Source organism: Nematolebias whitei, chromosome 15 (assembly GCF_014905685.2).
Source record: "Nematolebias whitei isolate Nwh7 chromosome 15, NemWhi1, whole genome shotgun sequence".
NCBI lineage: Eukaryota > Metazoa > Chordata > Actinopteri > Cyprinodontiformes > Rivulidae > Nematolebias > Nematolebias whitei.
The window spans coordinates 28848706-28920794 of record NC_056512.1 but is presented as its reverse complement, the minus strand read 5'-3'; the positions used below and the strand labels follow the sequence as shown (position 1 = coordinate 28920794).

The 72089-nt window shown below is 40.0% G+C and overlaps 1 protein-coding gene across 1 annotated transcript; it reads left to right on the top strand.

Moving 5' to 3' along the window:
• Positions 1 to 31493: 31493 nt before the first annotated feature.
• Positions 31494 to 70921, top strand: tnrc6c1 (trinucleotide repeat containing adaptor 6C1). Its single transcript, XM_037688527.1, has 20 exons — positions 31494 to 31556; positions 33356 to 33377; positions 46677 to 47015; positions 56664 to 59141; positions 60670 to 60864; positions 61448 to 61626; positions 62543 to 62620; positions 62915 to 63133; positions 63222 to 63365; positions 63557 to 63676; positions 65219 to 65302; positions 65483 to 65723; positions 65810 to 65974; positions 66870 to 67046; positions 67262 to 67411; positions 67843 to 67953; positions 68922 to 69140; positions 69867 to 69940; positions 70033 to 70172; positions 70256 to 70921. The coding sequence occupies exons 1-20, from the start codon at positions 31494 to 31496 to the stop codon at positions 70650 to 70652; spliced, it is 5595 nt and encodes a 1864-aa protein (XP_037544455.1). The 3' UTR covers positions 70653 to 70921.
• The last annotated feature ends 1168 nt before the right edge of the window (positions 70922 to 72089 follow it).

The window sequence follows — 72089 nt, the reverse complement described above, 5'->3', positions numbered from 1 at the left end:
ACACCATTGTTGACTGTTAAATAACTGGAAGAACTGTCATTATGTTAAACGTATTGCCTCCAATCTGTGACTTAAAGCTTTACTTCTGAAAAACAGCATCTCATCTTTAGCCCACTCATAACTGTGCCCCTCTTGCAATCTTCAACTTCTCATTTTATAATCTGAGATCTTGTTCCACTATTACATTTCAGGGACGAATGGCAGAGAAGCAGCTGCTCAACGTCAGCCATGACTCGACGCCACTAAGCAGACTTCTCGATGGCACCCACCCAGCACTCACCACCTGTTTCAATGACTTTCATTAACGAGCTGCGTGCTGCATGGATACTAATGAAGTTGGCATTTCCAAGAGACAGACGGTTTCTTTTAAAGGCCTTGCTCATGCGGAATTGGATTTTAGTCATAGAACGCACGTGGAGTTAAACTCGAGCTTGTCAGCTGGTGTATGTTTCACTTGTGAACACCCCCTCGCCAGGCATTGTGGGGGGATTCCTGATGCCAGCATGCTGATGGATGTGATGGAGGACACCTATCAGATCAGAATAAGTCCTCTGAATTTTTTTTTTAACAAATTTTCATTTTTTGGGTAGTAAATTGAGATTTATTAATTTTTTTAAACAAATGGCACTAGTTTTGCGTGCATCACTAGTTAGTTTTTTTTTTTTCTTCTGCCACATCTAGTAACCAATCTGCCCAGTTCATCTGCATGCCGCTGCCAATTTGCTACCAATTAACACCTGTTTGTACGAGGAGCGTAACGATACGGCATCACTTCATGTTTCCCCCGTTGATTCATTAATTAGTCGACTTGATTGCAAAATCTGTGGAGTTATCCGTCTGAGCATGCATATATTAGGGGTTTTTTTTGCATTCATTTACATATGTATTTGAAATAGTCTCCTCTTTGTTGGCAGCCGCCTCACCACCTCCTGCTCTGCCTGACCCCCCTCCTCCCTCCAAAGTCAGTTTCCACTCTGGCTTTTGGCTCTGTGCCAGGCTCTCAGACATGCAGATGGGGAGGTGAGCAAGTCTCTGTATGCAAATGATCTGACGATATGCCAATCAGCTCTGCTGTTAATTAACAGTCGGCTGAAAATTCAATTAGCCCTCTGCAAAGAAAGGGTGGAAATGGGTTTTATGCGGATAGATGTGGCACGGATATAAAGGAAATATTCCACAAGGAGAGAATGGATTAATGTTGGGTTAGATAACTGGCTCAAAAGCACATGTAGTTGTGGAATAAAGTCCTGAATCTGTGCACGTGATCAGTTTCTGGCCAATAGAAGCATGAGGTGTGCTGTTTTTGGATAATGTGACACTGGTTTGCATTCAAAGTGCAGGGAAGCACTTGAGACAAAAAGAAAAGATCTCTGGGAATCTTCAAACCTCTAAAGATGTCCACGCTTAGGCAGCGATTGATTTCTCAACCAGCACGGTAAATACAAAATAATTATCTTCCCTTTAAATTCGTAAATACAGTGTTGTGTTAATAAAAGATGTTATAAATGTGCAGATATTAAACCATCATATAGAACCAAATTTCCATTTGGCGTAAAGAGCTGCAACATACTTCAGTGTTTAAAAATAAATAAATAAATAAAACATTTCTAAGAAACACATTTATCCAGAAACGTGTCTGTAGAACAAGATTGGTGGAGTATAATGTGACCCTGCCAAGTTGTATGGAGGGTGGAATGTGACAAAATTAAATCAGTACTTAATAAAATGTATCATTTAATTATTAAATACATCATAAAATCATTAAATATACAGTTAAATTATTAAATACACCATTAATTAAATGTCCCATGAAATAAATAAATATTTTTAAATTCTTTATTTCATGATTTATTTAATTTTGTCACATTCCAGACTCCACAGTGTCACCATGAAATTATGTTAACTGTCAGTCTCACTCATCAAACTCAGTGGGCGGGACTAGGGTGGATCGTGAACAGATCCTGACGCCTGATTGGCTGCTCCACACAGCAAATGAAAACAAATCGACCACAGATAATGGGTCAATCCACAGGCCAGAAAATATATTCCGAAACTTTAGGAAGCGGTAATTGTGTTTATAAATCATGAAATAAAGAATTTAAAAGGTACACTTATTTATTTCATGGGACATTAAATTACTTAAATGTGTATTTAATAATTTAATTGTATATGTGTGTTTTTATTGATTTAATTTTGTCACATTCCACATAGCTAAGAGCCAGGGAGCAGAGGTGATGAATGGAAGTGAGTTTGGGATGGACAGAGCAGGAGGAAAATATGTACATGTGTTGGGGGTGTAGTAAAGTAAAGTAAAGTACAGATACGTGGATAAAACTGGAGACCTACAGTGAAGCAAGAAAACGGCTATTTTCAGTTATGAAATGAAGTTACCCAAAGCCCTGTAGGGTTTTTTTTTTCTTTCCATTTAAACATTTCTTGCTCTCAGCTGTTCTGCCATAAGTTTTATTATTATTATCACCAATTTCACAAAAGCTTTAGTCTTCAGAGTTCAGTGATGGAGGTCAAAGATGACGATATTGAAAAACAAAACAAAGGTGTTCAGGATGCCAAGAGGAGACGAGATCACTTATTTACCTTGGAACTACCCCTCATAAAAGTAAAAATCCAAGTCAACCGTGTTTAGAAGAAATAACTTTTTTTGGCTCTGCAGGAGTCGCCTCAACGACTAAAAGATTTGGCAATTGTCTTCTGCCTTTCTTGATGCAACCTGTGCTCAAACCTGCAGCCTCAGGGTCATCAGACCACACCATTGACCACTGATTATAATAAATTTCCAAACAGCAGGAAAAAGGAGCAAGGCCCCTTCCCCCAGAAGTTGTTAACAAAAGTCAAGTTGGTACAGGCATCATTAATCCCCTGCAGATGTGGATGTATCTGCCCATCACACACCCAAAGGTGCTTTGAGAGATGAAGCTGACGTTTGTTCAGGACAAACCATAACGTGATCCACTTTCACCATTTGGACCTCCATCGTGTCAAAGATGATGGAAAAATAAATAAATAAATAAAATCTGCTGTCAAGAGCATGTCTGACCTCTGGGGCTGTTCCCTCTTTATTAAGTCGCCTTTCCCTTAAAGGTTTGATATTCTGAGGGTTTAATATTGTGTGAAGACTGACCGCTGACCTAACACACACCCACAACTTTGATATCAGCCGCCATTCAGATCTTATTGTTTTAGGTGAAAAAAAAAAATAGATAATTTACTTGAAAGAAGAAATGTTGGTACAAATGTGTGTAAATTCTCTCCCAAGTTTTTTAGCTGAATTTATTCTTCATTTATTCTTGATGCTTTATGGAGAAGTGAGAGCTTGCCTTTCACCAACAACTCGTTCATCAGGAGTTGCATCACTATTTCTAAAACAGTTGGGATGGCGTGTCAAATGTAAATGCAAACAAAATGCCATGATTTGCAAATATCATTCCTCACTATCTTATTTACACTTGAACAAAGTAAAAATATAAAAAGTTTAAACTAAGAATTGTATGATTTTTTTTTTTCCCTAAAGGTAAATTTCATGTTACTGACAGAATCAAGTTGTAGATGGATGAAGAAGGCCGTGTTTACCTCTGCACAGCATCCTATCTTTGAAACAACAGTTTGTAAACATGTCAGAAACAAGAAGAGCGGCTGCTGGAGTTTCTGGAGGAGGATGTTCTGTTCATGTCTGTAGTTCAGTCCAGAGAAGACTGCTGAGTTTCTGGATGGCCTCTTCTTTGCATGATGGCGCTTTAACCAGCATTTACCAGCACAGCAAACTGTTTACAGACAGTGATTTGTGGAAGCGTTCCTGAGTTCATGCAGTGATGTCCAGGACATAATTAGAAGTTTTTTTTTAATGTTGTGGCCCCTGAGAGCCCAAAGACAACAGGCCTCTAATTAAACTAACTTTGTATAAAAGCCAATTAGTATCGTTGAATCTTCACTTTGTCGCAGTCTCCCATCCTGAGCAAGCACAGTGGCAACAGTGGAAAGAAAAAACTCCCTTTTAAAAGGAAGAAACCTCCAGTAGAACCAGGCTCAGGACAAGCGGCCATCTGCTTTGACCGGCTGGATTTGAGAGGACAGGAAGGAGAGACAAACAAATACAGAATGGCAGGTGTACTCTTATTGGAAGAAAGACAAAAAACACGTCAAGGATAGAAAAAATTACAAATATAAAACAGGTGAGTAAGTAAAGACAGCAGCAGAGTGAATAAATGTGGTCAGTTTGTCCTCCAGCTGTCAAAGTCTATAGCAGCATAACTAAAGGATAGCTCAAGAAACTCAAGAACCCTAACTATAGGATTTATCAAAAAGGAAAGACTTAAGCCCAGACTTAAAACTGGTCAATGTGTCAGCCCCACATACAGACACTGGAAGTTGGTTCCACAAGAGAGGAGCCTGATAACTAAAAGATCTTCCTCCCATTTTGCTATTGGAAACTCTAGGAACCACAAGTAAACTTGCAGTCTGAGAACGAAGTGACTGAAGAGATTTGTTTTCTGCTTTGGACCCATCACATGTGAGATACGCCCAAGTGGAGCAGCAACAGTTGCCAGTTATTTAAGCACCCCGGGAACAGTTAGGGTGGGGCTATTCAACTGGCGGCCCATGGGTGACTTCAGTCGGGCGCAGCATTGAGTTCATAATTTGTATTTTATTTTAATTTTTGTTTGGGTTCTGTTTATTACATTTATGATTCAATGCAACAAAATAAATTAATTTAAAATGTAACAGATCATTGTAATACTTGATTTATTTACATAATGACTTTAATTGCTAGATGTCCGGCCCCTGAGCTGCTGGCTTTCAGAAACTGTGGCCCCCGAGCAGTTTAGTTGAATAATCCTGAGTTGGGGTGTCTTGCTGAAGGACGCCATGACATGTGGACATGGCAGGGAAACAAACCTGTAACTTCCTGGTCCCAAGTCAACTGCCACTACCACTGCACCACAGCCACCACCGTCCTTTGAGCTCAGATCCACCATCCTTTCTCCAGATTCTTGAACATAATATGAGCTGTAGATGATGGGATCGTCAAAGTCTTCCCAATTTTCCGTTGTGGAACATTATTCCAACATGCATTGAGCATGCATCAGGATATTATTCCAACAGTTTTCATCTCGACCGTGACATCTACTTGAAAAAACATAAGCCTCCACCTCGTTTCATTTTGCTGCTAAAACATACAGTAGCCTTGTGATTGCTTGTGTTTTACAGAAAAGCTCTTCCGCATACACAAGAAGCTCCAGTGTCCTTGTGGTCCTGGTAAACATTCTGGAAGCCTGCTTCATTAGGAAAGTATGTCTTTAAAATATTTTATTATATTCAGCTCTGTTGCATGTTCTAGTCATTAAAGAGGACCACCTGAAGGTTTTATTTAGGGGTTTCAAAGGACTAAAGGTGAAGCTGCTTCATGTTTTCAAGACTATTTAGAACATGCAGAGACGCAATGAACCACAGAGGTTTGAGCATCTCTTTATTCCCCATTTATTGTAAACCAGCATCCTGTTCTAACAGCTGAAAGCCTGCTGCCTGGTCAGGCTTTGTTTACCCAACGCCCACACAGAATTCCTTCTGCTTTTAGTTCCTGGGTCAGAGAGATGTGCGCTCAAAGAGCATTAAAGTGTGGCAAAAAATATATTCAGGTAGTTGTCCTTTTTGCCTTCAGCGCATCAACTTTGAGGAACAAACTCTGACCTGCTGGCTAATACTAAAACCACACAACAATCTGGCGTTTAGAACAAATAATGAATAAATACCGGTAAGAATGAACGTCTAGCTTCATCTGCAGTGGTCATAATGTTTTGGTTGAGTGGAATTTTGTCTTAATTTCAGTGACAAAACGTCACAAGGCCACAATTTTATTCTATTACATAATTCTATGTTTTACTGGAGTAAATTATTATATTCGTATTGATTATCGCAGGGGTTACGTTCCTCACACCACCGTGGTAGGTGAAAAACCACGAAGTAGGAACGTTATATATAAATTATATATAATATATACATATAATATATAAAGGCTTTATAAACTCTTCCCACACTTGCAACGTTCTAAACTCTTAAACCTATAAATTTAACAACATACGTGTATGTATAGTACTGCAAAATTTTATTCACTAGCTCTGCAGACCAGCAGCTTCTGATTCGGCAGCCCTACCCTGCCGCGACGAAGCCCACCGTCCTGTCCAGGTTGATGTGCGCGTGCTGCCACTCCAGGAAGGACACTCAGTGCGCAAGGCTGCCCAGGATGTAGTCCACCACCTCGGCCCGGGTCCAGATCAGCACTGCGGTGACCAGAACCAGGTCAAACCCTGCCACCATCTGTTCCCTGCAGCCTCCAGGATTCGGGACACGCTGAGTGCGGATCAACTGCAGCCCAGCTACTCACCAGTGAAGATACAACTTGAAGGATGAGTTCAACTTTAGAGTTATTTGCGACTTTCCTGCCAGTTCTGTGAACTTAATAGATAGATCCTCCCTCCATTGCTGTGGCAGAAAGCAGCGTCCGGAAGCACTGTTGGCTTCTGGGTAGTGTAGTTCTTTTGATTGGCGTTGCAGTGTAGGCTTACTGAAAGAAAACTACAAAACGGCTGAGCCTGTCCAAAATTTTTAACTTTTTATCCCGCATGGTCCCAATCACGTGAGTTATATTAAAGTTGACAATCGTGTGTCGCGTACAAGCTTACTTTGAAAAACCACGAAAGAGCGAGTCTGCGAAAGTCGAACCGCAAAGTAGCGAGGGACAACTGTATTCATTTTTAAATGAGTCTTGTAATCCATGGCTACAAATGATGACCTGCCATCTGAGCAGATTGTATAATTATAATATTGCAAACTTTTAAAGCTACATACTCTAAATCATAACCTCTTAGGCAGCAAAGTAAAAAAGCTTAAGCCAAATGTCTTGAAAGGGGATCTTTATTTCTAGTTTTGTAGTAATTATTGGGAAAAAATAATTTAATGAATACCAGCAGCTTCATCTATCAACAGACTCCAGAACAATCTGATCAACTCTAAAACATCACAAACGGACCTGAGATATTCTTAAAGAAAACTCCAATTATGTTGTTTTGTTTGTTTATCTTAAAAAAAAATCCCCCCCCCCCCCCCTTTTTTTTTTTACTTCAAGAAATGTACCGGTAATTGTTGTTCAGAACCTTTTAGGATATATTTTAGGGCAACAGATTGCAAAAAGGTGTTCAACACTTTAGCACCGCAGCTGTCAGACAAACCAAGTTCTTCCATGAGAAGCAGTCGGGTGATAAATGAGACTGAAGACAACCCAGATGATGTTTACTACTTTTTAACCTCTGATGACCTCCACCTTCTGCGTCCTCTGAGACAGAACGTCAGAGTCAGAAGGACGAATATTACCCAGATGTTACAGCAAACACATTTCTAGATGCACAACTACAGCGAGCTAAAACTCCAAAACCTCCGACTTAATTAGGAGCGAGCCACTTTTGAGCTGCCATCTCATTTAGCTAATTAGTCATGAATATGAAATGCCAGATTTATAATTAGCTTGCCATTGTCAGCGAGGGAGAAACGCCAGACTAATTTTCTCACCTCGCTTGGCCACACTTCATATCATACACGGGTTTGATGAAACTTTGATTTTTTTTTCTGATCATCGATGGGTTGCAGGTGAGCGTACACGAGCTTTTCACTCCCTTGGTGTGTTTAACAAGAGGGATTTCATATTTTATTACACAAAATGATCATTCTTGTTTGAAAAATCACTTCATATTATAAATATATATATATAAATGCTTTCTAAATGTCTATAATAATGTCAAGCTGAGCTATAAAACTGATATAAACTCGGTAAAGTTTGATCAAGGAGAATTATGAATGAAATTTTGAGTCATTTGTCTCAAACAAACTGATCTCCAGCAACAATGACTTTTAAAGTGACCAAAATGTCATAAAATAATTACTTTTTTTTAAATCAATTGCAATAAATGTAACCCAAAGATATAAGGCAGGGCTATTCAACAAAATTGCTCGGGGTGGGGGTGGGGGGCACAGTTTCTGAAATCCAACCGCTCGCGGGACGGACATCCAGAGATTAAAATCATTTTGTAAATAAACCAAAGTTTACAATTATCTAGTATCTTTTAAATTTGTTTATTTGATTGCATTGAACCATAAATGCAATAAACAGAATCCAAAACCCAGAACTTAAAAAGAAAACTCTTTTGTTTGTTTGCTTTTTAATAAAATGGGCCGGATTGAAGTCACCTGCGGGCCATTTGAGGCCCGCGGGCCACCAGTTGAATAGCCCAGATATAAGGTCTTCACATTCTGTCATTTGAAGAAAAATAAAAATATTCAAAATTTCAGGAATAATCAGTTCAACACAGTGTAGTAAATGTTCTTGTGTCTGTTAGCAAAATATCTTGTGAAACACAGGACGGTAATCATTGACCTTTAAAACTGTTAAGTGATAACTTTTGGAATCAAATCAATTCAAGATGGCCACCGCAGCTAATCAACCTCAGCAATCACAGAAAGAGCTATAACTCAGTACATTTGACAGAGTTTGAGGTAGAATGTGTTGTGGTGGTAGCTGAGAGTCATCCACAAACTATAGTCTGAGGGCTAACTGACCACACAACATCTTTTGTTTAAAACTTTGTCATCAACTCTTTGAGTCGATCCCGTCTCAAAATATTTCATGAACTTGGATGGATTTCGATGAAACGCTCAGAAAGTAATCTTTGGATTTAAACTTGATCAACTTTATAACCACTCTAATGCAAGATGGCCGCCACAGTAATCAACTCTACCCGAAACAAAACTTTACCTCACACACTGCGACCCCACCTTTTGTTGTGGTTTTATCAAAAGAGCTGACGTTTCTCAGAAATAAGAGGATCATATTTTAGAGCTCTTGAATGGAGGTGACCTCTTTAACTGTCATAACACACCCTTATTTAAAAATAATAAAATAATTCCTGTCATAGGTGCTGTATATGCTGGAGTTTAATTAGTTTGCTGTTTAAAATTTAAAACCTTTTTTGTTGTTGTTTAAATTTGACCACCTTTTCACTGTTAGTTGTGGCACGCTCGGGTGTTATTTGCTCAGACTCGAACGGGATGCGGTGGCTGGATGTGGAAGGTTCGGCTGTGGACAGGTAGCTTGGCTCGAGGTTTTATTCTGCCGTTAATTAGATTGATTAAGGCTGAGCTGGTGCTGGAGACACAATGACAGGGCCGGGGGAAATGGAGATGGATGAGCCTGTGGGGCTGCAGCTACGAGATAGGAATGTGAACCGAGCTGATGGGAGGAGGTCTGAGCTGTGTGGAGAGAAGAAAAGGATGCTGGGCTATAATAATTCTCCTCTCCATCCACGGTTTGTGGCAGGATGCACAGATCCATTAGCTCCTGGTTACTGAACTGAGCACACGAGGGCTTATCCTATGACTGGAAGGAGGACTTGCATCGTTTCATTTGCTTGTAGGAACAAACTCGTGTTGAGAGCAGGTGCCTTAGTGTGACGTCTGTGATTTATTCCTTCACTTCAGCCAGTGTTTTCTTCACAGCTTTAGTGTGCTACAGTTTGGACATTTGGCTGCACTAGTTCAAGTTCTACTAACACTTTTTACCAACTAGTGGCTCCTTCGTCCAGCTAGCTGAAGCAAATACTCTTCGGCTGAGGTCCTGCACGATAAGCTGTAAGGTCCTAACTAGTTAACCATTGGACCAGTAAATGACTCCTTATTACTAGTTAATTACTGAGTAGTAACAAGTCCAAAAACGTATTCTGCCTACTCGTCCACTAGAGACTCAAATGTACACTAGTGTGACCAAAAATCACAACTTCTCAGCTAAATATTAAACAGATAAAAAAAACTGCTTTATCTGGTTTCAGACTTTACTAGTTCACGAGGATGAAATCAGTTGCACTAAGTGACAAGTGAATATTTTTTGCCTTAATAAGTACCCAGTAAACACTTCAGTAATGTTTGAGTGCTACCAGGTAACAAGTAGGGCCAAACAAACTTTAGCTGGTCAACTAACGGTGTGTTAGTTGCCTAAGGCAAAATGTGTTTTACCAGTAATCAATTGAATATTTTGATCTCCGCACTGGTTTCAAAGATGATATATTTGTTTTACTAAGGTTACAAAAAAGTTTCAAGTCACTTTAGATCTTAGTGGTTAACTTGTTGAGCCTTTCTCGTGCGCTCGGGAACTTTTAAGAGTTTTTGTCTCACTCGTTCACTTGTAAAGTCAAACACTTTGACTTGTCAGCATTTTAGACTTTACTGCTAGTAAGGCACGGTTGGTAACTCTATGTTACCAGGTACCTATTTGATATATCTATCTATGTGTCTATCTATACATACATACATACATATATACGTATATTTATATATATATATATATATATACGTATATATATATATATATATATTTAAAGGTGTTTCAAACACTTTCCACACTATTGCAATATTCTAAACAATGTTTCTAAATTCTAAACTCTCTAAAAGAGCACAGAATGTCATGATTTCAGTTCCCTGCCTCCTATGCTCTCAGCCACCTGCAAGCGCTCATGGCCACGCTCACTTCTCCGTTCTGCACGGTGAACAGCCGATCAGCTGCAGCAGGAAGCTTATCCTGCAGTATGGGCCGCACAATGGTGCAGGAGGAAGTTTCTCCTGCATCTTGTAGGCTGCACACAGGTGCAGCAGGTGCTAAATAATTTTAAATAGTTTCATTTAAATAAAAAGTCCATGCCGATCGTGCGGCTCATCCATCAATCAGCTAATTGTGTGTCATGTCCACTCTTATTTTGAAAAATTGCGATAGAGCGAGTGCGTGATAAACAATCTGTGAAATAGCGAGGGACTACAGTGTATATATATATATATATATATATATATATATTTATATATATATATATTTATATATTTATATATATATATATATATTTATTTATTTATTTATTTATTCTTAAAATTATTATTATTTGTTTTTTAATGAAGTCATTGGTGGGCCAGATTGAAGTCACACGCTGGCTGGAAATGGCCCACGTGTCACCAGTTTAATAGCTCTGTGCTAGTGTATCCGAATATCCTTCCATAGTTTGTTGGTTCTTCTGAGCTCTTAATGCTTGATCCGACACAAAATGAAACAAGGAAACGGAAAACGCCTCGTTGGACATCTATGCTCTCTCTCTACAGGCAGAGGTGGAACCAAAACCACAGCTCAGTCCATATCAGGTTTCATAGCTGCAAATTTTAGGTGTTTTCCAGGCATTTCCAAGCTCACCAGGGAAATTTACAGTCTACATGTGACATTTCATGCAGCTATCAAAATGAAAAAATGGCTGCCTGTCTGCTGCAGCCTTGGGCTAAACGATATAGAGTTTAATGTTGGTCACTGAGGAAAACAGCTCAGTTTTACATGCAGAATCCTTTGTGGTATAAAATAAAATGGCTTTCCGCTCACTGCTCACTCAGTCCTCGGTGTATTAGGGTTCCTAAGAGCAGAGACTATTGTGACAAAGCAGTGTACTCTCAGAAAATACCCAGACTCATTTGATTGGTGCAGGATTAAATGGGTTTATTAAGAAAAGGCTGCTGAGAATAAGAAATGTAAATAGAGAAATGACAGAGTGCTCTTTTCTTCAGGGAGGCACAAAATTAATTCCTAATCCTAAAGTTGACAGTCATGTCACTTTTAGCTTTCTCGTATCCTATTAGCATGGCTTTGACTTGAAATCAATATTATTTTATCATTGTAGTTTGCCTGCTAATTTTGTCATAAATATAGTAGTCCCTCGCTACTTCGCGATTCGTTTTTCACGGATTAGCTCTATCGTGGTTTTTCAAAATAAGAGTGGACATGACACACAATTGGCTGACTGATGGATGAGCCGCACAATCTGCATGTTTTTTTTTTAATTATTTAAAATTATTTAGCACCTGATGCACCTGTGTGCAGCCTACAAGCTGCAGGAGAAGGGGGCGTGGCCGAGAGCACTAGCAGGTGGCAGAGAGCAGCCTGAGGCAGGGAGATGAAATCATGACATTCTGTGCTCTTTTAGAGCGTTAATAGTTTAGAAACATTGTTTAGAATATTGCATGAGTATGGGAGGCGCTTAAAATGCCTTAAACTACTACTTACTACTTGCACTACTATTCCTATTTTGTGGTTTTTCACTTATCGTGGGGATAAAATTTTGGGGGATTTGTTGACGCCATGAAATTTGATTTGATTTGATCAACAGATTTTTCCCTTGAAATGATACATTCTCTCAGTTTAAACTTTTGATCTGTGATTTGTGTTCTATTCTGAATAAAATATTAGATGTTGGCACCTCCACATCATCGCATTCAGTTTTTATTCACAATTTGTTTAGTGTCCCAACTTTTTTGGAATCTGGTTTGTATGTTCAGTGCCCTGAGGTGAATTCTGTTGTGATTTGGTGATATATAAATAAACTGAATTGAAAATGGATTAAATGTGTGGATATGCTTTTATTTATATATATTATACGTTTGTCTTTTATTGATTGTATCATTTTTTTATTTGTGCATAACAGGTCTCTCTTGCAAATTAGACAGTTGTGTCTCAACAGAACTAGCCTTTATAAATACAGGAAGTGAATGAATCATTTCTGCACAAGTTGAAGGTTTTACGTAGGGATGGGGCCGATCCGATCCATTATCGTATCGGCCCTTCGATACCAGCATAATTTACGTATCGGATTTTCCGATCCACCTGCCGATATTTCCGATCCATGATGCATGTTGGCTTGGGATGGGATCAGGATAAGACGGATATAGAATTTTAAAATCAGCTTTTTTATTGGTGGTGTTTTCAGGCAACTGTATCGCTGTAGTTTGAGTCCACTCAAAGAAATTGTGAACAGAGTTTTAAATATCTCAATTTTTCTTATAATATAGTTTTTTTGGACTTTTCATTCATTCCATTCAGTCTTTGTACCTGACAAGGACAGTATGTTGTGCAGTTTGTGTTTAAAAAAATAAGATAAGTGGACAACTGAAAGTCTAAAGAAGAAGACATGTCAGGCTTACCTGAACTATCTACAGCAGGTTAACAGTATTAAAAACACAGTAAAGACTCGATACAGGACCTATGACATGCATTGTCTTTCAACTGATGATTTACTGAATACCAGGTTTTTCTGCTAATAGTTTTACGAGATGCTTTGATATTATTCAAACTCTGTTAGACGTCTTAAATTCAGCAATAAAAAAAAAAGAAATTGGAACAGGTGGTGTTTTTGTGAAAGGTTCCTGGTTTAAAAAAAAAAAAGAAGAAGAAAAAAAACACCTAAATGTCTAGTTTAAAATGGATTCTTTGCCAAGTTGTGTGTTATCTGGCAACACAACTCAGGTCCATCCCTTGAGTTTAGGAGCCTTTTTGTGCCTGAATTATTTATAGGTCACCTTCAGATAGCCCCAAAAATCTATTGCTCCAGTCCAGACTACTTTTAACGATTGTATGAAAGCCTATTTTAGTGGAAGCAAAATATAATGAAAACAGAGAAGAATGGAGACTTTTGCACAGCACCATAAACAAAAATAATCTTTGGATTCTGTGGGTGTTACTGCTCGTTGCTTTGCCTATCTGCAGGTGGCAGTGTATCTCTCTTCACGGTTTCACGTGTCTGTAGGTGACACTCCTGGAGTGAAAGTGCATTAGCACTTGGTGGATTCATGCACAGAGTGTGAACGTCTGAGTGGTGATGGTATAAATACTGTCCTACAACGACTCTCACCTCAGCAGCTGTCCGATCATTCATGCACCACTCTGATTGCTTTGTCATCTCGAATGCTCTGAGTGTCTCTTGAGGACAGCTTGTTTGACAACCACTGAGGGCTGTCCAGTCCACTGATTTATGATGGGACACACACACTATCATCCTGAACACGTCTCGCCTGAGGGTGTGTGTGTCACAGTCCCCCGGGGAGGCTGCAGGGTTGGGTTTTATTGCCTGGTATTGACCGTGGTTCGGGCCGTGTAAAGGGATCAATAAGTGGATTAACTGGGGGAGTTAACTCCTCAGTGCTGTCCCAGAAAACTCCCCAGTTCCCTGACACCTCGAAGACTTCACACCTAATCACCACTGTGTAGCAAGGATAAATGAAAGGGCCTGACACACACATGGTAATCCACTTCGGTGTGTTCCTACCCCCACCCCCTTACCCAGATAACCCTCTCTCCCTGCTCATATCTATATATCTACCATAAATGACATTTTCCATTTGGCAGTTTCAATTTTTTTCATTATAATTTCTGTTGCAACCAACAATGAGAGCCTTAATTTAGCTGCTCCCCTTGGGCCAAATTGTCGAACAAGCTGCCTGCAAAAAAAAAATGGTAAAAGATGACAAAGATTTTCTCACAGCTGATTCAGGAAATACACTTTAATAGTCCTAAACTTCATTTTTTTATTTGATTACAAGATAGGAAGCTGCTCAATGGGAACTATTATTTTAACATTAGATTTAACAACTTAATCTGCACATCTTTTTATAATATTCACTGAAAATGCCTTAAAGCAAGTGCTTTATAGATGAAGTCTTAACTCATTTTTCTGTATGTATTACATGCAAACAGTCCATGAATCAGGTTAAAACTCATTCAGTCTGATATAAAAGTTAGACCAACACTTAAAGGTGGAACTGACCTTAATCAGGACATAGCTATCATAATTTTTCATTTATTTATTTGTTAATTGTTAGGCTTCTTGATCTGGGACCTGAGTCTGAATTTCATACCATAAACATGCAAATATGAGCTGGTATGACAATAAAAAAATCTTTGAATCCTTGAATCAATCAACAGATAATCTCATCTCATGTCACTGAACATGATGTCATCGATTAATGTACATTTTCACTTAGAGATGCCATTGTTGGGATAATTTTAAATTAACCAGTGACACAGGTTTGCCGTAATATGCAGAAGGCCATTCATAGTCAAACAAATACACATTTTTTTGTGTTAATATTGTTGAACTCTGAGAACCAAAGCGACAGAAACAGAAAATTATAGTCAGACATTCAAAAAGGTTACATGCTCCCGTGGTAGCTGTCCCATTTTTTCCCAGTATACACTCATTGGTTGGTAGGTTGTTTCCCCAGTGGCCTGGGTTGCTGTTATAAGGGTCATCAGACTTGTCTCTCCTTACCTGCTCCTCTCCCTGCTCCATGTGCACCGCTCTTCTCCTCCACTCCTGTCTGCTCCTCTCCAGCATGCGCAGGCTGGTGGAGGAGTCAGTGAGCATCCTTCTGCAGGTTCATCTTCTCTGAGTACTGGTTTTAAAATTCTGCCAGCTTCACTTTGCTCTTTAGTAACTTTTTTTTTTCAAACTAGGCTGTAGGCTCCTGGGCTTCAGTCCAGGTAAGCTCATGCATTAAGTGTAGATGGACCAGTGAATTGAGAGCTTTGCTCAGTTCCTTCTTCACCATTTTAAGGCTCTGATCCATCATCCGGTCTCTTGCTTCCTCATCACCCATGGACTCTAGACTATTTGAACCCTTAGACTCACTCTCAAACCTGGAAGGAGCACTGCACCCTTTTCCACTGGAGAACCATACTGTCATCCCAGCCACTCCACACTCAGTTGTGAATCCGCCCCAGCACATCCTGAAGGTCATGACTTGAAGACACCAACAGAACCATCTAAAGCAGCAACAAGACCCTAAGGTTCTTAAACCTCTTCACGACTGCACCTTGAGAACCTGTCCATGAACACCATAAACGGGACTGGATAAAGAACCACCGTGGTGGAGTCCAACCAGCACCAGGAACAAGCTCATAATATACTCGACGTAATGTTCGACGCTTTAAGCTGGATGGCTTCTTTAACGTAATCGCCTCGTTTCTAATGTGAACAGATTACACTGTGTTGGATACGCTTCAGGTTGTCTTCGTGAAGATATTTAATACAGATTCAGGTTTGCGTACAAATGACACATGTATGTTTATAACATTTGTAATATTGTTTTATGTGATTTACAACTTTTTCATAGACGAGATTCTTTTTTTACTTTATCCTGATTTCTGTGTTTATTTTCCCACATACATGTTACGACCTCTTCTTTTATGCTCTTTTCATCCCTTTTCGTGTCCCCCCCCCCCCCCCCTGTCTCTAGGCTGTTCTTTCTCGTTCTGTCCCACCTTCAATAAAAAGAGTGAAGAGTTTCAAGGGGCTGTCCTCGCACCTCCACTTCCACAGCAGCAATTAAAAGAGCTGAAGTGCCACAACGGAGACAACAGCCGGCCTAAATACACACATGTGCAAAACACTTAAGCACCTCCTGACTCTCAAGACATCAAAGGTGTTTCATTTGTGAATGAGGGGAAGGCGGGAGAGGAGGGGGTTGAGGTCCTGGTGGGTTGAAACCTTGACAGGAAAACATTTTGGCTCCTTGAGATGGAAAAGTAGGCGGCAGAGAGCAGGGGATAATGGAATGGACTTAATAGCACTTGTTCCTTCTCTGATCTATGCAGAGGCTTGACATGTGCTGGCCTCTCCTGGTGTAACGGTTCAATTCATCAGTGCGGGTTTCACTTTTCTGTCACTCTCTGCAGGATGCAATAAAACAATGCAACGCCTACATATGTGTCTGCGTGCATGCAAGCGTGACGAAGAAATAAGCTGTTGTAAAACGTTACAGAATGCACTTAACACGTACGCATCCGTGACAGAAATGGTTGCTCATCTCTGCCTCAGACCGGCGATTAACTTGTCATCAACGCGGAAGATACTTTGATTTTCCCGTGTAATTCTCTGGTACTTTCCAACAGTCACTGACCCTGCCTGTCACACAAGTGGCCGGGGTTTCCTGCTGATTTAAAAGCTGATTTTATGCTTTTTTGCACAGATAAACAATTGCAGTGGCATGTGCTGGTGTGGGAAAATGCATGTATGCATTTGTCTAAAATAGCATAATTCAATTTAGTAAAGGATTTGGTCAGGGGGAAAAAAATGGAATTTTAAAGGATAATTTTTAAGTAATGTGTCTAATAGTTATTAATAATATCTTATTAGGCTGAATGACATCAAAAAGCAAAAAGTATGCTGAAAAGGTCATGTTACTAAAAAAATAAACAGCCTATTTCTTTAACACCTTTTATCCAGTCAGACTCATATTTCTAATCCAACTTTCCTGCTGTAGATAAACTTGTCGACACAAAGAAAAATCAGGCCCTATGCGTTTGCTCTGTGTGCTGTTGGCCTCCCAGAATCAGTGGACAAATCATAAACGTAATTATTTTTTTTGTTGTTTCCGTGTGGGTTCACATCCAATGTACCAGGACTTTTTGTTACTGAGAGACATGAATGCATTTATTTGAAAATTGTCTTAATTTCTTCTTTCATTAATATTTTTCAGCATAAAACTGCATTTAATAAACTACTCCAAATGTGTTTTTGATATGATTTCTTACCAAGTTTCCCTTCACAAAACACGAACACGGACAGGTTGGCTATAAAAGACGGGTTATTGTTTAATGTCAGGAGATGTGCAAGATGTCTGAACATCTGAATAATTTTATTAACACTTAAAATGTTTGGCTTTATTTCTGTCCTTGCATGTTGAGAGAATTACTGTAAGTGCTCTGTATAAAATATGTTTTGTGAATTTTGTGCTACTTTAGAGGACACCTGGGTTGATTTTATTTTAAATGATTAACAATTAACCATTAGATTGTGATCTTGCCAAATACAAAGCATAAAAAAAGCTGAAATTAGCCTTTTAAACCTCCCAAAACAATGTGTGTTCGTAAAACAACATTTTAAATAACACCTATTTTTGCCTGTCTTAATGTCTGTGTTCATTAGTAAGTCTGTTAGCAAAATATTCCATGTACCACAGGACAGACTTTAATGAAACTGTCAGAAAACGATCATTGGATGAGCACCTACAACGGATTAACTTTAGTAGTTAACTCAGTTCAAGATGGCTGCCACAGCTAATTAACCTTGGCCAGGACAGAAGTGGCTACAACTCAGTCAGTTTTACAGATAATGAGCTAAAGTTTGATGTGGTAGTAGTTGTGAGTGATTCACAAAACACTCTTCCAAAACTTAAAGCTCACACAAGATCTTGCTATTCAGTGTAGTTTCTAAACAAAGCAATTATAACTCTGTTCATTCTCAACAAAAGATGATTTTTGTTTAAAACTTTGACATGAAATATGCTGGGCAATATGCATTGGATCAAACAATACTAGGCCTTACTTATTTTTTCTTCAATATAGAGCATTTTTGATACAGCTTCATTAGAGCATGCAAGCAGAAAGACAATGCAATGACATCAAGTGTTATTAAAGACATAAAGTAAAAATCTATAATATTAAAATAGTCTATTAGCAGACCTATTAGCAAGTCAGACTTTATTAAATTGTGAAAAGTTCAAACCAGCCCCCTTATAAGATTCTTTTAATCTAATACACGTGTTAAATAATGCTTGTCTTGCATCTCTAATGCGGTAGCGCAGCCCTCTTCTTTCTCCGTCGGCTTTTGTTTCTGCTTGGTACAGTGTCTTTCTGTCTGCCTCGCTGTCTCTACTGAAAGGGCTGAGGGCATTATGTGCTGCTATGAATGATTCATCCCCCACTGTGGTGTATGTGCTCAGACTGAAAAACGGGGAGGGAAAGAGAGGGTGGCTGCAGAGAAGGTAAATGTGGTGGCAATGTAGAAAGCATAGATAGATGCGTTTAGAATAGTTTAAAAAATAACTATGATTTTTCTTGTTATTTCATACTTTGGCACACCGATTTTTCATTTAATGTGTCTTCAATTATTGAAAGTAGATTTTTTTTTAATGGATTCTTCCCTACTGATGAATAGTTGACAGTTCTTATGGTATTTGTTGTATTTGTCTTCATCTTCCATTTAAACTGCATCTGTCCAATGACTACATCTCAGGCCTAATGTGTTGTCTACACATAATTCTAGTGGTGGGCACAGCTAACCAAAAAGCTGGCCTCCCTAATGCTAAACTGCTAAACAGGAAAACAAATTAACAAAAACTAATGCTAAACTGCTAAAGAAATTAGCAGATGCTAATGCTAAACCGCAAAACAAATTAGCAGAAGCTAATGCTAAATCGCTAAACAGGCAAACAAATTAACCGACTACGTTGCAACATGGCAAGTCTTCAGAGGCGCGTGTTTTTAAAATGTGATTCCTAATCGAACCCGGGGCAATAGGGCTAGCGGGGCCCGAGCCTCTAGTTTGCGACGGCTGGGGTTCCGGGTGCACGGGGTGTCACTCTTTTGCGCAAGGCCCACGCCGTCAGGCCGCCACGCAGCGCACATGGCTTTAACAAAAACTATCGCTAAACCGCTAAACAAATTAGCAGAAGCTAATGCTAAACAGGTAAATGAATTAGCAGGTTAACTCTAAACCGTTAACCATTAAGACGACTGTCACTCAATCTGTGTCATATGTCTTAGTCTCCTTCCAGTTGAAGCTTCATCGACCAATCCCGTCTTGTCACGTGTGCACATAGTAAGACAATAGCGTGCCTAACAGTCTCTTCAAGACACAACAGACAGGAACAATCTTGTGAATTTTGTTAGCGGACTTCAAGTTGGTGAAACCTAATTTAGCGGAAGCTAATTCCGGTAAAGGTTTCCAAAGTTAGAGAAAATGCTAATCCGCTGAACAAAAAAATTGTTCTGCTATTAATTGTTAGTGGATTAGCGGAAATGTGCCCAACGCTGCATAATTCTTAACTCTTGCATTCATAGTTTGCAATGGTCATTACCACTAAAAGGGACCGTTCAGAACTTCGTAGGGGTTCAGCGTAAACGTTATGCACAATCAATATTTTGCTTGTAGAGTTTGGACTAATAATTAATGATTAGTTTTAAGGAAACTAGGGTAAATGCTATCTTAAAATTACTCCTATCTAAAAACGTCCAAACATCTAATAAAACACTATTTTATAAACCTTTAAGTTAGCATCACATTAGCATTTTGTGATTAATCAGGTAGAAATATTATGATATTTCTGCTGTTAGCTCAGAATCAAAACCCGGTTTTCCAACCTGAGTTCAAAGAGCTGTCTACAACAGGTAAGATACTAATTGTTCATAATCTCAATTCAGAACCCCACTTCATAACTTCTGAAATATCTCTTGAAGTGAGGAAAAACACTTCACAATCAGTCGACTATAGTAAGATTAAAAAAATAAAATCCTCTCTGTTTCTTTAATTTTCTTACACATATTATCTGATGAATAATTAAATGAACAATAATGCTAATTTATGAATAATATATCAGTTTATGAAGGCAAGGCATGAATAGTGACAGGAAGATTGATGCTGCGGTCAGATAGGAGCTCTTCATGATGAAGCTGCTGATTCCAAAGCTGCCCATTTTCATTAGGCCACCTTTCATGGGTTTCTGTGCTTAATGATATACTTATGTTTAATCTGCAGTCACGTCCCAAGACAGAGGTGGCATATATGTCAGATCGAGACATGTGGAGTTAAGCTTCGTTTTGCTGCTGTGTGCTCATTTTTGTTGTTTGTCACTCCCCACACGTTTTCTGCTGTTTTTATGTTAAATTTGTCTCGCTCTAACGAGTATCTGCTTCTGTGTATTCAAGCGTGGAGTATGTCCAGTATGGTTTTAAATGTAAATTTATGCTTGCAATCTGCTTCAGGTCTATGGCAGATGGTGGACTTGACAGAGCAGTATCTTGATGTTGCAATAAAAACAACGGACCTTGAGTGGAAATGATCCTTCTAAATGTGCAAATATGATGAACATGCAGACACTTCTGCTCACAGACTGTGTTCAAGCTTTTTACGCAACAAAAGCACGGTTTAAAGTTACACTAAGCAATGTTTTGCCATGTTCAGTGAACACATGAACATACTTTTTTGCCCAAAAAGGAACGTTGTTTCCCACACTGTCCAGTCGGCAGGGTCTCGGCGAGTTTGATCACGTTTGCCATTAGAGCTGAGGCAAATAAGTCATGCTGAATTATATCTGTGCTGTTACCTTTCTGTTACTGCTGGGTAAATGAGGCGGCCATAGGCTGCATTTTCCCGACTGCTTCTAACCTTAGAGGTCACTCCCAAGAAGGAGACATTCATCACTCTGACACGTGGATGCTGTGGGGAAAAGAGAGAGTGGTGTGTGTGTGTGATACAGTATTAATGTACCACACTTTCTCCCAGTAGTAGCAAATCCCAAGCTGTAGAGGTCTGCATTGCATTTGTGACTGTCTCACGTCAGCCTAGTTGTCACTGTAAAATGTTACAATGAGATATTTCTAGAAAAAAAAGCATTAACTCCATATTCTAACACATTTCAACCAAAGATGAATCAAACACGCTTTGAGGGAAATCATCAGCAGACTTTACTCCAGGAAACTCACGTTTCATGTTCTGTAGTTTAAACTCAAAAGGCAGAAATGCAGTATATTTAAAGTGGTGTTCTATAAAAGTGAACAATAAATATCTTACCTGTTGTAGATAGTAGGAGTCACACGACTTAATATTTTTAACAGTTGACTTCAACATGATAAAAGTCGAGTCGACGTCGACTAGTCGCTGTGACATCATAGGAACTCATATCATATTCACAAAAAACAAACAAACGTAATTTATTATTTACAATTTAAAAAAATTGGGAGCCTACATGCTCCTACCATTTATCATATTGCAAATAAGTCGCAAGAAAACCAAAACTATTATTAAGCTGCAAAAGTGAAAGAAACGTGCGGCACATTAAAAAAAACAACAACTAAAAACAGGAGGCGGACGGTAGTGGATTAAATAAAATAAAACTAAAACCAAGGGTACGAGTGGAATCCACGTGGCGGCTGGGTCCAGTCCAGTAAAGTTTCACGTGGGTCGCTGGCAGTGAGCCATCTGGACATAAAAAAAAAAAAAAAAAAACTTCTTTCAACCGGCAGGTCAGCACACGGTCAAATGTCCATGCGCGGCTGGTGATCCAAATTGGATTGTCAGACGCACATGTCCGCTGATGCAATCAAAAGCCTGACACTGACCCTGCCTGCCCATCCAGCACATTATTACTGGATTTCTAACTCGCAGCCCCCTGTTAGAAATGACATCTCTAGTCAGCGCCTAGCAACACAATCACGTGACTGCCACTAGTTGACATGAAATTAAAAAACTTGCAAGATTTCCCAGAAGTGACCAGTCGATTAGTCGACTTGTCAGTTCAACCCCTACATAGTTCTCTGAGCAACCTAAAAAAAATAGCAAAAGTTCAAGTTCAAGTCAATTTTCTTGTCATTTCCATGACATGTGGTACATGAAGTGGAACAACATTATGTACAAGGTCCCAGTTACACCCCAAAATAGCAAAATATAAAGTATTTAAAAAAAAAAACAATAAATGAGGATGTACACTAAAAGATCTAAGATATACACTAACCACTAAAAATGTAAAACAATATGGCGTAACAACAGCATCCCGTAAAGTGATGGTGATGTAAACATTTTGCTTATTAATATGGTCAAGACTAATTTTTTTTCTTCAAACTGAAATTGTTTACAAAGCCATTCATTACAGAACCTCACTTTAAAACTTCTGAACTATTCCTTTATGTTTTTAAGTCAGTATAGGATAAATTAATGCAATACTTCTTTGGCAAATGCTTCATTTGTGTGTATCTGTAATTTGTAGATTTATAACATGACTGCTTCACTTGCTTGTTCAGTCATGCGATAAGTTGCCCCTGTTTTGGCCTCTACACTTTGTGCCAGTTCTTTGCCCCTCTGCTCATATTCGCATGAGTAACTGAAACATATTGATCATCATCATTGTTTGCCAAGTGTGTTTGCTGTCTAAAAGAGATTCATTATATCCAAACAAATTGATATTTCTGCCCTGAGGACACAATCTCAGATGAAAACGGAAGCAATCATAGCTGTTAGTGGGGTGGCAGCTTTTTGCATTGTAGCTTGATAGCTTTCTATTCCAACACACGTCTCTCCTCCTTTAAAAACACACACATCAAACAGCTGAGCTGTGACCTTGGCGGGTGAAAGGGATGCGATGCTCTGACTTTGAACGACGTTGAACAGACAAGCCCTCCTAACACTCTCCTCTCCCTGGGAGGAAGAAAACATCCCTGAAGATTGGTGTGAACGTAACTCTTAATGTGTAAAACGCTGCCAAGATTACGACAATATCTGAAATATACAGAACAAGGAAGCAGAGGGGGGAAACAGAACACTGACAAGCTAAATTAGTGTTTTCATGACTTAATTGTTCACTTTAATAATCCAGATCAATAAAGAAACACAGTTTTGTTTATGCATGCAATAAATCTGATTAGTGCATGGTGACACCCTCAGTTCACTCTGTATGGGGGGGGGGGGGGGGGCGGCTGATGCCCACCCAAACAGCTTTTGTCTGATTAGCTGTAAAACACAATCACTTGCCCGTCTTATTAACAGTCCGTGAGGTGGATTATGACGTAAACCTTGAATTAATTTATTATGTAAAAGCTCAGTCAGTGTGTCTGTTTTTGTTGTCCGAGTCTAATAAAAGGAGTACTTCAAACATTAACCAGTGGGTGCTGATTAAATCATTTGCTCAGGATATTCTGATAGAAAGTTATAAAGTTAAGATTGGGTGAACCCATTCAAGATGGCCGCCATATTAAGCCAGCTTAGCAAACTTAAAATGAGCTTGAACGCAGTCAAATTTATGGGTACAATTTGGTGTTAGGAGCTGAAAGTCATCTCCAAAACATTCTGAACACTTACTGATCACATCTGCTTTAAAACTTTGCTATTACCGTATTTTTCAGCCTAAAAGGCACACTTAAAATCCTTTAATTTTCTCAAAAATTGACTGTGAGCCTTATAATCAGGTGCGCCTTATGTATTAACTCTGGTTATGTTTACTGATCTTGAACTGATTTTATGTGATTATTGTGAACAAGTTTAATAAAATTTGACTTATCTGATTGTTTTGTTTATCTTAATGCACCTCATAATCCGGTGCACCTTATAGTCCAAAAAATACGGTAACTTTCATCATCATCTCTGACTGTTTGTTATCCAAATATCTCATGAACCACTGATTGTTTTTAATGAAACTAAGAAAGTAATAAATGTGGCAAAAACAAAAATGTCAGCAGAACAGTGGAAACAGTGGCTCAATCCTCGGTTGGACCTGGGGTCTTTCTGTGTGGAGTTTCCATGTTCTTCTCGTGCTTGTGTGGGTTTTCTCCGGGTACTCTGGTTTCCTCCCACAGACTAAAAACTGTCTGCCTTCAGGCCCAGACCTCTCTTGCAAAAGAGATCTGTGATCTCAGTGGGATTTGCCTGGTTAAATAAAGGTTAATAAAATAAAATAATCCACACATGATCACAGAACATGAACTTTGTAACACCATTTATTAAAAGTCAAGCTAATCTGTTGTGATCTTTGTTGAAGGAAGTTACCCTGCAGCATAGTCAGAATATACTGAACATGCTTAGAGTCAAAGTTTGAGCAAAGTAAGGACATAAAATACACATTTATGTCCACCAACATGACACTCACTCATCACATTATGGGACTACCGCACCCCAATTTCCTCTCCAGATATTTCTGTCCATACGTCCATCATCCTGCAAACTAATTGTGTTTTGACACCATCACAGGGATGAATATTTTGTAGATCAACCAGATGTGGGTGACACTATAATATATGTCTGTGACAGCAGGTACAGATGGTTCAGTAATTGCAGACACATGGTGGTGAACACAACTCCATGTGATGTTCCAGGAGTCTTTTCAGAATCAAAGCGGACTAGTGCATAGGGCATAGAGAGGTGTGTTTGTTTAGCTCAGATCTGACTCTTTCAGCAAACTGTGTGTGTTTCTCCTCAGTCCAACTGAGGAAATTAGATTTCATGCACAGAAGAACAATTTCTGCCTGAAGTGATCAGAATATTGATTTTCTTTTCACCACCAGATAATTAAAAGCATGTCCAAACACTTGTCAATAAATGTATAAAAAATTTGAATTCAGGTGGATTCAATTATTTGTATTTACTTTACATCAGTATTGTTGAGTTAAAAATATAAACTGTGCAATAAAGTTGTTCTCAACCAGTGATACAAAGTTTTTTTAAATCCACCCACAAAAAAGAAAGAAAAAACAAACAAACAAAAAAAAATTTAACAAAATGTTCTAAAATAATTTCTTGCTACAATGGATTTCCAAGAGCTCCTGTCTTGTGTACATTCACATCATGTCTTATTTTTTCAAAATAATTTTTAAAGATAAAGTAAAATTTGCTTTCGTTTTATGTCTATCTTTTTAGCATGACCTATCTATTTAGTAACTCTAAAGAGATATACATGTCTATTATTAGTAATTTTTTAAAATACTTTTAAACTGTATTTCAGGATATTGATAAAATTATCAATGAGTAGCCTATACATACATGTGTGGAGGCAGAAAATATTATTTAAAAAATGTGCCTGTTTTAAATAAGTAAATTCTTGTTCTCTGTCACATCTCCTGTCACTTCATTGACTAAATATTAAACTTGTTGAAATCTTTCTTAGTATTTTAGTTATTTATAAAGGGTATTAAAGATGCTGATGCTGTGCCACGTGCAAAAACAACCGATTGGTGACAAGAGCTGTGTGCAACAAATATTTAATTGCACAGATGTTACTTTATATACAACAGTGTGTATATATATATATATATATATACAGTGGGAAGTCTGATGCATGCTCTGAGCATCTGCAGCAGAGTAGAGGCAAAAAGGCTCCAGTTGCCATGGAAACGCCGAAAGGCGGAGCTCAGGAGGGGAAGCGTGAGACCAGTTTGTAGTTATTAAAGGTCACGTGGTACGTAGAAGCCCCGCCCCCTTCCCCCCAGTTACCACGGATTCAACTGTCTCGAGCTCCAGCTCTCCTGCTCTGGTCAGTTACTACAAAATGGCTGCAGAGGCTTCGCCGCCCGTGAGAACCAATTGAACGCTTCATGGTAGGAGTTATTCATCACTTTTAGGCGCTAAAGCGAGACTAAAAATCGCACTCGCTGCCTTTCGTTTACGCAAATATGCAGATTTATGACGGTTAATAGGTCAACTAGACTGGGCGTAAAGCATATTTTCAGCGCAAGCCCCGTTTTAATGTTGTTGTTGTTTAGTTTTTTTTTCCCTTTGGTTGTTTTTGAACGAAGCTGTCCGTCTTGGTTCGCATACAGCCGCGGAGATGGTGCTCTTCGAGTCGACCGAGCAAGCGCCGCTGTTTGGACTCATTCAAGGGCGCCGTGTGTTGTTGCCAAGCCGCTGTAGTGTTTGTTTGAGCTCGGCAGACATTGGTGGGACGCCTCCCGCTGCTCTGCCGCGCAGGAGAGTTCATATTGATATTCCTGCCGCTCACTCTGCACAAATCATTCCACGAACAGCCCGTTCATGTGGCGCAGAGGAGTCTAAAACCTTCACAGTTTCATTCACCTAGAAGATTAGCCCGTGCAATCTTTATCTATTCCGCATTTAATTCACAACCATCACCCCTTATTAAAAGCAACTCGTGTAAAGTGCATGTTTCTCGTGCCTATTTTTTTTCTTAATTTCATATTCTCCTAAAGTGGACAGTCAAACTGCTTAGTGTTGCACCTGGTAAAAATCTGTCAGCTCTTTTGTTTGCAGAGCGTGAGCATTAAAGAGCTGTGTAATCCCTGAGATATGATGCCTCCATCCCCTTCATGTTCTGCTGCTTGGCATCATGCACAAACACACGCGCACACACGCACTCCTCCAGGGAGGGCTGTGTGTACAGACTGGGACTGCCAGCGTGCAGAAAGCAGACCGAGGTGGGCTTCCTGCTGCGTTTACTAATGTGTTTGGGATTCCTAATTTTGATCAGGAGATTGTGGCGGGTTAGGTTTGAGGTCTTTTCTGTCCATGCTGGGTTAGGGGGGGGCACCCCAGTCAGCACCCAAGGCTCTAAAAGAGGCCGTCTATTCATAGAGAGAGGCACCAGAGGGGGCTTGATAACAAAAACAGACCGCTAAAAGCTGTGATTATTATACCGCTTAGGTCATAGTTTAACTTTCAGCTCAGAGCCCTCAATGACCTTTTGCTTAGGAGTTGATCATGAGGGTTGAGAGGCGTTTTGCCAGATTGTCGTATCCACCAAAAGCTATTTCCCAATGTTAAATAATAATAAAAAAGGAGTTTACATACCTACAAATGTCTTAAAGGTAGTTGCTTTCATTCTGCTTTGATTTGATTGACAGTTATTAACCTTGCATCTATTATTATTAGTAGTAAACAAGCTTGAATTCTTTGTAACTGCTTGGCAGACTTCAGTGGTGTTTGCATTCTTCAAAAAATTTATTGCACACAGTGGTAACGTTTTTATAATTTCCAAAGGCAAATAAAAATCATTTGTTTTGGCTGCATTCTGTTATGTTGGAAGTTGTGTTCCCTTTACGTCTGCAGGTTCTCATTAAGTTCTTTCTGTCTTTTCTTCAGTAGTGAAGTTGTGTTTGTCTTCCTCACCTTTAGGTTGGGTCAGTAGGCATTATCATGGCCACACTGAGAATAGCTTCAAGTAGAGTGCAATCCTCTTTGCAGAGCACAAAGACTCTGTCAGTGCTGCTTACCCTGCAGTTTTTAAAGCTTTGTGCATACTAAAGCTATGAGTGCATTATGCTCTTTTATTTTCTGTGTTTTGAGGTTTGGCTTTTAAAAATCTTGCTGAACTCTGTGGGAAAGTTTAGTGTCGTTGCCCAAAAGTGCAGAATGTGTTGCACGTTCTGTCATACCTACTATGGTTGGTAGCGAGCCGTCTTGTCTTCTGACTGCTAGTTGTTCTCTCGTTTGGCTTACAGCGATGGCATTCCTGGCTCTATGCCCAGTGACTGTCGTCTACCACCCTCCCCCCCACATCTCTCTCACATCCACACACGCCAGCCTGATCATTTGTCGACCCCTCATCTTTTATTGCTCGAACGTGAAGCAGCATGTGTGTGGCTTCTACACATGTTTGCTGTCCTTCCTCTTCATCTCCACTTGATTTTTTTTTTGTCCCAACCAATTTTATGCCTGCCCATACCAGGCTCACCTTGATCTCTCCTTCATTGATAAAAAAAAAATTGCATTTCCTTTGTCAACACAGTGAGCATCGTGTTGAAACACCAAGCTGTAGTCCTGTTGTTCTGGCAGAAGAGAGTCATGCCATAGCAGAGATCAGTTCATGGCCTCTTTGACCTTTATATTCACATGAGATATGCTTCAGTAACAACTCTTCAGTGGTAGCACTGCAAGTGTTCAAAGCTGTAATACATATTTCCCTTGAGTTGAGAGTGATCTGCAAAATAGTTTGTGATACATTTTAACGTCAGAAACTGCTCTGTTTTCAGAAACAAAGGTTTATTTCCTAAAATGGTTATTGTGCGATAGGTGAAAAACCGTGAAGTAGGAACGCTATATTTATTTGAGTATAATTTAAGATTTTATAAACCCTTCCCACACTCTTGCAATGTTCTAAACGTAAATTTAACAACACGTTAATGTACTGTACAGTACTGCAAAATTTTATATGGGTACTCAAAAGCCTTGATCCGGTTCTGATAGGCTCTCTGCAGCTGTTCAAGAGGCTTCCTGGGCCTGCAAGCAGCACTCAGATTGACCAGTGAGGCTCTGGAAGTAGTCCTGGTCCAATTCCCGGTTGGTTCCGTACGGCTGTCTGTATCCACTGAGCGCTGAAGTCATTATGAATAAAGAACGAACGTTTTAGCCAGGTTCGGATCAGATCAAAACTATCCCTCCATTTTGGCAGAAAGCAGCGGCCAGAAGCACTGTTGACTTCTGGGTAGTGTAGTTCTTTGACTGGTGTTACAGTTAGGGATGCACAATATTGGATTTTTGGCCAATATCCAATATGCCGATATGTTAAAACTTATTTGGCCGAAATCGATATTTTATATACGTTCCTTTGTCAGAACATATCCCTCTTATTTAATTTGCTACAAAAATTGTGCAACAGCTGTAAGAGCTGGTGACATATATTCAGTAACAGCCATATGATATGCATATCACTTTAACTTATATTAAATGAAAAGTGTTAAATATTATTTATTAGCATTAGTCACCTGTGATGCTGTCTCACTTGTGGAGGCTTGTTCCAGGTTCCTAGCTACAGTGTGGGATCCTCTGCACTCCTGTGCATGAAGGACAGACTTTTTAAGTTCAAAGTTTTTGTCTATCCGTTGTGCCATAAGATGAATCATGCTCACGGGGCTAACACGACGTCCAAATGTCTGTGATAAAACTCACCCAAGTCGTGCTATCGGCTAGTAGCTTCTCAATGACGTCGGAAATGACGGCAAACAAGCTCTAAATCTGTCTTGTGAGGTAAAAAATAAAATAAAATTTAGTGTACTTGGTTTTGTATAGTATCTCTTTCCTTGAGTTAGAGGCAAAGGGTTTGCTGCATCTTTCTTTGTTGCTCATAGTATTAGATATTATTAGCTCATTGTGCTCATAACCAATATTTTCTAGGTTTCTCTTTTATTTACCACATGTACTCTGTTGACCATTAACATGTTAAAGTCTTCAGTTCAATAAAACAAGTTGAACTAAAGTAACTATGGTAGTCACAAGTTTTTGTTGTTGTTTAGTTATTGTTGTTGTTTTCTGTTTTTAGTGGTGGTATTGTTTAAATGTGCCATAAGTGGCACATGAGATAAATTTTTTTTGCTGTTTAGTCTGCAAGAATGCATTAAATTTGTTAGTTATGTTTATCCATTTTAAACATAAAAGCACATTAAAAGATTGCACACTACAATAATTGAAATGGTAGATAGCAAAGTAAAAATGATCTTTTTTTTAATGGTTTTCTGTGATGCACCTGTTAGATTCCTTAGTTATTTTTTATTTGCCCATCTAATTGATTCATTGCAGATTTTAAAAACTTGTTAGGAGCAAGAAATACATTTAATTTTTAAAATGTCAAACGTATTTGACGGCGTTTCTTCTTTTTACAGTTCATTTTCAAATAGTTCAGAAATACCTATTTTATCAACCTGTTCCAATTTGGGTGACATTATAACGCACTTTAATTATACAAGCTTGTTGAAAACCAACATTAAATCAAATTGTTTCCGTGGCTCGTTGTCGACTTGTCCTCACGCTGTCTATAAGTAACGCTTCACTTGTTTCTGTTCACACTGTGTTAAAGATCTACAGGGCGACTTTTTGAGATTAACAGATACGAAAATAAAGTATTCATTTGATCAAAGACTTTATTTTTCTTGCCCGTTATTTAGGAAGTGGATTTCTATTTACTTCAGTAATCGTGTATGATATGACATTGATATGTAGTACGACATCCCCTCTGACTGTTGAAATGCATCTGACATAGTTGGATAGATATTTGTCTCTAAGATACAGTGTAGTGACTGTTTCAATGTCTGCATACAAACATAAATTTGAGTGACACATTCAGAGTCGGCACACACTTGCCACAGAATACAACAAACGTAGTCAAGAAACGGTAAAGACACATGTCTTGTAAACAATCCTGAGCCCAGACTTTCACGACGTCACTCGTGTCCTTAACTGCAGGATCAGATTTGAGCTTCAACATGAAGTACTTTCCCAAGTACTTTCCCAGTTTCGGCTTTCCATGTTCTAAGATTGGACAAAACTGATTTCAGCGCTGCACTGAAGGGCGCTGTCTACCTCCAGCTCACTGGGACCTCTGGGAGCGCTTGTTGCCAGGCAGTGGCGCACGTCGCTGTCGCCTGCAGCAGCATAGTTTTGGCATGAGAATAGACCAGTGGTTTCATGAACAATATAACAATTTTAGACTCTAAAAGTCAAATAAGCACAACTATCTCTTGATGCTTTAATTTTTAAAATGTATATTAAATATGTATGTGTATAGAAAAGTATTTAGTATTTTTCAGAATAGGTTTGTGGCTTCGTCGAGAGTAGCTCCCATTGGATGCCTTCCCATATGAAACAATGGCACATTGTGAGATGGTGTTTGGCAGAAGCGTGACACTTTTTTCAGCACTTTCGTTCTCAAGATTGTTTTCTAAAGATGCATTGTACAGCCAGTAATATTTAGAAACGTTGACAACAAATGAGAGTTAGATAATAAATTATCTGTTTTTGGTTTACCCACACTTGTTTATGTTGGGATCCGTTTTTCTGGATGGGTGTGTGGCATCGCCATCAGGGGCGCTCACTGTGAGACATCATTCCCAAAACCAACCCTGAAGACTGAAATCAAATGCACAATTTGAACACTTCAAAAATGTGTTTCTTACTACATAAAAATACATTTCTGTATTCTAAGATTCTTAGATTTTTCTACCTGGATTATTGAGCATGCATCAGGACATTTCTGTATTGTTCAGTATTCATCAACTCAGGAGTTACTAAAGCTCTCTCCTTGTCCTTTGCTTTTATATGTATGCATTTCAGCTGTGAAAAGAAGCAACAACACAAAGTGAAAACCATTTGATGGAAGATAAGAAAAAGAAAAAACAAGAAGAGAAGAAAAAGAAAGAAGCTGCACAGATAAAGGTAAACTTGCAGTGGGCGATTTATTTTAAAACCAACCTTTTCCCATTATTTGTTCATTTGTTAATTTCCCATACCTGCTTTGGGGGACGCTGTAGTCCTTCAGTGGGCAAGAGGCTGGGTCATCATTTATAAAGCCATATAAGATAAGATACTACTGGCTGGACCCCCATTCAATCAAGGGTCATAGCATTTTACCTCCATTTCTTTTCCTGCACAAATTCCCAGGCAAAGCAGTCCTCACTTGTTTAGATATTTATTCTGACAATGGATATATGGTTGTTTTAATGTGTTAAAATTAATTTTACATTATGTTTTAGGGAAAATAAAGTTAAATTCAAGTCTAGAACTTGATACTTTTCTTTAGAATAAACGTGTATTTAGGTTTTAACTTTCGTGTGTGTGGGGGGGGGATGACAATTCTACAATGACAGTTTATTCATTTTGTTTCTTTAAAATTTTCAGCTGCACAGTGTGCACAAGTGCCATTTCTGCTTCTGCTTATGATTTAATGCAGGTATATAAGGCATATTATACTTTATGAAGATTGTTTCTTGATCTTTATTTTACCCCTCACAGCTGTAGTCTTTATCCTTCAGTGAGATTTCTATAACTTTTAAGTGTTGTGCAGCATCCTTGACCTTTTGACTCTGCTAGTCAAAGTATGTATGCCTGTCTTAATGTGAGGGAGAAGCATTTGTAAAATATGTTTTACTCCCTCTTAAGGTGAAGGCTCAGTAAACCTTTAAACCCCATTTAGCAATAAGAAATGAACACAAACCTTTGACAACCCCAGTTCTGAAAAGGTTGTATAAAATGTAAATAAAAACAGAACTCAATGATTTGCAAATCTCATAAATTCACATTATATTCACAATTGAACATAACCATATCAGATGTTTAATATAAGAAATTATAACTTTGTTTATATTTATTTATTTTTAAATATTGTCATTTTGAATTTGATGGCAGCAATACCTCTCAAATGCTGTAAAGGTGAAATAAATGAGAAACAGCTGGGGGAACTTTTTGCTAAGAATAAGGTCAGTTGGCAACAGGTCAGCAAGAGGACTGCGTCTAAAAAGAGCATATTAGAGGCTGAATTTCTCAGAAGTAAAGATGGGCAGAGGTTCACCAGTTTGTGGAGGAACTGTCTAAAATTGCAGAACAATTTCAGAATAATGCTCCTCAGTGGAAAATTGGTAAGACATTAAATTTCATAACATCTGCAAAATAAAATCATTTTAAGATTTCAAGATTCTGAAGAAATTTCTAAGCTCAAAGGACACGGCTGAGTCATCATGAGAGGACTGTGATCATTGGGCTCACATGTTCATTGCTGCAAATATCTGCATGGACACACGGACACCTGTTTTCTATGCCCTTCATAAATGCTTGTTAAAGCTCTATCATGCAAAGAAGCCATATGCCAACCATTCAGGAACTCATCCGTCTTCTCTGGGACAAAGCCCATTTAAAGTGAGGCAGTTTAAACATTTGATATGTTTATTATGTCCCTTTGCAAATAAAATATGGGTTAGTGAGATTTGCAAAATATTGTATTCTGCATTTATTTAAATTTTATACAATGTCTCATCATTTTTTTAAAATTGGGATTATAGATATTTTAAAACAAGCAAAACTTTGTTTCTTAACATTTTGCTCTGTTTGCTCTATCTAGTTGCTGCTGTGCAGTTTCACACCCAAGAGAACTAGCAAATAAAGTTATTAAAAAATATTCATTGTAAAACATTGAATTGTAAAAATTCCTGATATTAGTTTGTGTTTCTCTTTTTTTACAGGTCACAGAACAGACAACCAAAGGTGAGTTGTATTTCATTTTAGCTATTGCATGTTATGCACTTTTTTTTTTTGTATATTCCCCTTTTAGTATTGATGGATCTCCTGCTGGGTTTGCAGTATCAAAGTAGTACTTTTATCCAAACGAAATTATGCTCAGACAGGCGATGAAGCAGTTGTATATTTTCCGACAGTAAGGAGAATGACTGTATTGATTAGAAATTGTGTGTTTCTTTTTTTATTTCTATTACTTTTTAAGCTTTAGGAGCCTCGGCTTGATCTCAGCTTACTGCTGTGTGAATATAATACATTAGCTTTTGTTAAAGTAAAACACTTTAGTGGAATAATTAGTGGCATCCAGGTGGTCTGATCTATCTGAGCTGAACACGAAAGCCAGGTGCCCATACAAGACTAATAGGGAGCACAGGGATGATGCAGCTGCTCCTCAAGCCTCCCTAAAGGCTCTTCATGCATACCTAGGAGGGCAGAAGAAGGGAGGACTCTCAGATAAAAGAAAGAGACAAAAAGCCAACATACAAACCAAGACAAATTTGTGGAGGTGACTGAAAGATGGCTTATCTTGTGCAGAGGTTTTATTTATCTTGCAGGTTTTTCTCACAGTTTGGTCTCACAAGCCCAGAGGCTGGAATGGTCAGTCAGTTAGTCTGGGAACAGATTTCTTTATTGGAATGAGAAATCTCATTCAAGCAGGAAAACTTTTGCTCTGTATAAACCAGGTGAAAGCTGAGTGGAATTATTCAGCAGATATAAACAGTAAAGTGCAGATATAACCGATGCACGGGTACACGTTCATGTGTTTTTGTGCTCGAAAATTGTTTACTGGTTTTATTTATTTATTTAACTTTTGGTGGCATATCTGTTGTTTATTAAAAATAAGTACTCTGAGCATCTTGATGTTTTGCACTCTCAGTTAAGTAGGTATAACTAGGACTAACATACTTCTATTAACTCTTTATGCCCAGCTCTGTTTTGAGTGCACAATTACTTGTTTAATGTTGTTCAAAACCATATTTTAGAAGTCGATCGATTAGGGTTTTTGTTGGTGTGCCAGTCTCTAGAAATAAAAGCACCTAATGGCTGACATGAAACTGATTTGTATGTTTTTAGCTTATAAATACAAAAATTTAATATTATTCATACACATTATAATCTAAGATATTTTGTTAAAGAATAAAGGAAAAAGAATGATTAACTGTGATTTAGTAGATTTATACACATTCCTATGGAAAATGTTGCATATTTTTTCCTCAAAAGTATCATTTTCTAACCAAATAAATATTTAGAGCTCTGAAAAATAAGAATTATGATTTTGCTCATTTTTCTCCAAAATATCACCGTGTTCTTTTAAACTTCTGGTCAACTTTCTTTGGGGTCTGCTGGTGTGGTTCTGGGGAAAAAGCACCCTTCTTTGAAAAGGCAACAAAAAGCATGTTAATAAAAGAGCGTAGTGTCAATAAGCCTGTCGCAATAAACTGTAAATCAATTAATCACATGATAAATTAAAATTATTGACCTCATTTTCTTTTTTTGGCTTTATCGTTTCTTTGTGTGTCTCTCTTTCTACTGAAGACACTGGATGACAAAAGACAACTCAGGTGCTCTTCACTGACTCCTCCCTTTCTCTTTTCTCTTTAAAATCCGTTTTAATAATCAAAAATCGCGTTTTTGGATCGTTAAATGCAGCTAAGCTGAGAAGCTAAGCTAACAGGCCGACCTCGGGGTAAAAACCTCTGTCTTGTCGAAGCTCCAAAATTCACGGTTGAAACCCGTGCCTTTGTGTAAAAAGTTGTCTTTCTCTACAAAACAAAGCTGAGAACTTGTTTACTGATTTTTTATTTAAAGCTTTTTGTGGAAAAATGCTATGCTAAAGAGCTCAAACCACACTGAGAACCGGAAGAAGAAAAAAGAAGCAGACACAGCCCATGTCATGTCAAGGGGCCTCCCTCCCATTTTTCTGCTCGCTCCCTCACTATTCATCCTTCGGTTCAAAATGTTTTATACTGCCATCCGGTGGTCAGTAAAGGTACTACACTCAAAACAAATTAACCATTTCTTCTTAAATTTGACAATAATTACTAATTATTGTAAAATTTCAAACAGTATTATAGTTTATCGCAATCATTTCTGAGACAATTAATCGCCCAGCAAAATTTGTTATTGTGACAGGCTTAAATTTCAAGTGTAGCTGCATCGTGCTGAACTGTCTCATAAATATTTGCATAAGAATTTATTAACAAATTTCTTTCACCTATTGGAAAATTCTCAAAAAAATATTGACTTTCAGTCTGTGATGAAAACATTTTTTTTTTTATTCTTGAGCATTTTTTTTAACATTTGTTACAGTTACTATTAAAGCTGTAATAACAACTGAGAAAACCATAAATCCAAAGAAAAATCCCATTTTTTATGCAATGATTTATTTATTCAACAATCATCTAAAAAAAATGCAGCTTGTTTATGCTACTAATGTGAGGTACGCTGGGACCTAATTAGAAGAACAGGGCAAGTGTGGGGGACGAATAAACACGCATTCATGCACAAGAGATTTACAGGAACACCGTAAGCATCAACACTACACCAGCTCCTGTCTGCTCTAACCAATATGATTTTCCTTGGATGAGAGGAGGATGGTCTGCTGTAAGAAAAAATGATTAAATGAATTTTCGTGGGTACTTCTGTGTGAAAGGAGGCGGCTGCCGAAAGGCAGGGCCTCAGGTTGATTTTAGGTTGCGGGAAAACTGCGTGCAAGAGCAAAAGAAACAGATGGAGCCACGTGAAACTGTGAGGCTGAACTTCAGTTTCCTGTTTGCCGACACAGCTGAGGGGGCCCTTGGTGGGTTATTTCTACTGGCCCATTTCTGTGACACACGTGCACACATTCTCACTCTCCCAGTCTCCTAATGTAACCGTCGAATGCCAGCGTTAGTTTGTTTTTGCCGTCTCTGCACAAACACACAAACGCAGCTGTACTTGTGTAGTTTTACTCAGTTACTCACTGTTACCAACACACACACACCTATGACTCACAGTCCTGCTCTGAAAGATTTATGAATTTTATAAGAAAACTCCTTTAATTCTTACCAAAAAGTGCTGGGTGCAGTTAGTAAATTATCTGGTGTGTTTCTGACCCTCACTGCAGTCTAAACAACTGGACTCAGGCAGCCTGAATACGAGGGACACTTTCTGTTCTGACGCGATGGTCGTTGTGATTTGAACAAATCCAACCAAAGTATTTACAGTTAGTGATGTGTAATTTTTGCACGATAAAATTTTAAAAGCCCAGCAACTAATAAATCCATCTCCTGGTTCTGAACTGCTAAGAAAGGTCATTTATGAGAAAGTCATGTACAAGTACTTAGGGTTTAGTATTATTAGCTAGAGTGAAAACAGGCATGTTGGCAGCTCATTTAAAGTTAATGAAATACAGAACGCTCAGCATCCTTCCACGTTAAAGTATCTGTTCATAAAATGAGGCACAGTCCAGTTCTGCTTGACTTACCATCAAACACATTTTATTTTGTAGGCTCATATTGAACTGATGATGGTGGGTGCCCTTCACTAAAAATATCAGTTTTGAATCTTTTTTCTTAGTCAGGACCAGATGAACTGAACTCAGATTTTCTGCACATCTTTGGTCTTCATTGTGTACTTCGCTGCAATTAATTAAGTTCCTAAAACTTGTATGTGAACTGGTGATTGTTGCTCCTTATTGCTGAAATATTTACTAAGAAACACAAAGGAATTTGTTGATCTTTTTGTTTATCGTCTTGATTAAATTGACTTCATAATAACGTATGGAGCTGTTCCCTCTCAGTGAGAAGGTTGCCAGATTGAATCCCGGCCTGGCACCTTTCTGTGTGGAGTGTGCATGTTCTGTCTGCATTTGTGGATTTTCTCCAGTTACTCTGGTTTCCTCCCACAGACAAAAAGCATGCACATTAGGCTAATTGGAAACTCTAAATTGTTTCTAGGTGTGAGTGAGATGGTGTGCGTTTGTCTCTATAGTCCCTTCTTCATGGGCGTTGCTTTTCGCAGCTCACATTGACTCAGCCTCTGCCAAATGTGTCTCCATCACCTGTTCCTGCTTGGTTTTTGGAACCACCTCACCTGTGGTTCCAAGCAAGTTGAGCCTTACAAACTTACAGTGTTGTAACATTTTTTTTTTTTTTAAATGAAGTCCGACTACTAGACAAAGTGGCCATATTATTAGTGTGTTTGCTAAATGGCTACATACACTACCCGGTAGCTCCGCCCACTGACTATCCCGCCCAATGAGTGAGGGACGCACTCAATGGAGACACACCTACACTTGAGTAGAACCAAATAGAAACGAAGAGATTAGACTGGTACTGAACAGTGGAGAAGTGGCTGTGATGGACTTGCGACCTGTCCAGGGTGTACCTCGCCTCTTGAACAGTGACCACTGGACCCCCGTGACCTAAAAAAAGAAGCCGGTAGAAATAATGGATGAATGGGTTTTATTATTATTTTTTGGCTTGGGTATGATATGAAACAGTCATTTGATATGTTATCTCTAGTCCTCAAATTTCATTGCTGTAGTTTTACCACATGCATTTTGTAGATGGTCCGTTAAAATATTCACTTTACAGGTCACCACTAGAGTAGAGCCAGACCTGCATGCTAGACAAGTTGTAGCTTCATATGAGTAGTTGCTCTCTGGACTACGACTGTCAAAGACTATTTTTTGATTTACAATTGCAAGAAAACATTCAATTTTTTTTAATGTTGTAGTCTCACTGAATTGAGTTTTTCCAGCCATAAAACTGTGGGGTTTCATTTTGAGCAACCACTTTTTGAAAATCATCGCCTATTTTTAGATGTTCAGCTTGCAAAACTTCTAAATCATGAACATTATTTCCCTAACCTTAGCAGCCACTTCTACATTTATGATTAAATCTAATGGCGTACACATGTAATAAAGATAGGCAGATATTAACCTTTTTTTTTTTTTTTTTTAAGGAGTTATTTATGTTTAGCGTGTTTTTTAGACCTGGACATTCAGAGCTGTGGCCTCAAATGACTTCTGGTGTCAAAATACAACTCTAGCACGCTGGAGAATAGTAGGAGATGCCTGCAGTAAAATTGAGATGAAGTTTGAGATGCCCAAGACAACCTTGTGACTATTTTGAGAAAAATTAAAACATTGTACAAATTTTTTTTTTTACATGTTTAAAATTCAAGCCAGAAGATGCCTCTGCAATGTATGCAAGGACATTAAGAACCCCTGCAGACGTTTTGAGACATTTTAGAGACTTCCTTCCAAATGTTGTGAAATACCAGCTTAACCTTGAACAATAATTTCCCATGAAGTGTAACTGACCAGCTCTGGAAATAAATAGGCTGGTGATAGATGAAGGAAGTAATAATAAGCATTTTCTCCATTATTGTAAAGCACAGCTCGTCAAGCTAGAGTCAATAAGCTCTATTAATGTTTATTTATAAGTGTTAATGGGCTATTGTGTTTCTATTCATGAAGTGCTTTCTCATTTCTATCAAAAGCAGAGCATGGCACATATTCACATCAAGGCAAAACATTACATTTGCTGTAAAAGATGTGTCACAGGTGTAATTTCCTAACCAATTAATTTTCTGCTTCACATTCACTTCATTGTGCCCAGTGCTTTGTGTTCAACAGCCATAAATGGTGGTACAGTCAAAGGGGATTTATACAAGTGTTTCTATAGTCACCATGTGTTGTTGCAATTTAAATAAAAGCGGCAGTCATGGGGATCAACTAAATGCATAAAGAACAGCTGAATTCAGCCGCTCGTGTACAGAAACGATGCAGATCAATTTGGTGTCGCTATGTTCAATCATCTGTGACTTAACTGGCTCATGATTTTGGTATAATGTCTTTATATTTTACAGTCGGAGCATTAACCATGTTTTAAACGTGTAAAAAAATCTATCATAAAAACTCTAATTTGCCTTAAAGTCCTGTGGTTTTTTTTTTTTTGCAAATTTATAACTCGGGGTGTGTTTTAGGATTTTATATTTTTTGGAGCTGGCAATTAAGTGAGCTGCAGTGCAGAGACTTTTTGTGCAGCATTTGCAAAGGTTAAGTATGTGCTTTTACAGAAATTACATAACATTTCGTGGCCTTCTAATGTTTGGCAAAAGAGGTGTTTCCACAAACGGTAAACATGACACCAGTATAACAAATTGAATACTAATGACTTCCCAGTCTTCTGCTGTTTCTGTATGAAGTCAGTAACCCAGTCTGAGTCGGTTTGGCTCAGCAGGTGCTGCCCAGGCCAGGACGACACGATAGTTTGCTCTTATTCACGCTTCACTTCTTCTAAATCAAAACACAGTGGAATCTGGCTGCCGACAGCTGCTGGCACAGAACGCCATGGGCTGGGGCGTGATAAGTCCAGGAAAGTTTTGTTTCTGTCCTCTTCTGCAAGCGGCAGTCTTACAGATGACCTTCAGTGACCTGGGAAGCTGTTTGAGGTTAAAGCTGAACATATGTTTGACCAGAAATACTCTTTAAAAGGAAAGTGTGGTCGTAGTGATATAAACCTGTGGTGTGTGATAGTGTTGAACAATTCGGATTATGTATGATTTGTATAAATGGTCTGGCCTATATACAGTAGATCTTGGTTATCCTTTCAGTGCTGTGAAGTCTTAAGAGCTTTTGAACAGCATTTCTGTCTGTGGAGCGTGATGAAGGGAGGGGTTTCCCTCCGAACTGCTGTGTCGCATTTATTCACTTCTAATTAAACCTTTTAATCTTCTATCTTGTGAGGTTTGCTGCTCACATTTTAAAGCCCACAGGGAAGAATAAGATGAAGCCCTTTAAAGGCTGAATCACTCTGTACTGATTTCTGCTGCTTTTAATTACACATCTGATAAAGAACTGGTTATATTTATATTTTCTGCTTCACTTGATTTTTTTGGCGGCAAAAGCACATGCACAGTAAATTAGAAAATTTTCAAGATGGCATGCATCCTAAAAATATCTACTTTTTTTTTGTATTTATAATTACATGACCCCCCCCCCCCCAATATATTAACATAAATGTCACAACAACAAACAGTTTATAAGAAGAAAAGGCAGTCGTAACAAGGACAAGTCTTGTGATTTAGGAATGTTGCACGTTTTATGTTTATGCTGATAAAATGATCATGTTTCCTCAATACATTAAAATTTACTCACCTTGAGCCCTTAAAGTGAAAAACCCTTTATGAAACAGGCTTTGGGTCCAAAGACCAGTGCACTGGATTAACGTGGAGGGAGGGATGCCCACATTCTGACAGTAAAGCTGAACTTACCCACCACCATAGTTTCCATTTTATAGTCCATCCATACAGCATCATCTTTACACGCTTCTTACTTTTCGGGTCGCGAGGGTGCTCATGTCCAGCAGTCACTGTGCGAGAGGCGGGGGACATCCTGGACAGGTCCAAGTCCATCATGGGAACACATAGAGACAAACGACCATTCACTTTCTTACTCACACCTAGGGACAATTTAGCTATCATTCAGCCTAACATGCATGTTTTTGGTCTTTGGGAGGAAATCAGAGTATCTGGAGAAAACCCACACGTGCACAGAGAGCACATGCAAACTCCAGCCAGAAAGGCCCTCAGTCGGTATTTGAACTGGGGTGACCTGCTCACTGAGAGGTGGCAGCTCTTCCAACTGTGCCACCGTGCTGCACCGTTTTATAGTCCTTTCATAATAAAATGATGGCAGAAAACAGATGCTGGGACTCTGAGTTGTTTTTATTTTCTCTGGTGCGTTTTTTTTTTTTTTTTTTCCAGGAGGGACTAGCGATAGGCGTCGTCTTGTAAAAAACAAACCGACCTGAAAAGCAACATTAGGAAACGTTCATTTTACTACAAAGTGATTGAGCAAATAAATGACCACAATTGTTGGGTTATTTCTTTAAATTTCCTCATTTTAAGCTAAACTTCAAATCTTTGAAATTCACTGCCCATCTGTAACTAATATCAGGATTGATAAACTGACCTGTTACTTACATGCTCTTATAGCTAGCTACCTGTTAAGGTTTATGTTTTTTTTTACAAGTCCTGATTGCTAATACAATCTGCACACAAACTCTAAAATTCACACAGTGGGTGCCATCACTCTTCAAGGTCATGTGTTACCTGTTTTATACTTTTACGCGTTACATGGGGAGGGCATTGATGCTTCAAACCTTCTCTTTCTTTCATATGCCTTCAACTCCTTGATGTCTCCCGAGACAAACTTCCCCGCCAACCACCAGGTCTTAAACATTCTGCAAAGTGTGCTATCATCTTTTCTCTTAAAAATTAAGATCCTTTTAAAAGTGGAAAATGAGATGTCTTTCTCTGCATGTAGCGCACACAGCCCAAGGCCAACGTTTGATGTGCATCTTTGATGAACTGGGAATTCTCCTGTGCAGCCTCCCAGCTGAGGACTGTGTGTGTGAATAGGCCGTCATGGAGAGCGACTCCAATCTCTCTTTACTCCATTTCACTTTTTTCTGCAGAGAGCTGCTTTGCGAGACACAAGCTTAATGTGTCGCACCTGCAGGAAACATAGTTTTTTTTCTGTTGATTGATCTTCCATTTCCATTAATATCATAACAGGAAAAAATATTCATTTTATTCAGCAAATGGTATTTTTGTTACTTAATGTGCAAAATTCGTGCAGTTCTTTGAAGCGAAGAAACCAAAGTTGTGTGCCACGCTACTTATAAATAGTGGTCTAATTGTAAGCGGCTTTGGAGCAAAGCTGTTTGCAGGCAGTGAGATGGGTGCTCACAGTGGTGCACACGAGGGGGTGGAGACTTTTGTGCTCGTACACCATTCTCTTCATCACTTACCCTCCCTCCTGTGCCTCTTTTCCTTCGTCCTGTATTCTGGCTCTCGCTTTCGTTCTCCCTCCCTGCTCCTCTTTGTTTCTTCACTCTGATTGGCTAGCAGAGCAGCCTGGCATTTTTTCTCCCTTCCCCCAACTTCCAGAAAAATCTACGTCACATCGGAGAATCCCGACTGTATTACCTCCATAACTTTTATTATCTTTGGAGACATAAGCAAAACTTTTTTATTTTTTTTTATTTTGCATATGTGTGGAAGAAATCTCTTAAATCAGACGAGCTGGACTAAGAATTGCTGCCTCCATCTGCTGTTCTTAATACAACAATAACAAAAAGAGGATAATAGTAATCACTGCAAATGAAGGTGAATCTGAGAGGTGAGCACAGGAAGGAGAGACAACATGTAGAGAAATCTGGAGACCCACCACTAGACCCTCCTCCCCGTTTGTTGAGCTGCAGGGGGAGGCAGATGCACACAGATACAGGCTGTGGCTCGAACAGTGGCTGTGCAGAAAATAAAAAATGTATAAAATAACACAACAGAAATGTAGGATTCCCTGCATACGCCTTCAGTATAAGCACACACCAGACGAAAATAGGAAAAGCATGTATAAGAGAACATGTCTGTCTGTGTTTAGGACCGTGTGACTTCATGTTCTACAATCCTGCCCTCTCCCCTCAGCGTGGGCCTCAACATTACATAACTCTTTGTTTTTGTATGTGGCGCGCTGGCTGCATGTGCACAACTTATTCACTGCTCCACTGCACACACTCGGGATGCGAGCCAGTGGCAAAGCAGTGTTCTTTGTAACTTATTTAGACCACAGAAGGATTTTCTTTTGGTTGTCGGCTTTACAAGCCCGCCACCCCCTGCTAGAGCTCCACTACCATTTTGGCCCAGTGCACATTATGTCCAATCAGCTGATGTTTGGGTGTCTGTGTAAGTTTTAAGCACATTTTTTGCATCCTGTTTACATTGGTCTACCAGCTTATTCTGTTATGTAATGAAATACTCTTGAGGCGATTATCCAGCATCTTTCATGTCCTGTAATGCATCTCATCCAGGCCCAGCTCTAACACCGAGCTGATGCTTGGAAATATTTAATCAGGACGTTTAACCTTTTAGGTACACATTATTCTATTGTATATTACCCTATGGAGGATTTTGAAAAAGGCTCATTGCTTTTAATAGCTTTCTGGTGTTTTATTTCACCCCCAATGCTCAAAGTAGAATTGGAACCTTGCTTTTAAAGCAGCTAAATTCAGTTTATATATATTTTTTATAATTGTCAGTTAATGACATTAATGTGAAACATGGCACTTGGTGAAAAACCTACAAAAAGGGATCATGTTTCTGCTTCTCCCCTAAATTGTCAAAGCTTTAAAGGGAATATACCTCAATGTTTAGTTTTCCAGAGGTCTCTTTCCTGCTTAACACCAAATAACAGACTGACAGTGTTTGAATAGTGGAGCATTTAGCAGAAAAAAGGAACGTATTCCTCTTAGATATCATTAGTAAATGGTTCTTGATCTTGCTCAGTGACACCATCAACATTAATAAAGATGGAAGTGTCTTCGCTTTCTTGTGTTGTTAAAAACATCTGTTTCGTGTCACCATGTTTTTATTTTCATTCCAGCATCTGAATACTCTGTGGGGCTGTACAACTAATGCTGCGTATACAAGTCCTGCCTACATCTCCCCAACTCGCTAGCAGTGTAACATGACACTTTTTAAAAGCCTTAAATAACTAAATTTAACAAAACTATACATATAGTTTGTACAGCAGAAAGCTGGCCATTTAAATGATCAGAAAGGTGAATACACTGAGATGTATTTTTATTTTTTTAGTGAGGCAAATTTCCTGTTTACATGGAGGAGTGAGACTTAAATGTTGCACTGCAGGCAGTCACTAGGGGGCGCTCATCCAGCTCCCAGTCCTCTCTCCCGGTATAGTTTGACTGTGTGGGTGGCACTAATGTAATTTTTCAGTAACTTTTTAAGAGTTCTCTTTTCTAAAATCATCTATTGATGCTTAAAACTAATGAAATTAATTAAAGTTAATAATACCTCCAATTGGCTCCATATTGTTAGTGAGTTATTATAGATTTACAAATGACCTGCCTTCCTTAAGCTAAGGTTGTTCTGTTTATAGGCTGATGTAAATGACTGGACAGAGATGACAGAGAGACTCACACTGTTGCCACGGGTAACTAATGCTAGTGGGACATGAGCACTCGCCTTCAGCAGCTGTACCAACAGTTGATAACTAACAGCTTTGGCCAAGTGCAGAGAGGAAATCATTTCAGGGGCTATAACCTGCCACAAAGTATGAATAGCTTACGTTGATGGGGCTGGACACCTGTTACAGCACTGTCCTGGTGGAAACAAAAGCCCACAATAATGAAGCGGGCAGGTCTAAGTCCATTACTTGGTACTTGACTTCTTTATCACTTTTAATCTGTGAACAGGCAGGCACCCCCAGTTGACTGTGAGAGAGCTGTGTGTGTCTTGGCCATCCCTGAAGGCAGTGCTGAGTTTATTATACTCCTGTGGCTCTCCAAAGAAAAGCCATGTGCTTCAAGCTTCAGGTTCCCTACAAAAGGCAGCACATCTTGTGCAGTTGTCATTTTCTTGTTTACCTTTCTGTTGGGGTGTAACGGTACGCTAAAATCACGTTTCGGTTCGGTTCAGTTTCAAGGAGGGCTCGGTTCGGTTAATTTTCGGTACAAAAAAAGGCCAAAATGAAGACTTAACAAAATGTTTATTTTGAAAATATGCCAAGTAAACAATACGTTTGTATAAAAATAAATAAAAGCGACCCATTTGGATGATATTTTAAACAAACGGCACTCTTTACAATAAATAAACTATACTAACAATAATAAAAATCTCAATAAATACAATAACAGTCAGAACCAGAACAATAAGCAGTAGGGGTGCACTGATAAATCGGCCCTGATTTCCTTAATTTGGGGAAATCGGTCGATACTTGCATGAGAACCCGATATTTTTTTATTTTATTTTAACAACAATTATCTGAACTTCATTTATATTTCAGAACACTACCTCATGGCCAGTTAAAACAAGTTTGTATTCTTTCTAGGATATTGTTCAAGGGTATGTTTTTCAATAAAATAATATTGGAAAATTGAAGGTGTATCGTGACCTTATAACACCTGACAGTGTCGTTTATAAAACAAAATCGATATCGGCCAAAATCGGAATCGGCAGGTCAGACTTTTTAGAAATCGGTGATCGGCCAGAAAACTGCAATCGGTGCACCCGTAATAAGCAGCAACAGACCTTTTACAATCTAACTAATCAAGTTTTAAGTTTTTGGCCAAAAAGACCAACTTGTCCACATTTTCTGCCAAAAGCACAGATCTAGTTGCAGTGACATTATCTCTATCATTATCTTTGTCAGAACATAGCCCTCTTATTTAGGCTTATTTGTTACAAAAATTGTGTAACATTTGTAAGAGCTGGTGACATATCATATATTCAGTAACAGCCATATGCATAGCACTTTAACTTATATTAAATGAAAGTGTTAAATGTTATTTATTAGCATTAGTCACCTGTGATGCTGTTTCACTTGTGGAGGCTTGTTCCAGGTTCCTAGCTGCAGTGTGGGATCCTCTACACTCCTGTGCATGAAGGACAGACTTTTTAAGTTCAAAGTTTTTGTCTGTCCGTTGTGCCATAAGACGAATCATGCTAACGGGGCTAACACGACGTTCAAATGTCTGTGATAAAACTCGCCCAAGTCGTGCTATCGGCTATTAGCTTCTCAATGACGTCGGAAATGTCGGCTTATAACTCTGGTAAGGTTACATCGGAAAAATATCTCCAACTGGGGATGATGCAGCGAGGCTCAACGTAGTTCTAAAATCTTTGGAATCTGACATCCTCAACAAAAAAAACCTTCCACACCGCCGACATTTTGAATTTTCCTCTCTGTCGTGAGATCAGGTAGGCACATGTGACGTCAACACGTTGTGCTGCCGCTGCAGGCATCCTTGCCACTGGGTTGTCGTACAAAAACAGCGCCTTTTATATCTGTGAGTTATTTTGATGGAATGGCCGATGTCCGCTATTGAACTTTAACATTAATATCAGCTGATACCGATACCATGCCAATAATATCATGCCGATCATATCATGCATCCCTAATTTTTAGAGGATAGGCGATTGTTACTTATGTAAATGAGCTCCTTTGACAGGTAATGTTTTATTCATTCATATATATGTATATATTTTTTGTTTTCAAATATAACAACACCAATTAAGCTATAAACAAACTATGCTTTATCAGAAAATAAGTCTTATTTTCAGCTAATCCGATAAGTATTTTGCTCAAAACTCTCCTTGTGCTTAATGCTCCTTTGCCCTCCCCACACACACCTCATTCTGCTTTTCTGTTTTCTTGTTTTCACTTGTCCCCTCCCTTCTACCCTTCCACTTCCACAGTGCCAGACTCTGTCAAGCTCAGCCCCGCTCCTCCACTTGCACCCACAAGCCCTGGTTCCACCCCATCTGCAGCGCCAAGCAGTGGAAATGGCAAGCGCGCCCCCTCTGGATGCCAGCCGCAGACTTTGCTTCAGCAGCGTTACCCACCCAGAGAGGTTCCTCCACGCTTCCGCCAGCAGGAGCAGAAGCAGCTGTTAAAGAGGGGCCAGCCTCTGCCTTCCGGGATCCCACCTCCCCTCTCGACGGGAAATCCCAACACTAGTGAATCTGCAGCAGCATCAGTAGCCGTAAACTCATCCCCATCCTGCTCCTCTTCTTCCACAGCCAGTTTGCTCACAGGTCAGCCTATACACTCTGTTGGCAAGTCACCATCTCCTATTTCCTTTCTTTGTGCATTCCTAATAAGATAAATGTAGTAAATATTCAAAAACCTTGCAAAGAGAAGCTTGGTGTTGAATGGAAGTTTATTTTGAAATACAGTAGTCCCGCTCTACTTCACGATTTGACTTTCGCTACTTGACTTTCACGGACTTGCTCTTCCGTGGTTTTTCAAAGTACGATTGAACATGACACACAATTGGCTGACTGACGAATGAGTCGCACAATCGGCATGGAATTTTTTTAAGTTAAAATAAATTATTTTAAATTATTTAGCACCTGTTGCACCTGTGTGCAGCCTACATGTGCAGGGAGAAGCTCCCTCCTGCAGCATGTCATGATCTCTGCTTTGCAGTGGAGAAGTGGGCGTGGCCGAGAGTGCTGGTAGGTGGCAGAGAGATCAGAGATCATGACATGCTGTGCTCTTTTAGAGCATTTAGAAACACACACACACACACACATATATTTATAAATATATATATATAAATTAGGGCTGTTAATGCATGTGATTAATCTAAAATGATTAATTCGTTAATATTACATAATGCAGATTAATCCATTACAATGTTCCCTCTAAGCTGCGCGCATTCAACCAATGAAATCACAGGCAAACTTTCATTCCAGTCAATCAGCGTCTTCTGGGGTTTTGGCACTGCGTGCGAAGGAGCTAAGTAGCTACAAACAACCTTGGCTTCGAGCTCTTTTCCGAGCTTTATACTGCATATTTCATCGCATACCAAGGAATAATATTTGGCATTGTGGATTTATCACAGAAGTTTACAGTCGTACGACGTCAAACAAAGGCTAATCTCACGACTTGTAGCTGTTTTTATCGTGCTAAGTGTTAGCAAATAGTAGTGCTCGGTATATGTGAATGGTCAAAGGAAAAGTTTACAAGACAGTGGTGAGACCAGCTGTGTTGTATGGTCTGGAGACAGTGGTATTGACAAAAAAGACTGGAAGGAGCAGAAATGAAGATGTTGAGGTTCTCCTTAGGAGTGACAAGGTCAAGGATGGATAAGATTAAGAATGAGATCATCAGAGGTACAGCACAGGTTGAACAGCTGGGAGATAATGTTAGAAAGGCCAGACTGAGATGGTTTGGACATGTCCAGTGGAGGGACAGTGGGTATATTGGTAGAAGGATGTTAGAAATGCAGCTGCCAGGAAAAAGACAAAGAGGAGATATATGGATGCAGTTGGGGAGGACACAGAGGTAGTTGGAGTGAGGACAGAGGATGCAGAGGGATGCTCAGATGCTCAGGGAGGTTGTGTGTTTGCCCAGACACGTGAAAAATTGGAGGGAACATTGCTGTTTACATGTTTTGATCACATAGATTACACTTAATGAGACATTTGAGTTAACATTTATAAATTAATCTTTGAAACAAAATTATTTCTGTAAACCTTGCCAAGTATGAAAACCTGGAAAACTGTTTGGTTTGAGACAATAAAACGTTTTCTTCAACATTTTATGAAAACCTGAATATTTACATTTCAAGCTTACAAAGTTAAGCATAGTGATTAATTATGATTAATCACAGCCCCAGAGTGTGATTAATCTGATTAAAATTTTTAATCGATTGACTGCCCTAATATAAATACTGAAATAAACTACTACTTGTACTACTATTTCTACTTCACGGTTTTTCACTTATCGCATGGGGACTGAGAACGGAAACCCCCATGATAAACAAGGGACTACTGTACTTATTTTTGATGGTATATTCAGTATATCAGTGATAGTCATTCACAATAATTACTCTATGTATTGATTTTTTTTATATGTAGTTGTGCTTGTGGTGATATGCGTTTAAAGCTGTGCAGAAGAATTTGCACCACAGGTGTTGCTGCCTACTGTTTATTTTTTCACTTTGCCTGACTGTGAATTAGAAATGGGGATTGAGGAATACTGAGGAAAACGATGGAGAGTAAACACAGCTGGCTCTCTTTGTGACTGCGTGCGTCTGTTTGATATTCTTCCTGTTGCATTTTACTAAAGTTGTTGGTATTGATGGTCAGTTATTTCTTTCTAAATATTATTTGCTTTTTGAGGATTAGCATGGTTTCAAACACCTTGCGTTATCTGAGCGTTCCAATTGAATTTACCATTAGTGTGTGTGAAGGCATCACCTAGCTCCCCTGATTCTATTTGTAGATTTATCTCCATAGCAATGATATGTTTATCCTCTGCTCCTCACATTTTCCTCCCTCTCATTAACACCCTGATACTCCACTCCTTCGAGCTTCAGTATTTCCTGCTGTAGCAGAAGGAGACATGCAGAATGAGCTAGTTGGCTCACTGCTGCTGTGGGGCTAAAAGAAGGAGAGAAAGAAGTTGAGAGCGAGCGTGGCAGAGGTCCAGGTCCGTGGGTTGAAGTGACTCATGGCTTACGGTAAAAGCTGCTGCTTCTCACCGCCCCTCTCTGGCAGACCAGTTCGACTCTGCTTTTGCTCTCTGTCTTTGAACTAAATAACTGGACAGGAGTCCAGCATGCTCAATAATCAAGCAAACTTAAATTTATCAAAATGTTTTTGATGAGCATGACATACATTTTTAAGTCACTTAAAAGTCTCTAAAATAGGTAGCATTTTTAAATAGCACGCTACATGTAAACTCACCTCCATAATGCTAGTATCACACCTGAGAGAATGATTGTCCGTCTTATTCATACCATTTTGATAAAAAACACAGAGGCAGCATTCATACCCTCCCTTTTCCTCGTCTCTCCAACTGCTGACTCCACCTCGCCTCACTCTGTATTTCATTACCCGGTTACACGTGAATTCTCCTGAAAAGCCGACCTGATAAATGTCTCCTGTGTGTGTGTGTGTGTGTGTGTGTGTGTGTGTGTGTGTTACGATGTGTGCATGTGTTTGTACACAAACGTTTCCTTCCTCTCCAGTCTGGTGTGTCATTGCTCACCTTGGCACAGATGGAGTTATTCTGCTGTAAAGGCATTTAAACACTAGATTGGATGGTGTGTTCCAATATCCAGGTTGATGCTGAGAGTTTAGAGTAAATATTGATAAAAAGTATTGATTTTAGGGTGAAGCTGAAACTGTCCTTACTAAGGTTATTTAATCCTTTAACATAAGAATATCTTATGTTGGCATGCATTGGCTTCTCAGGTTCTCTGACTCAATATTTATGACTTTTCTTCAACCTTTTTAGATTAAATGATGTAGAATTATTTAAAGACTTGATTGCCGCTGTAATGCTGGTGATGTTTTTAAAACCGATACCTTTAACTATACATTAAAAATGATTATTGGCATTTTACATACCAGTTGGGAGTCACAGACGCAACAAAAAGGCACCTCGGTGTAAACAAACCTCGTCAAGACAAAGAACTGCGCTGCTAATGCGCTAACAGTTCGTCTGTTGAAGAAGAGCGTGCATACATGCACGATAGACTTGATGCGCTCTTTAAGTCTGCTGATGATGCTGTAAAAGAGCCTTGGGAATCCCCTCAAAGACGGCTGGGATGTCTTGTGATGTGATTAAACATCAGCTCTGTTAACCACAAATGTTTGACACTCTAGTTTTTTTTTCTTTCTTATCTCGTCCGACTTGCTCAGTGCCTTTGCTCCTCTGGATTTCTTTGCAACGCTCGGTCTGTCTCTGACGCACATGCTCCCCCTCCTCCACCTCCACTATACCAAAAACACAGCTCGCACATATACTCGTTGGCCCCAGGGTGGGCGGGATTAGTCAGGCCGCGCATTCTATATTCATGTCAATCTCCCCATTATTATAGTCTTATTCTGATGTTTCCTTTTTGCGTGAGTAACAATCCATATCCCCAGGCACTTTCATGCAGTGAAGGTATGAAAGAGGATGCTATTTTAGGACTGGCATGCTGAAGACGGGCCTTGACCTGGTTTATTCTTCAGAGAAGAGGATTCTGAAAGGGAAACATGACATCCAGATGTCTCACTTATTTAGGCTTCGGCCTTTTAGTTAAGTTAGAAAAAAATACCAATCCAGCAAACGATTTCTGTTATGTGCTTTGGTAAAATCCCTGCTTTTGGTGACTCTGTGATAAACAAATCAGCAGAATTCACACTCCTTCAGCACTTTAATGGTACTGTACTGCAGAACATTATTAATAAACTTTCATGTGTTATGTGTGCACAGGCGTCAGCAAACTTTTTTAGTCTTGTATTTTTTGTGAGAAACTGGTGTGGCGCTGCATGTCCCTATCTCACTCACATACTTTTTTTATTTATGTTGTGCAGATTATTGCATGTTGACTAAAGAGTTTCATTTTTCACCTCATCTAAGTGTATGTGTTTAAAAATGTTTTGTAACTTTTATTGCCAGTTTACAAGCAACGGAAGAGAGACGTATCACAGTTTGGCTTCGTTTTAATGGCTGCCAACCTTAATCGCAATTTGCATTTTCAGTTTATCCGTGGCGTTATTGGCGTAGTTATTGTGCTAGGTGGATTGTTTTTGATGTTCATTTAGAATCAGTCAAGTCAATGTTAAAAGACCAGGTTTTAAATATTGTTTACACCTACTGTCATTTGTTTTGTGTTATCAGTGCATCTGATCAAAAACAGAATGTGAACTTCACTATCTTTTAACAAAGAGGTAGCACATTCCTGGGAGGTGTTTCCGTTGAAGAGCACGATCATGCGGCTGGCAGCATGCATTGTCAGCGCTATAACATCCAGTCTCTCTGTCCCTCTGGGACTTCATTAAGCCTAGGATCAGTACAGCTGAGGCCCACACAGTCCTTCTAGATTATTTCCTCCCATTTCCCAACATCCATTTCTGTCTGTCATTTTTTTTTTTTTGTCCCTGCGTCTTTGTTCCTTTTGAGATTCTATTCCTTTCCCTTTATATATAGATCATCGGGCTGCTTGGTTATGGAATTATACTACCGGTAATCATAATTATTTTGATCAATATTGTAATACGGTTGTAGAAAATAAATATTCATTAAGTTTGGAAACGCATTGGATTTATTGTAAAAGAACAGTACTGGTATATTCAGCATGAATTTTCCTTCATACCTTCTCATTAAACTTTTGCTTTAAATAACAGACAAAAGGTGAATTTTTTATTTTTGTAAAATAAGTTCCTCTCATGTTTCACAAGTGTAAAGCTGCTGCTGATCTCATGCTGCTGATTATTTCATGCTGCTGTATTCGCTCGTACTCGTCTACTCGCACAGACTCATGTTCGTGCTGCTGCTGTTCGGCGTATTGTTTTTGTACTACTAGTGCTTAGTGTATTTTTAGTTACAGTTTTTCTTATTTCATATCTTAGTTGTTATTACTGTTTTTCTTTTACATTTTATACTTTTGTTGGATGTAACTGGGACCCTGTGTACACAGTTTCATTCCACCTCATGCACCACATTTGATGTGAATGATAAAACCTTGAATTTGCACTTAAAGAAACATCCTTTATGTTAAATAAAATGCTTCACATATGATATTAAAATTCCCTGTAGAGCTCGTAGTTATTACAATGAATATAGTGTAAAGCTGTTGTTCTATAACTCTGTCCAATCACTGACGATAATGACTTTTGAAGCTTTAGTCTCATGTTTGTTGTTTGGTTGAGAGTGGCTTATCTCCTGTAGAGCTCAGTTAGACTCATATACTTTATTGAAGTGCTAATAGACCGAACTGAGGCTATAATTGTTGTAGAAACATTTCAGCTAAAAGGAAGCATCTAGTTTTTTATATATTTGATTCTACTCATACAGCTACAGAGACTTAAATAAACATGTCTCACTTCTTTTGACATTTTTTCAGGAGAATATGTTTAAACAATTAATATTGACAGCTCTCTTCTTCATGATCTGATCGTACTTCAGGTCGTCACATATTTTGTTGTGCAGCATCAGTCTCTATGTACTGACAAAACTTACGAGAAAGTTGTTCTCCCTAATCACAAACGTCATTTAGATACGGATTGTTCTGTTATAAACTTGGTGCTTGGTGTTAAATGTCACAAAAGTTTGTCTGTTGTAAACTTTAAAAAAAAATCTTCTCTTTTTTTTCCAAGGCAAAATAACATCTCTGACATCTTGTATGGCATTCATAATTTAAAAAAAAAGGACCAAGTATTTACTTCTTGTTCACGTGCACGTGTTGTGAATAATAAAACAAATGTTTAGAGGCTAATAAAAGGCACTGAAGGAGAATATATCAGCTGGACAGTATTTGTTCTAACATTCATTTTCAAACGTAATCGCACATAAATTGTGTCGACACCGAATTTGCACTGTGCGTGTTAGACTGAGCGGCCGTGACCTGATTGTGCATTAGATCCTTGCAGCAGAGAGGCACGAGAGGCTAAACCTCACCCATAATAAGACTCTGTTCTCCCCCAAACATTGACTTATTGTTTTGTTGTGAGCGCGCTGGGATAATTAGTAAACAATAGCGGCCTTGATCCAGAGCGCCTGCTGTTTTTTTTGTTATTTTTTAACTAAGCTTCATGTCTTTGTGCCTACCACCTCAAGGATGTTTTCTTATGTTAAATTTTGTCAAACCTCTGTTTCTGCTATGTTAGTCATCATAATACTGAAATGCGAACACATCAGTACAAGCTTCTCAACAACGTGCACGCTTTATGTCTAGACTGCATCTCAGTAAAGTAATTTGTACCTTTCCAAAGCTTGGTCTGTGATCTCCGTGTTTCTCACTTGTAAGCACAAGCAGGCAGCTGTCATTGTGTTTGAGCCGATCATACATGCATGCATCTGTTTTCATAAATCTATTCAAATAGGAGAATTTTGCAGACTCAAGTCTTCCCATTGTGGCTGCAGTGCTAATTGCAGATAGTGCTAAACATTTGGTGACATTTTTCAAAGAATAAATTTATGAAAAGAGGTTTGTGGAGTTGAGTCAACCTTTTTGTTTTGTTTTACTTCATGCCTTGCGTAATGACAGTCTCCCCACTCCCCCATTTCTTTTAAGCATCAGCATTCCCTCCCCCATCTAAGCCTCGTTTCACTGCTTTTCCAGAAAGGGAGAATATCCTCTGTTAGGACAGGAATAGATCGTGATATAAATAAAACCAGAGGGAGGCAATAGATAGGAGAGGACAGACCCAGCCAAAGCTATGTTGGTGGGAGGGACAAAGCAAGACGGGCGAGGAAGGAAGGGAGGTGTGGAGGAGGTGGGATGGGGGTTGTTTCATGCCGCGCAAGAGCTGTGCAACTTCTTGGCAGCATTTCAGAAATGAGCCTCAGAAGCTTGGCGAGCCGAGCAGACATATTGAGACAAGGATGGTGGCTGCGTAGCACAAAACCTAGCTTTCTGCAGAATGGTTGGGAGGCACCTCTCCACAGGTATTTCATTACTATGTTGCACATCTCCCCTCCTGTCTTCTGCTTCTGTGCTTTTCTCTTTTTTACTCTCTTTTCTGCGTGGCTTTTGCAGCTTAAATTTACATTTGGTGTAAATGAATACTTCTCGGCATTTACGCTGCAGTGACGGTGTTCTGCCAGTTTGCAGTATTGGGTTCCTACACTCTGCGTTTATCACCATGCGCGAGACTTGTGCTTTTGAAGCAATTGTGGAGATACAGACAGCAGACGAGAGGTTTTTTTGGCTCTTATTCAGCACTGAGAAAATGGCGGTCCTGCACTTTTCAGCAGAGACGTTACAGACGACAGTGCTGTGTGTCAGAAACACAGTGCCCTCTTTTTTTCTCCCTCCCTGCTCTCTCACTGTACTCTCTCCCTTCTATGGAGAGACAAGTGTTGTGGTAAAATTGAAAACATGGGGTGGCATACAAATGCTGTCACTTCCTAATGTAGTTATGACATAGACAGTATGTTTGTATGCAAACAGTGTATGCACGTGAGGGAGCATGTAAACATCGACTGCAGCATGAGAGAGAGCCAACATAAGACAGTGAGGTGGTGCTCGTTTCATCAGTGTTGTGTTCTGTTATTGGACCTTTTTTCTCTTAAGTTGTAAAATAAACAGTCTGAAGCTTTACTTTGTTAGAGCAGTTGAATGGAAGGGTATTGGAAAAACTGGCTTCCCAGGACTGTTGCAGAGTTGTAATGTATTTGTGCTTAATGTTGAGAAAAGGTCATAGCTGTATCGGCTACAACGTCATGGCTGCATGGCTCTTGTCACTGATTACGTTTGATTTGGTACTCAAACATGAGCGTTTCTGCAGGCTGACATGCTGACCCAGGAAGACACAATGTTTAGCTTTCAGAGCTACCCTTTGGAATATGTGATAAAGTTATAAATCAGTTAAATTGCCATTTTTAAAAATATGTAACACAGACTCCACTACATTCATTTTAAACTGGTATCTGTAGAATGTAACCAAATGTCTTGTAATCATTGAAAGATCATTTATTTAATGTAAATATATAACAGAATCAGTGTTTCCACAACACCATTCTTTTTTACTATACAGTATATACAATTATGATTATTACAAAACAGCTAAAGGAATATTTTGTTTCCCACTGTAAGTAAGTAAATGTTTTTTATTATTTAAAATTACAGCAGGTTTTTTTTTTTTTTTTTTTTTTTTCAATTTCACATTTTTTGTTTTTTCATTGTATTAGCAACTCTCTGTGATTGAATTTTGAATGTCAGCAGTGCTGTGCAAAAGTCTCGAATCATTCCTGCTTCGTTTTCAAGGAGCCAGTCTTTGATGTAATCTTTTAAAGTGGTCTTGATTCTTTCTCAAGGTGTTTCAAAGTTTTAATTTAAACTTTGACTGCTTATTTATTTTATTTTTTTGCCATTTTCTGTCCAACAAATTTTAGTCTAGTAACTGACCATTTTCAAAAATATATAATTGTGTTTGTTAGTGCTCTTATTTCTATAAGCTCCTTAATTAAAAAAAAAAGAAGAAGTTTTGTCTCACTACCACAGATAAATGCAAATAATCCATTTTGAATTGGCTCTTTTGGTGCTTTATTAGCAGTCTGTCACAAAAGCTCTACCGATAATTTCCTTCAATTCTTTTAGTTAAGTCTAAGAAAAAATACCAAAGACAAAACAGTTACAGACAAAACAGATACATTAAATAGTACTTTAGAACAAATTAAGTGATTCCCAATTTTCTAAACACTGGCATACAGTAGATAATCAACTGAAGGGTGGTGCATCTTTCAGGTCTTGTCATGTTTTTACTTGATTTCCCCCTCACATTTCTTAGACAAAAGTTTCAGATTGTGTTCATATGCTATAGATATTATTTTAGGTATTATTTTAGGTATGACACTTCTGCTTTTGACCTCTATTTGTTTATGTTCCTCGACACAAACCAATCATGTTGTTATAGTCAGGTACAGATACTGGACAGAAAATTATTTAAATTTCAGCCAAAAATCTAAAGAAAACTGAAAAACCTTCAGAAAGCCTAGAGAACTATTGATCAAGGCTACTTCAAAAGCTTTGAACACACTTGTAGATGTTTTGCTTTTGTTTTTGGTTAGTAAAAGGTTTAATGTTGTCTATAAGTTGGAACTTTTGTGCATGTTTGTTTCGTAAGTCTTTTAAACTTGTGTGGGTGTGATAATGGTGGTGGTTTTTGTCTTATTGACATCACACTTTTGTTTTTTTCTCATTTGCTTTTGTTTCTGTCTTCTGTTGTCTTACCTAGAACTGCCCCCACAGAGTGGCCAAGAAGCCCAGTATGATAATCCCCCTTGGGGACATCTGCCAGTCAATAGAAGTGCCACAAGTGCTGCATCTTCCACCAATCTCAGTGGCTGGGACAAACTGATCATTGACCAGAAGGACACAGAGGCTTGGCCCTCTATTACCCTCAGCCAAAGCCAGGCCCCTCCAAGAGGATGCCCTTTGGACACTGACCCTGGTCACCTGACCAGCAGCAACGGTGGTACAAGCAGTAGTTGTACAGTGAGCATGGCCACAGGGGCCAACAGTCAGACGGGCCATTTTCCTGCCAACCACCTTAGCAGCAAAGCCAACAGTGGGACTAGCCCTGCCAATCATACTGGAACCAGCATGCTTTCTAGCCAGGTTACAACCAATCGTGGTTGGGGCTCTGGACCCGGACCCGCTCATTGTCCCTCTCAGTCCTCAGTGGGAAATGAAGGGAAGGGTGACAGCCCAGTGGGAGGAGGAGGCAGCAGAGGCTGGGGTTCCTCTTCATCATCTTCCACAAACAACTTTAACTTGAACCTAAACCCCAATGCCAACCCATCTGCATGGCCTATGTTGGGACATGATGGAGGAGGCAGCTCAGGGGGAGCCAACACCATTTCATCTCCTCAAACTACATCCAACCTCTGTAATCCTCCTGGCCTCTCACCAACTCAGACCAGCACCTGTTCTGGAGCCAACACTAACAGCAAGTCCTCTGGTATTGGCAGCGCATGGGGTAACATAATGGCTTCTGATGTATCAGAGTCACACCCCACCTCGTCCACGAATGTGTCTTTCAGTTCCGAACCTCAGAACCTTAAAACTGATGGACCAAATCAAAGTCAAAAGCAGGAACTTCCCAGCCCAATCCGTAACTTGCCTGGCTGGGGAAGTGCTTCTGCAGGCTTGAGTCCTATAGGACAGCCACCACCAGGAGGTTCGCAAGTCAACGGAGAAGATAACACTTTATGGGGTAACAGTGGTAACTCAAAGCCAAGTTCATCAAAAGAGGGACCTGGCTGGGATACAGCCTGGGGACATGGGGGAGGTGGGCCAGGGAACTCTGGAGGTTGGGGTGAACAATCTGGTGGAGACTGGAGGAAGCAGCATAGTGAAGAGACCCAGGGAAGCTGGGATACACCCAGCTCTCCTCCCCAAGATTCACAAGCTAATCATTGGAGCAGAGCTGTGAGTACAACCGGTGCCAGTGAAGGGAGCAATGACAGCATAGATGGATATTCCAGACAGAGAGACCACCCATCCAGAGATAAACCAGCTCCTACTGTCCCTGCCCAGGAGTTAGACCCTAGGGTTCTGTGTAACACTGGTTGGGGACAGACCCCTGTACGCCAGCACACTACCTGGGATATGGATGAAACTAAACGAAAGAATGATGCTGGAACTGAATCCTGGGGATCTGGTCCATCCACTTCAAGTGAAGTGCAGGGACCCTCAAACAATAAAACAGGCCCCTCTCAGAGGACTGACAATGGGAACAAAAATGATGTGCCTGGTTCTCAGGGAGCCTCTGGTTGGGGTGGAAGCGTAGCTTCTACACAACTGCCCAGCTCTGGTTGGGGAGAGCAACCCAACAATGCTAAGCACCCCGTTGGACATGGAGGCTGGGGAAACTCTCCATCAGGAGGCGCTACCAACAATATACCCAAAAATGGTGGTCACTCCTGGGGAGAAGAAAAATCGGCAGGATGGGAGGATTCTCAAAGCAAGTCAACACCCCAGGGCTGGGGAGAGCAACACAAAACAACCCACACCTGGGGCAACAGTGGTGGAAGCAATACAGGGGATTGGGATGAAACAGAAGAGAGTAAGAAGAGTTCCACAAACCCTGACTGGGAAGGAGAATCTGGAAACTGGAAGGAAAATCAACGAGACTGGGGAAGGTCAGCTTCAGGACAAGGTGTTTCTGGAGCTGGAGGAAGTGGTGGCTGGAGTGAGTCAGCACCCCAGCGTCCCTGTGGTCCCCCTCAAGGTTGGATGGGCAAGCCTCAAGATGGTCCCAGCAGTAATAGTGGAGGAGGGGCCATGGGCTCCTGGGGTGGCTCAAGCACAGTGAAGCAGGGTGCAAGCTGGAGTAGTAGTAAACCGGAGCCCTCAAAAGAGCCTACAGGCTGGGAGGAGCCATCTCCACCTTCAATCCGGCGTAAGATGGAGATAGATGATGGTACATCTGCTTGGGGTGACCCAGGCACCTACAATAAGGCAGTCAATTTATGGGATAGGAACAATTCAGGAAAGTCCCAGGCTAAAGTAACCACAGGAGGAAGTAATCCCTCAGGATTCAACAATAACCATCCCCATGCTCACAATCACCCTTATCACGGGCCACCTGCACCTTTACAGAATCATAGCCAAAACGCTCAAAACCCATGTCCTCCCAGTGGGCCTATGGATCCTTCAGTGCAGCACCAGTCTGGGCAACCGCACGTCAGAGGTCCTTTAATAGCTCAAGGTAATCATCATATTTTATTGTGTCACTTAAGCAAAGTTCCTCAAGTTGACAGACTTGTACTTCCCGTATTAGCTTTAAACTAGTTCAGTTTTTAAATGTTATTTAACTTTGTTTAATCTATTGTTAATTAAGCTAAATTATTATTCTTGGTTTCCCTTTTATATGTTTAGAGTTAAGATGCCAAACATGAAGGCCGGTCAGGTAGTTTGTACAGTGCACTATTAAGCTCCAAGCTGTTGATCCACTTAAGGTGAAATCTTGACCTAGTTTGCTCTCTTTGGATTTGCATCTTATCAACTCTTAGATCAGTTAGGCAGTGCCAACTCTGTCCTCTCAATAGGCTTCTCACATTTCATAACACTGGGTACAAATGTGTGTATGTGTGTTCGAGAGGGAGGGGGGTAGTAATCCTGGCAACCTGACATAAGTAGCCAAAGGAAGAACAAAAATGCTGTTTACAACGCGCCTCATGAAAATACTGATTTGCCACCAACAGTGTAAGACAGATCGGAAGTATGTGATTATATGGGAGCTACCATCTGTCAGTAGTTTAGGGGTGGAGGTGAAGCCAGCTCATAGGCACAAAAAGAGAACAGATGCCCCCTGCAGTTCCTCATTAGACCCTGCATGTTCTCTGTGTTGGGCTCGGATAGAATCTCTACACAGATTTTTTTTAGAGCACAAAGAACAAAGAAGAATATCTATTGTGTCTTATTAATGAGGTGATAAAATTGTTTGTCTTGTTATGGCTTTTTTTTTTGATGATTAAAGCTTTTTATACCAGAAGGTTAACTGTAACTTTGGAGCGGCCTGTAGGACTTGACCTTTCCCTGGTGGAACAGCTTAGCTGAGTCTGGCATTGCATCAGGCATAGCAGCAGCTCCATGCCTCTCATGCCAAAAGAGTGTGCGCCAGATCTTAAATGGGGACCTCCTCCCTCTACCAACAATCCATCTCAGCCAAGACTAGTGTCCTGCCTCCCTGTATGACTGGCACCACACACTCTGATACTTCCCCGTCAGCGTTCAGTTTATATAAATTAACTGGAAACAAATAAAACATTACAAGTGAGCATAGTTTCTCTTCAAATTTAGAAATGTCTTGCATTGCATGGCCCACAATTTGAACAAAACACCGTATCAGAATGTGAAATGTTTTACGAAATTCTCAGGTTTTTTTATATATGTTTTTTATTTTAGGTGAACTGACAGTTAACAAGTCTAATCTGTTGCTTTTACATCTAATCATTTTTTATGTGCATTCTGTTATAAGCTACTTAACCCGTTGTAAGTCTTAGGGGTGTTCTAGATCATTTTTGTTACATTTTTTGTAATTCACATAAAAACAGCTAAATTAATGTTGGTTGTCATTGTTTATGAAAATCAGAAGTTTTCTGATTTTGCTTAATGGCAGCAAGTGTTTCTTGCTTTCAGTTACACAATAAACTTGTTGTGATACTGTTTTTACTTTTTGTTTTTTGCTGAGAAGTTTGTACACTGAAAAGCTGCTGTCTTTGTATGCCGTCCAGGTTGGGGAGATCTACCCAGCTCCCACAGCAAATCGGAAAGCTCTTGGGGTGAACCTGCACCCTCTCCAGTCAGCGTAGATAACGGCACGTCTACCTGGGGCAAAACAAGTGGGAGCTCTGGAGGCTGGGGAGATGGCAACCCAGACAGCTATCGCAGGAGCAACCCAACAATGACCACTGCATCCTGCAAACCTGGTAAACAAGTCCTGGATATCTATTCTTCATGTAATATTGTACCACACATTTGCTTCAAGTTCAGTATTTTTCTCCTGATCAGTCAAGGACAATGTGACACCAGGGAAGCCCTTTGAATTCTACCAATAGATCTACACTGACCCCTATTGGTTATATTTAAAAAAAAAAAAAAAAAAAAAAGCTAATTAAAAGTATGCTTTTGGTATTCTGTTAGCTTACCTGGCTGCATTCTTGTAATTCCTGTTTTTCTTCATTAAAAGCTTGTCTTAGTATAAGAACTATAAACTTGCTGCTTTTCATTTGATGAAACATTTCATTTAGCTAAATCTAAAAACTCTGTAAAAAAAAGGTGTCAGATTTTGTGTAGAAACTGTTTTTCTTCAAGTAAAAAACTAAAGAAATGTTAAAGGTTAAGGTGTTCTACATTTTCTGAAGTACTTTATAAGTTATAAGTTAATTTAATTGCAATTGAAGGTTTAGTGTTTTCTAATGAAAGTAGAAGCATGCATAATGTGTGTCTTTTATTCTTCCACTTAAAGTAACCTCTTCACGGTCTGCAAATATTTTTTGTTGTGTTTTCCAGCCGCCAAACCTATGCAAGATGGATGGGGAGGAGGAGGAGGTGGGGGAGGTGAAGAGCTCAACCTGTCAGGGGGTCAGTGGGATGCTGAGGAGGGAGACATGTGGAACAGCACCACCCCCCAGGAGAGCAACTCCTCCTGTAACTCCTGGGGCAATGCATCCAAAAAAGCCCCTCAGAAGGTCTGAAGCTTTTAATCACAGTCAGCGTGTACCGTTAAATCGTTCTTCCAGTATTTAACTACAGAACAGGAATCCATTTGTTGACACGAGTCTGCCTGACTCTGCTGCAAGTAATAAAATGTCGTCAGTCAGCTGCTAAGAAAGTGATTTGATCAACTCCATTACAATTATTGTAGCTGGTCGTAAATTGGTAAATTGCTGGGTGGTGAACTGAACATCTTTACAGCTCTTTACATTTTGTACTTGTGCTACACTTTATAATACAGTGAACCCTCGTTTTTCGCAGGGGTTACGTTCCAAAAAGAACCCGTGATAGGCGAAATCCGTCAAGTAGTAACCTTTATTTTTTTTTTACAATTATTATACAATGAAATACTCCATAATACATTCAAACCAAAGAACAAAACCTTTTTACAGGCCCAAGCATTTGTTTAACAAATAAAAGTACTGTATAAACATTTTTTTACAAATAACTACTGTACTTTAAAATAATAATTTTAATCATCAATACGAACTGAAGCCTTCAAATTGGAAACGGAGAGACTGTTTAGCCAATCAGAATGGAGAACACAATGCACGATGCAAATCCGTGAAGCAGCGAGACCGTGAAAGGTGAACCGCGTTATAGCGAGGGTTCACTGTATGTGCATGTTAAGATGCACGCCATTCTGTGTGGTTCTGATGATGACTACCAACCTCAGGCTATCAGAAAATACAAGATTCCTCTTTTACTTTGGCTCTTAGCCCACAAAGGAAACCTTTGAGAATAGGGCTCAGTTTAAAAGTCCGGTTTTACAAAATAAAAAAAATTCTACAATTTTTTTTTTCTTTTTAATCAATGGTCTTTTGCTTTTGTTTGGTGATGAATATGCACTTATCATGTTTGCATGCTAACCACCTCTTTCATCTCTATCAGGTGAAAGTCCCTGGGAAGCAGGAAGACGCCTGGATCATGAAACATCTCATCAAACAGCTGACAGACATGGGGTTCCCTGTGAGTTCTGTTTACATCATTTACCCCGATCAGCCCGTCAGTCTTTATATGCACTAAATGCACACACACACACACATACACACACACACACACACACATACATAATTATATATATATGAAGACACATTTATTTTATTATTATTATATGTTAATTTAATATTTACACTTTGTAGAAATCATTTACTTTAAATACAGATTGTCTAAATCTGACATATATTTATTTACATAAATAAAGTTTTAAGTTCAGTCTTTTATTTATTGTTGCATTACGAATAGTTGTTGGTTTGTTTTCAGAGGGATCCAGCAGAGGAGGCGTTGAAAAGCAACAACATGAACTTGGATCAGGCCATGAGTGCCCTGCTGGAGAAGAAGACCGAGCTGGACAAGCGCGGGATGGGGATTGGTGGCCACGACTTCAACAACGGGCTCATCAACAAGCCTATGAGCTGCCCTCGGCCTCCGCTTCTTTCCAAAGACCCCTCAGCAGATCCTCGTCTGCCCTTCATTGAAAAGGTAACTCATTCATTAAAGCAAATAAAATGGCTTTTAGTATGGAGGAGATATTTACCTGGTGTTCTGTCTTGTCTGTTTCTTTGTGCAGCAGATGCAGAGTGGAATGTTTGGCGGCAGTGGAGCAGCACAAGCCCGGGCCATGCAGCAGCCGCAGCCGCCGCCACCAGTGCTGCCTCTCAGCTCCTCTCAGCCTAGTCTACGTGCGCAAGTGCCTCAGTTTCTCTCCCCTCAGGTATTCTCACGCTCACCTGAAAACACTGCTGACTAATTTATCTCTCAATTCTTGAACAAACTAATAGGAATGGAATTTAGACAACAATAAATATTTTACTTTGATCTTATATTTTATTATTATCAAAAGCAGTCTTATCAACCTAAAATTAACAAACATTAAGTGTTTCTTATTATAATATCTACCCACAGGTTCAAGCACAGCTTCTACAGTTTGCAGCAAAAAACATTGGTCTGAATCCTGCACTTTTAACCTCGCCAATAAACCCTCAACATATGACCCTTCTGAATCAACTTTACCAGCTGCAACTGGTGAGTCGTCATCTGAGCCAGTTTTGTTCATATTCTCACAAAATATTTTCAGGAAGCTCAAGACTTCAAATCCAATAATCGTACCTGCAAACTTGTCACTTTTCGGCGGAATTTGCCGATATTTCACACAAAATGTCATTTATTTGAATCATCTGGATCTGAAGAGGTTTTTTTTTTAGGGTGGTTGGTGGGTGGGTGGGAGGTTATCAGGTGTGTGGTAGATGGCATAATTTCCCACTGACTGAACTTTAAGGAACAACAAGGTTTCTGTCTACAGTAGAACATCTTTGGTGGAACGGGAGTCATTTGGCCTTTCACAATCAAGATAGACATTAGGGAAATCTATGGACGAAGGAAACTGCTGTATGTTATAACTAGTCACTTCTAATGTTGGACACTGTTAGTTTTGAGGCAAGTCTTATCTGCCAACATGCTGTGTAAGTTAAACTTGATTTGATCAAAAAATTACCCTTCTTTAGCAACGTCCATCCATCCATTTTCTCCCGCTTATCCGGGGTCAGGTCGCGGGGGTAGCAGCTTAAGTAGGGAGGCCCAGACTTCCCTCTCCCCAGCAACTTGGTCCAGCTCCTCCGGGGGAATCCCAAGACGTTCCTTGGCCAGCTGAGAAACATAGTCCCTCCAGTGTGTCCTGGGGTCTTCCTATGGGTCGCCTCCTGATGGAACGTGCCCAGAACACCTCACCAGGGAGGTGTCCAGGAGGCATCCTAACCAGATGCCCGAGCCACCTCAACTGGCTCCTCTCACCGTGGAGAAGCAGCGGCTCTACTCCGAGTCCCTCCCGGATGATCGAGCTTCTCACCCTATCTCTTAAGGGAGAGCCCAGACACCCTGCGGAGAAAACTCGTTTCGTCCGCTTGATCTCGTTCTTTCGGTCACAACCCAAAGCTCATGACCATAGATGAGGGTAGGAACGTAGATAGACCGGTAAATTGAGAGCGGTACTTTAGCAACGTTATGTGTCCTAATCAGTCACCTTTTCCAGCATAACGTTATCTGTAATGGAAAGCTTGTCAACATGTGATGCTAGCTAGGATGTCAGCTAACATCAGTGAATTGTGCGTTAACGTTGGGCTACAATATCACGGTTCAATGCGAATAATTTTAGGAAGGCTATCTCTAATGTATCCATATTGCTGCCCAGCAATAATGTGTCATGATGAGATGAGAGAAATGAAAGCTAACACGCAACGTTGGTGCCAGTGAAACACGACACCAATGTTTTGTTTAAGTGATTGAAACATCTGCTCTGGCGGATCATTAGGGCATCGTTAGACCCCCACACACACACATACTACAGGCACTAGGTTTGTCACCTTTTTTCATTCCTTCTGAGTTTGCAGGTATGAATAATGGACTCTCTATGTACAGTTGTATATTAGCTTCCACTTTTTACTTTTGTATTTCAAAAGCTTGTAGATGAATCTACTTTACCTGCCGTTTTGCTTGTTATTAGTAATATTGACTTTTACAGATGCAGTGAAATGTTTTGGCAGTTAAATTATTCTTGTTCCTCGCTCACAGACATACCAGCGTTTACAAATTCAACAGCAGATGTTGCAGGCACAGCGCAATGTTTCTGGCCCCATTCGACAACAAGAGCAGCAAGTAAGTTCTCTACTTTCTGCTCTCTTTTTTATGATCAGATAGTTGATAAAAATGTTCAGACTTTGACCGTAATATTATCTGAAATAAATATTAACCTTTAGGTGCAAATGTTCGTTACTTATTTGTAACATTTTTCACTAGTTAGATCCTAAACGCGGGTTCCTTGTGGTGTTGTCCCAGGTTGCACGTACAATCAATAACATGCAGCAGCAGATCCAACAGCACCAGCGTCAGCTGGCCCAGGCCCTGCTGATGAAACAGCAGCAGCAGCAGCAGACCTCCTCCCACTCGGGTCTGCATTCTGGCGGAGCCAAATCCACTCTGGATACATTTCCAGGTCACCCCCAGACTCCAGGTCTCCCCGACCTGCAGACCAAAGAGCCACAGTCAACCCCCAACACCTACAACCCCTACACTCTCTGTGAGTAGCAGGTATTTTCTTCCTGTGAATATACAACAGGAGATGTGATATTTTTAATCATTTGTAAAATCTGTCTGTGTTCTTAGCTGGACTGAATCAAAACATGAATCCAAACTGTATCGATGTGGGAAGTCTTCCTTTGAAGGACCCTCCTCAACCCCAGTCACGGCTGTCCCAGTGGACACACCTCAACTCCATCGAAAGTCTTTCTGGAAACTCCTCTCCTCATGAGCCCAACTTGGGGAAACATGGTAAGGCAAAAACAAAAACCAGAATCCTTGCCTATAAAAGTCAGGATATATTATAATCTATAAAAATGCAGATGTTTAATAGAAACAAGAAATTATTCAAATGAGTTCCTATATCTGAATAAAAACTTGTAAACTTCTCAAAACTATGAACATGGTCAGTATTAACATCTGCTGGCCTAAACTTAAAAATATTTATTTTCTTATCACAGTTACATTACACAGGTAAAATGGAAATTACTCACTAAAGAACATATAATTAGTCATTTTTATATCTTATAATATTAGCATTTAGAATAATAGTTTAGAGAAACGCTGTATATATAACTAAACAGGTTAAACAAATATGCATGTCAACGAATTAAAAAAAATGTAAGCATTTAAGAAATTTATGAAAACAAATTTGTCATCTTAGAAAACCAGATAATATTTCATACACAAGAAATATTAAAGTCATAATCCTTAAATCAACATCGAAGCAGCCACTGACAATGATTAAGGCTCTATGGTACACTTTGGTGAGATGGTAAACTAGTAACTAGTATGACTTCAAAATATGTCTTACAATGCAGTTTTGATCAGTTGATTAACTAAATGCTTAGTTCTATTATTAATAAATAAATAGCTGTGAATAAATGAAACATGTTCCCTAGGTGTGAGTGAGAGAGTGAATGGTTGTTTGTCTCTGTGTGTCCCTGTGATGGACTTGCGACCCGTCCAGGGTGTACCCCGCCCCTCGCACGGTGATTGCCGGACATGGGCCCCGGTGACCCCCGTGACCCAAAATGGAAGACACGGGTAAAGATAATGGATGGATGGATGTAATATTATTTAGTATTGGTCTAGTTTCATGCGTTACCAAACGCTAAATCTTTTTGTTTCCGTTTCCTTTTCTCAGGTGCCAACCTGGGCCCACTGGGGAAGCCCCCTCAGATGGACGACTCATACAACCCCTACACCTTGATGTCCAGCACAGAGTCTCCTACCAGCACACTTGTTCCTCCAGAGAGCTGGGGGCCGGCCAAGAACAGCAGTGACAAGATGGCAAACGGGACCAACATCAACTGGCCGCCAGGTTTGGAGCGCTTTATGTTTTCATCAAATAGTCAGTCTTGATATTTTACTGAAGAAACCACATTGACTGATACTTTGTAGCTCTGCCATATTCAGTTTGTAAAGGTTTACATCAGAGGGAATAAGAGAAAACAAGTTACTTTATGTATGACAAGGGACACAAATATGTTATTTTATTGCTTAACCTTTTACTTATCTATTGTTTGTTTGTTTCAGAGTTTTGTCCTGGTGTCCCCTGGAAGGGCCTTCAGAATATAGACCCCGAGACCGACCCCAACGTGACTCCAGGCAGCGTCCCCAGTGGACCCACCATCAACACCAACATCCAAGATGTCAACCGCTACCTGCTGCGGGACCGGAGTGGAGGTATGACCAAAGACCGCTGTGATTCGTTCTATTTGGTAATCACTTCTTATTCTTATTCTTAATCGGCAGATATTTTTGTTTATGGTCAAAGCATTTCTATTTAAAATTATTTCACTTTTAAACAAAGCAGCAACTAACTCCCTTGGTTGCAAACGGAACAAGTATTTCCAATATTAAACTGAGTTACATGTTTGCAACAACACTTAAGCTCTTTGTGCAGCGGCTGCTGTCGGAGATCCTGCTTCTTTATTCTGTTTTTCATTTTCCTACTTTTAACTTCTGCTGTGTTCATTGTCACTTCCCGGTTGATATTCTTCAAAGTGATCTTATTATCATTTGTAGTATGTTTTTATTTTTCTTTACTCCATTTTCTCTCTGCTACTTTTTCCTTTTTGTTGTTTTTGTCTGTTTGTGTTGCTGCATCGGCTTAGGCTCCTCTCCCACTTCATCTCAGAGCGAGGCTCTGCCTCCGTCCACCGATTGGCCAGTCAGTGCCTACACTAGCTCGTTCAGTCTTTCGTCCCCGGAGACGGACGATGCAGGTACATGGTTTTAAGCATGACCCTCTTCCCGTCACGCTGCAGTGACTGAATCGCTGCAGGTCCTTTTCCCTCAGTGACTTTAGGCCTCAGAGCTCCAACCATTCATAGGAGGCGAACATTTCTCCTGCCTCGTCCACGTCCTCCTGAACATGATCTCCATTCCAACTGTCCGTTTTGTATTTCATGCAGTGCACACTCTCCCCAGCAACCTTAATGCAGCTCCTCTCTACTTGTACGTTCCCTGAAATGTGTGAAACACAAGAGTTTGGATGTTTGTTTTTATTTTAAGTATTTATTGTCCTGAGTTGCGCTTGTTGTCAAGTCTGTTTTAGAGAAGTTGTCTTTCACTGTCTCTCAGTGTTTGGTAAAAAAAAATATCATAAAACAGTTGAAACACTTTTCACTAAAAGAACAGAAAGTAGGTGGTAGAGCTGCCACATCTCAGCGAGAAGGTCGCCGGATCGAATCCCAGCCAGGGGCCTTTCTGGGTGGAGTTTGCATGTTCTCTCCATGCATGCGTGGGTTTTCTCAGTGTACTCCGGTTTCCTCCCACAGACCAAAAACATGCATGTTAGACTGATTGGTAACTCTAAATTGTTCCTAGGTGAGAGAGAGAGAGTGAATGGTTGTCTCTATATGTGTCCCTGTGATGGACTGGAGACCTGTCCAGGGTGTCCCCCGCCTCTCTCTCAGTGACTGCTGGATATGGACACCAGTGACCCCCGCTACCCTGAAAGGAAGAAGCAAGTAAAGATGATGGATTGATGGAAAGTAGATTTTAAACAAGAAGTTGTATTAATAAAATTTGATGGTTTGAGATTTTTAGAAGGTTGATAAAGTCACAGATTTGTTCTTAAGTAATGTTTTTGTAGTCCCCTTTGGACAATTTTTTTAAATGTTTTCGAGAGCTGCTGTCTTTCAGCTTCTGGTTCCGCAGACCGACCCTCCTGTTCGTTGTTTCCTTCCAGGTAAACTGTCGGAGATGAAATCATCCTGGTCTCCAGGCCCCATCTCCCACAGCCAGCCTTCTCTGTCCCACGAGCTTTGGAAGGTCCCCCAGGGCCCACGGAGCAGCACAACTGCCCCCTCCCGCCCCCCACCTGGCCTCACAAACTCTAAGCCCTCCTCCACCTGGGGTGGAAACTCTCTGGGTCTGGCACAAGGCTGGAGCAGCTCCTACACCACAGGTAGTGTTCCAGTCTTCAACAACGTTTGTCGCTTCCTTTCACAATCTAGAAAAGTGAAGTCAGGTCCTCTGGACGGATTCCTTTCACAATATTCAGCGTCTGATGAACCCGACTTTCTCATGAACATCCAAATATAGTATCACAAGTTTTACAGTCTCACTCTTTTCACCTGTTTGTAAAATATGAATCAAACCGGTTTGATGAACAGATGAAACAACTTTGGTGAATTTTTGTTTAGAGGTAGTTTTTTTTTTTTTTTTTTTTTTTAATCCGAGTGATCTCAGCTTGTAGAAACGGGGATAAACTCTTAATTGTGAAGTGAAGCTAACGGCTAATCACGCAGCAGCCTGTTCCAGAGCAAATACTAGCCATCGAATATAGAAATTGCAACAAAAATCCATGTTTTTACGTGTTTTGCTCTGCAGTCTGGGCGTATTCCAAATCATTTTGCCAGCACGGGTCACACATAAGACTCGAAAGGTAAGAGATGCTTTGATGTGGTGTACAATGACAACCCAGCAGTGAAGGCAGAGAGCAGGCACGTGTAAATCTTGAAACAATAACAGCGTCTTGTTGTTGTGTCGATGAAGTCCAGGTTGTTTTTTCTTGTCTGTAATTGACGCCACCCTTTAAGCCTCGGTAACTTTCTGTGGTTTCAGACTAGCTTGAGAAGTATAAACATTTTTCCTAACAGATGTCTGTTTTCCTGTCGCTACTTGTACACAGCAGGTACCACGTGGAGTACGGACAGCTCTAACCGGACCAGCAGCTGGCTGGTTCTAAGGAACCTCACTCCACAGGTCACTGCTTCTTCTTCTTTTTTTTGCTGTTTATCATTTAGGTTACAGATCATGGACTTTCTAACTTATTATGTGGGCACGTTTTTTTCCAGATTGATGGTTCGACTCTGCGTACACTGTGCATGCAGCACGGCCCGCTCATCACATTCCACCTCAACCTGACGCAGGGAAATGCTGTGGTGCGCTACAGCTCCAAGGATGAAGCTGCTAAGGCTCAAAAGTCCCTGCACATGTACATCAGCTACATATTTTTCAAGTTTAAGTATAGTTAATATTTAGGACTATTTCTTCATGACATTTTTATTCTCTGTCCAGGTGTGTGCTTGGGAACACCACCATCCTTGCAGAGTTTGCTGGGGAAGAGGAAGTTAACCGCTTCTTTGCACAGAGCCAGTCGCTTGGTGGAACCACCAGCTGGCAAGCCACTCCAGGCGCCAATCAGACGAGGATGGGGGGAGCCGGGTCCGGAGCCGCTCACCCCATCGGTCACTCACCTCACTGGAACAACAACAACAACGGAGGCGTAAGCGGCGGCGGCAGTGGGCTTGGAGCAGCTGCAACTAAAACGGGAGGAGAGCTGCTTTGGAGTGGAGTTCAGCAGTACTCCAGCTTGTGGGGACCACCGAGCGGAGAGGAGGGGCGCGTCATGGGGAGCCCCACACCAATCAACACGCTGCTGCCTGGTGACCTGCTGAGTGGAGAGTCCATGTAGAAAATCGAACACAAACAGGAGCAAAAACCTTTCAAATCAACGTGGAGATAATCAGTGTGAAGACGAGGAGGAGGAGGACGACGAGGCTACGTTTTTGCTGCTCGGCTTTAGTCAGCCTCCTCCGCTCTTCGTGTTTGAAAACATTTCAGTTGCAGTAACTTTGAGTGAAACTCGGTGAGAGATTCACGATCGCAGTGTTCAGCTTTTTGCTCCTGGAGACACAATAAGTCTTTCATTGATTAAAAAAAAAAAAAAAAAAAAACATTTTACAAAAGAGAACTTTGGAAAAGCCGCAGCGTGAAACTAACTTTAGTCCAACTGACACAGTGAGAAGCTGCCATCTTGAAACTTACGTGATCCCTCACTGCCTTTGCGGGCAATCATAACACACCTCAGAGATCCATAAAAAAGGCATCATTCCCAAAGTAAGAACCTTCAATCAGAGTGGTTGTTGAACTCTGCTGGTCCAGACTCCACGTTTGTTTTTCCTCAGCACTAAAATTAGCCTTAAACAATTTCCTGCCCTGCGATCCTAACTCACTCTTGCACACCTTTATTTCTGAGCCAGTGACACCTGAGTGGAGAGTACGTGCAGCTTACGACTTGGGTGCATTTTCCTGCAGTTAGATGGAGTTCCCTCCCCACGCCCCTCAAAGGGAATGATGCAACTTTGTTCGCCTTGTTCAAGCCATTTATTTTTCTAGTGTTTTTTATTTTAATCATTTTTCTTCTTGAACAATTGCAAACAAAGCTTAGAAGAGATATTATTCAGATGTGTTTGTCAATCTTATTTGGGGGGGGGGGGGTGTTGTGGGTCGTCACTTGTGCAGTTGAAGATGAACCACTGCTATTACAGTGGAACTGTAAACACTTTAATGCACCTCGGCCCGTCTTTGGGCTTCTTGCAGTCTGGTCTCAGCCTCAGACGGTCTTGCTGACCTCATATTGAACCCCCCACCCCATTCTACCCACCCACCCTCTTTCTTTCTACAGCACACCCACTCCACCTGCAAACCCACCATTTCAAGTGACGTGCAATATAAAGCCACAGACTACCGTCCAAGCACCCCCCCCCCCCCCCCCCCCCCCCCACCCCCCCGACTGAGAGCAGACTGTAAGGAATGAGTGAACTGCAAATACTTTATCTACCCTACACACAAACCTTAACAAAAATATATTTAAAAAAAAAACTGCCACTACTACCCTTTCCCTCCCCTTTGAGAGAGTGTGAACTCAGGAGAGTAGCAAGCTGATCTTCAACCATTTTCTGTCCAAGAATCAAGGACTTGACGTTTAAAGCACTTCTTCAGCTGGCCGCCTCTCCACATTTATACTAAAGACTGATTTGGGGGGGGGGGGGGAGATAGGGGTGTGTGTGTGTGTGTGTGTGTGTGTGTTTGGTGGGAATGTGACGAACCAAAATGAGAGGAGTCTGTT

Excerpts from the sequence above, each read along its gene's own strand:
- tnrc6c1 (XM_037688527.1), top strand. The coding sequence starts at position 31,494 with ATGGAAGATAAGAAAAAGAAAAAACAAGAAGAGAAGAAAAAGAAAGAA. Across the intron at positions 63,134-63,221 it reads GTCTGCCCTTCATTGAAAAG|CAGATGCAGAGTGGAATGTT; the intron begins GTAACTCATTCA and ends TTCTTTGTGCAG. Across the intron at positions 63,677-65,218 it reads AACTTTACCAGCTGCAACTG|ACATACCAGCGTTTACAAAT; the intron begins GTGAGTCGTCAT and ends CCTCGCTCACAG.